The sequence below is a fragment of the Mustelus asterias genome, chromosome 6, assembly GCF_964213995.1.
Source record: "Mustelus asterias chromosome 6, sMusAst1.hap1.1, whole genome shotgun sequence".
In the NCBI taxonomy this organism is placed as follows: domain Eukaryota; kingdom Metazoa; phylum Chordata; class Chondrichthyes; order Carcharhiniformes; family Triakidae; genus Mustelus; species Mustelus asterias.
The window spans coordinates 74,577,329-74,649,417 of record NC_135806.1 but is presented as its reverse complement, the minus strand read 5'-3'; the positions used below and the strand labels follow the sequence as shown (position 1 = coordinate 74,649,417).

The window sequence follows — 72,089 nt, the reverse complement described above, 5'->3', positions numbered from 1 at the left end:
CCTTGGTACTCCACTATAGTGTCTGCCCCGATTATCTGTTCAATTCTCAGGAGTAGATCTCAAACCCAGGACCTGAGTCTACAGAAGAACAAAAGGACATGCTGAAGTCACATGAGAAAAGTAGTAACAGGGGACTTCATCTCGATTTACAGCATGCACCTAATGGAATTTGAGAATCACAGTCTGCAAATTGTGAACCAAACAAAGTTACTCAGACTGAACCAATTAAGCATGGACGCCAGAAAAATATACAAATTGTGCAAAGTGAGAGGCTGATGGAATGCTAGACACTGACATGAATGTTCATCACTGAGGGAGGTAGTATGAGTTGGGAAAATCCACAGCTCCGTCTGCCTTCATAGGGAGGAAGTGCCTGCAAAAGCAGGATCTTCTTGGGTGGGTGTGTGTTGGAGTCAGGCCAGCTGACCAGGGAAAGATGCTGCAGGTAATCAGAGGGGCCAGTGGGTGCAGAGGCAGGCTGTTTAAAAGGCTCATCTCAGTACCTTGGGACTTAAATGGTTTCAAAGGCTTGTGGTTTCTCTTTCTTTATACATTAAATGGTCCTCGTGATTGACACTGGCATAGGGGGCATGAGGAGGACTGTTTGAACTCACCTTTTAAATGGGTCCCTCATGTAGACTAAGGTCCATGACTCCTCTGCAGATCCATGAATCATGACTCTTAAAAAAACTGGCCTGATTCCTTGAAAATTGCAGAGAAGCCTACATGTGCCTATCTCTGCAATAGAGTTGGCCCGGTCAGGAGTGCTAGGTGTGAGCTTTTGATAGGAACCATACCCTTTGAAGGCAAAATCAGACAGTCTGGAAATAGGGTTAGGAATCCTGGAATTGGGACCGCCAACAATTTTTACAGAGCTCCCAAGTCAGCCCAATTTGGCAAAAATTCAACCGTGTCTGCAAGTTTGCTACTTAACTCAAGAAAGTGTACGAGGCCAGCCATCCACAACTTAAAAATGAAAGACGCCATCTATCTCCAGTTGTGCAGTGATGACTTTGGACTTCCAAACCATTTGGTTGGATAGCGCCAGTATTGCTCATGTGGTTAAAACTGGCTTGAGATAACAACCTTATCTAAAGGTCCAGAGAAAACCTAAGGAGCTTGGATGAGAACACCAAAGGCTGAAGAACAACAGCAGCAACAACGCTTTGCCGTCTTTGTCATTGAAGAACCGGGAGGCTTTAAAGCTTTGTGTCATCCTCACCTATTTTTGTGTCATTCACAAACTTGTCAATAGTACATTCTCCCCAGCATTGATCTCTATGGCAATCCACTAGCGAGAGGTTGCCATCCTGAAAATGCCCCTCTTATCCCAACTCCCTGTCTTCTATTAGTTAGCCAATCCTCTACCCATGCTGAGACATCACACAACACCTGAGCTTCGGGTTTTTGTCATTCCGCCTATATATTCTGTGCCTGCACACCTCTCCCCACTTCATCTGTCGAAGGGGGAGCACTCCAAAAGCTTGTGATTTCAAATAAACCTGTTGGACTATAACCTGGTGTCGTGTGACGTCTCATCTTGTCCACCCCGGTCCAACACCTGCATCTCCACATCTATCCATGCTAACATGCTATCCTCAACACCATGGGTTCTTATCTTATTAAGTAGCCTAGTGTACTATACCTTATCAAATGCTTTTTGGAAATCCAAGTACATTACATCTACTGGTTCCCCTTTAGTTAATCTGTTCATTAGCACCTCAAAGAATTTCAATAAATTTGTCATGCATAATTTCGCCTTCATGAAGCCATACTGACTGATTATATTATCTATTTCTAAACTTTAGATTAGATCTTGGAGAATATAGTGTCCACTTAAGGGACAAGGTATGACTGTGATGGGGTAATTTTTGGTTTTTTAAAGTTAAATGGGGGAAACATTTCTGAAGTCTGGTGCTTAAGTTGCTCATAGTAAGTATTGTTTAGTCAACAATATTTTGAGTTTCCTTGTTACAGTAAGAGTCTTAAAAATGGTAATGTCATCAGCTCCTTCCAGTCAGTTACTGAAAATCTAATTATCTTTTTAAATGTTAGCAGTCACTATGGGGTGATGTCAGTGATTGAATAGAATCATAGGATCCCTACAGTGCAGAAGGAGGCCATTCAGTCCATTAAGACTGCACCGACAAAAATCTCACCCAGGCCCTATCCCCATAATCCCATATATTGATTCTGCTAATCTCCCTGGCACAAAGGGGCAATTTATCATGGCCAATCAACCTAACCTGCATACCTTTGGACTGTGGCAGGAAACCCACACAGACACAGGGAGAACATGCAAACTCCACACAGACAGTGGCCCGAGCTGGAATTGAACCCATGTCCCTGGCGCTTTCGGACAGCAGTGTTAACCACTGTGCAACCATGCTGCCTGTGTCATCAAATTGTTCAAGTAACCAATCGCATCATAGAATTTTCACGGAATGAAAACCGGGAAATAAAATTAACTAATAATCAAATCACTTTAAAAAAAAATACAGAGCGCAAAATAAAGATCATGGAGCAGACACATGAAGTAAATTTTCCAGTCCCACCTACTGCAGGAATCATCATGGGCAGCATGAAAAATTTGATGAACCATTTAAAGGTCCATTGACCTTGGGCGGGAATTCCCAGACTTGGGGCGGGCGGGCTCGACTGGAAAATCCCACCCATGGAGTGAGGTAGTAGAAGCTGAAATTTCCTGAAACAATTTAACAATCATTTTAATTATCTGAAAAAATGTGGCAAATAATCATAATGGAGATATTTAACAACATCGCACGGTATAAAATATTTTCAGTGTCAGATTGATTATTCAGCAGCAGCTTTTACTCGTATCAACATTAAAAACCCAGTTACACGCCATCGAACAAGGTTTACAAGGACTGCAGAGGTTCAAGATGTTCACCGCCACCTTCTCAAGTGCAACTAGGGATGGACAATACATACTGGTCTAGTCTGCTGCACCCACATCCTGTAAATTAATTTTTAAAAACTTTTTACGGGGTTTCTAACAGTGATGTGAGAATGGAGAAGGCAATGTTCTCACCATTCAATTTATCTCCCTGATTACCATCTCGAGTGGTAGGGAAGGTGATCCACAGCATTGCCTGCGGTGCAGCAATGAATGACAGGCTGCAACTTCAGGATTTCTATGTTCCTCTGCATCCTAAGTTATGGTCATACTCAATGGCCACATGATGGTGCATGCTGACAGCTCACCATTGAAAACCCCATAAATTCCAAGAAATTGGTTGACTACGTTGCAGCAATTACTGCCCTTTAAAGGTACCTCCCAAGTTAGAAAGCTTTTAACATCCTGAGACCATCATGAATACCATTATATAAATGCAAGTCCTTTCTTTGTCATCTTTATTGTGTCAACAAATATGATCCCATAATAGTTTCTAACTTCCTGTTCTGTTTTTGAATATTTCCACACAGGAAAAAAAAACACTTCTCTAAGTCCCTAAAACCATCACAAAGCTTTGAGTAACATTCCTGTCTCCAGCTTCTTACAGACTAATTCTCTTTTTAGCAATTTAATCTCTTGGCTATAGGATGCTAATTATAATGTGCACAGGAAATGTCAATTTTCATTGCTCCCTTTTGTTTAATAATTAGAAATCTTGAATTATGTCCTTGGATGAAGGGATTTGTTATTAATTCATTTGTAAGTCATTCCAGTGTAATTGTTTTTAGTCTATGAATTAAGATATGCAATTATAATTTTCTATGGCCTACTTTAAATTGTTTTTTTAAAAAGTGACACAGACAAAAACATTAACATAATAAACAGTACAACATGTTTGCAATTTTAATGTTAATTAAAAAATCTGTTTTATAGTAATTGTGTAGAAAAAATTCAATCATTGGGGGTACAGTTAATTACTAAGGAATTGAGTGACTATCTCTTTTCATAAAGTTACGTAAATTACATAAAGATTATTAAACGGGGCAGTTGCAGAGATATTCCCTGTTAGGCATTAGATTCAACTTGTTAAATGACCAGAGTAGCAAAATATATCAAAGGCTGCACCGGACTTATTGACTTTTGGACCCTAAGTATAATGGAGTTCAAAACTAACTCAGGATTTCAATGTAGGTCAGCTCTGAAAGTAGGTCTGGTCCCATTCTAAGTGTATTTGGATGCCTTAGTCTAGCCAGGAATAATAAAATGAAAATCACCACTCATTGAGCCTTCTGGTGGTTGCCTGTTATTTGAGCAATGAAATAGTATACACGAGCAAGATCAGAAAACATGCACTTGGGAAGTGAATTCTTTGTTTCTGTAGTCATGACTGAAGTATCATTTTCGGCATAAAATTTGCAACGAACGGTATTACTGCTGGCTAATTTACACCTGACAAAGAACGACAAAGTACAAGTAGATCACACACTGGGCAAAGTCCTTTATTACACTAATATCAATGGGGGCACGACCTTAAAACAAGGCGGTCTACACATCACACATATCATAATTGAGCAAAACCTTATCCTGTACAATAGCTCTGTGCTTGCATTTCTCTTTAACAATGCTGTACCAGGGGAATGCATACAGTATGTAATTAATGTTCTCTTATGTTTTGCTAACACATTTTCGTTGGCAACCTATTCGTTAATTTCAAAGAAAAATAACTTAATTGTCATGGACACACATTGTTCTGTTGTAAAATTCCCTGCAAAATTTAATGGGTTAACCCTCAGAAATATGCCAAGGAAACTTGATTAAAGGATGTGTAATCTCTATAAATTGGAAATCAGGAGCACCAGGTGAAATTATTGAAAACAATTTCCCTCAGTGCTTCTCACACATTAGGGTAACCAACAGTTCAAAGATATTCAAATTATAACAGCAAGAAGGAAGATGGATGTGAATGCATTGTAACCAATTTACATATGGAAATTACCATGTATAATTGAAGTGTTACGATAGCACAGTAGTCGCATGAATATGTATTTCTGTTTGCACCACTACCTCCAAACAGCGATATGCCGGCAGTGTTAAGCATAGACTTTTTGAATTGGATACTGAGTCCACAAATGATGAAAGCTGAAAACAAGCAGTCTCTAAAAAGCCTCAATTAGTCTTCCATTTCCCAGATGGAAGCAATTTAATAATATACCCTTGCAGACAATATCAATCCAGGCATGTTTACCTCAGCTAGAGATTTGCATTCACTTTCAAAGATTTAATATTCAGCAGAGAAAGAAACAAGGCTGTTGAAGACAAATAAAATCCATCAAGAGCAGTGGTCCAATCCACCACATGAAAGCAATTCTGAACATATGTAAAGGGTTTATTTTTAGCATAGCTGAGAAGAAGAAAGAGCTCAGATTTTCCATGACAATGAGGATGCATATTTTACCCTATTTCAATTGGCCATCAATGTTATTGAATGCTATTGTTTTCAGATATTTCAGATTTCTAGCATCTGCAGTATTTTGCATTTATTATATGATGTAGTGTTTGAGCTATTTACTACTGTGCGATCAAATAGTGTGAATAGTGATGGAGAGTAAAGGCACAGAGAATAGTGATTAAGGAGCAAATTTGCAGGCAAATTACAGAAATATACATGCACTATCATAGAAACATAGAAGCATAGAAACCAGAAGCAGGAGTAGGCCATTCGGCCCTTCGAGCCTGCTCCACCACTCATCTTGATCATGGCTAATAATCAAATTCAATCTCCTGATTCCCCCTTCCTCCCATATCCCTTGATCGCTTTAGTCCCAAGAGCTACATCTAATTTCTTCTTGAAATCAGACAAAGTTTTGGCCTCAACTCCATTCTGTGGGAGTGAATTCCACACATTCACCACCCTCTGGGTGAAGACATTTCTCCTCACCTCAGTTCTAAAAGGTTTACCCCTTATCCTCAAATTATGACCCCTCATTCTGGATTCCCCCACCATCGGGAACATTCTTTCTGAATCTACCCTGTTAGAATTTTATAAGCTTCTATGAGATCCCCTCTTACTCTTCTAAACTCCAGTGAATATAATCCTAACCGACTTAGTCTCTCCTCATATGACAGACCTGCCATCCCAGGAATCAGCCTGGTAAACCTTCGCTGTACTCCCTCTATAGCAAGGACATCCTTCCCCAGATAAGAACACCAAAACTGCACACAATGCTCCAGGTGTGGCCTCATCAATGCCCTATACAATTGCAACATAACATCCCTACCCCTGTACTCAAATCCTCTCACTATGAAGGCCTACATACCATAGAAACCATAGAAACCCTACAGTGCAGAAGGAGGCCATTCGGCCCATCGAGTCTGCACCGACCACAATCCCACCCAGGCCCTACCCCCACATATTTTACCCGCTAATCCCTCTAACCTATGCATCTCAGGACTCTAAGGGGCAATTTTTAACCTGGCCAATCAACCTAACCCGCACATCTTTGGACTGTGGGAGGAAACCGGAGCACCCGGAGGAAACCCACGCAGACACGAGGAGAATGTGCAAACTCCACACAGACAGTGACCCGAGCCGGGAATCGAACCCGGGACCCTGGAACTGTGAAGCAGCAGTGCTAACCACTGTGCTACCGTGCCGCCCTTTACTATTTGCAAGTCCTTGGTCAACTCTACTATACCATTTGCCTTCTTTACTGCTTGCTATATCTGCGCACTTACTTTCAGTGACTGATGCATCAGCACTCCAAGCTCTCCTTGAGTATCCACCTTTCTCAATTTACACCTATTCAAGTAACAATGTCTTCCTATTATTGCTACAAAAGTGGATAACCTCACTTTTATTCACATTATACTGCATCTGCCATGCAGATGCTCACACACTCAGCCTGTCTAAATCACACTGAAGCATCTCTACATCCTCCTCACAGCTCACCCTCCCAACCATCTTTGTATCATTTGCAAATTTGGAGATAATACATGAAGTTCCCTCTTCCAAATCATTAATATATAATGTGAACAGTTGGTGTCCTCGCACAGATCCCTGCGGAACCCCACTAGTCACTGACTGCCAATCAGAAAAAGACCCATTTACGCCAACTCTTTGCTTCCTACCTGATAATCAACTTTCTATCCATCTCAAGACATTACCTGCAATCCCATGTGCTTTAACTTTACATAGTAGTCTGTTATGTGAGACCTTGTTGAAAGCCTAAATAAACTATATTCACTGGTCCTCCTTGGTCAACTCTACTAGTTACATCCTCAAAGAATTCCAATAGATTCGTCAAGCATGGTTTTCCTTTTGTAAATCCATGCTGACTTTGTCTGATTATACCACTGCCTTCCAAATGCCAAATTATGAAATCTTTGAAAATGGACTCTAGCAACTTCCCCAGTACCGACGTTAGGTTCACTGGTCTATAGTTCCCTATTTTCTTTCTACCTCCATTTTTGAATAGCGGGCTTATATTAGCTACCCTTCAATCTGTAGGAACTATTACAGAGTCCAAAGAATTTAGAAAAATAACCACTAGTAGAGCTACTATTTCCAGGGCCACTTCCTTCTGGGATGAAGATTATCAGGACCTGGAGATCATAGAATCATAGAAATCCTACAGTGCAGAAAGAGGCCATTTGGCCCATCGAGTCTGCACCGACCACAATCCCACCTAGACCCTACCCCCATATCCCACCCACTAATCCACGCATCTCAAGACACTGAGGGGCAATTTTAGCATGGCCAATCAGCCTAACCCGCACATCTTTGGACTGTGGGAGGAAACCGGAGCACCCGGAGAAAACCCACGCAGACACGAGGAGAATGTGCAAACTCCACACAGCCAGTGGCCCAAGCCGGGACTCGAACCCAGGTCCCTGGAGCTGTGAAGCAGCAGTGCTAACCACTGTGCTACCATGCCACCCCACATTCAATCCCATCAATTTCCCCAAAAACCATTTCTCTACTAATGCTGATTTCCTTCAGCTTCTCACTAAAACATGTTTCTCTCAGCACTTCTGGCACATTATTCATGTCTTCCTTTGTGAAAACTGAAGCAAAGTATAAATTTAATTCCTCAGCCATTTCTTTATTCCCCATTGGGAATTCTCCCGTTTCTGACTGTAAGGGGCCTACATTCATTTTTGTCAATCCTTTTCTCTACATATCTATAGAAACTTTTATAATCAGTTTTTATGTTCCCTGCTAGCTTACTTTCATACTCTATTTTTCTCTTCTTAATCAATCGCTTGGTCCTCCTTTGCTGAATTTTAAACTGCTCCCAATCCTCAGGCCTATTGCTTTTTCTTACCAATTTGTATGCTTCTTCCTTGAATCTGATACTATCTCCAATTTTCCTTGTAAGCCATGGTTTGGCCATAATTCCCTTACCACTCTTGCGCCAAACAGGAATAAACAACTTCTGGAGTTCACCTATTCGTTCTTTAAATGCTTGCCATTGCCTGTCCACTGTCTTTCCTTTCTGTAATGTTTCCCAGTCCATCACGGCCAATTCATACCTCATACCATCATAGTTACCTTTATTGAGAATCAGGACCCTGGTCTCAGAATCAACTATGTCACTATCCACCTTGACAAAGAATTCTACCATATTATGTTCACCCATCCCCAAGTGTTCTCTCACAACTAGATTGCCAACTAATCCTTTCTCATTGCACAACGCCCAGTCCAATATGGCCTGATTCCTTGTTGGTCCCTCAATGTATTGCTCCAGAAAACCATCTTGTATGCACTCCAGAAATTCCTCCTCTATTGAACTGTGACTAATTTGTCTACTGTGATATCAAGTAGTGATAGTGGGAGGCTTCACTTATCCAATACAGAATTAGATAGTAAAACAGCAATTGAAAAATTGATTTAAAAAGGCCCAAAGAACAGGTGGTGTAAGACTCAAGCCATTTACTTTAAAGCTTTTTAACACCCTGTCTTAACCCATGTTTTCTTTTAATCTAATCTCTATTAATGCTTGTAGATGAAATTGCTTTAGATACAGTACTTGTAATGGTCAATGGCACTTGGCAATCCTGTGTGCAGTGATGGACAAAGGAAGGTGAAACAGAAGGTGGTTACATGCCTGAAGAACTGGGAGAAAGAAAGAGTGTATGCGGTTGTTTAATTGAACAAAGGTTAGAAATGTGTTTTTCTGCTTTTTCCTGAACAGACAAAGTAGCTCACCTGAAAGAAATCTGGACCGGATAAAATAGGAACTGAGACAAGGTAAGTCCTGCAGAAAAGGGAATAAAAGTGTTGAAGTTGTTTTCTTTGGCTCAAGGTTGAATTTTTATGAACTTGAACAGGGATATGTGCCACTGCTATCTGATGTCCCAAAGACCATGTGAGCATTGATCTGAGCATCACATGAATGACATACTTCACACTATAAACGCCAGGAGCCTAAGTGTGCCTGGTCAATTAATGGGAAGTACTTGGCCTAGTCAGAGACTAATGATGTGAAGAGGACTCTTTCAGCGGATTGACCATATGGGGACAGACTCGTGCATGTGGGAAGGCCAATAGCCAGTTTTGTGAATATATATGTAATGATTTGTGATACTCAGTAAAGAAAAGCTTTATCAAGCCACATGTTTGTTCTGTGCTGTTGTAAACCCTGAATAAGAACAGAACCTAGGCACACTACAACCCCAGGTAAAGGAGAGACTCTATAAATCCGGCAAACCAACTGGGAGTCTGAAGGTAGAGACATGGCAATACCAGATGGGGCTGATAATGTCACAAAGTATATGGTAGGGAAGCTGCCCTTAAGGAAAGTGTGGATGAGAGCACTCTTAGAAGCCGATGATTCTCTAACAGAGGTGGTCAAGTGGATGAAGGGGCCCACTTCACTTTCTCTTGGAAAAGGTTGTGTGGTTAATGGCACATCAACACCAACAAACTACAGAAAAAGTAGACAGGCAGCAAGAGATGCAAGATCTGAAAAATAAAGCAAGTTACAGGGAGGCGGTGATTAATCTGTGAATGAAGGTTTTAGAGACAGAACAGAAGGCGTAGGGAGAGGCGAAGGACAGGCTGACTTGCTCAATGCAGGTACAAAGTAGGCATATTCCCATGAGGGGGAATTGTAGAGTATCCAAAGCTCACATTTTCTGTATGACTAAATATATAGAGATTAAAAGGAGACAGTAAAAGGCTTATGGCAATCATAAGGTTTTTAATACTGTGGGGAACCAAGCTGAATATAGAAAGTACAAGCAGATCTAAAGAAAAATGAGGGCAAAGAGAAAGTATGAGAATAGATTAGTGATTAATGTAAAAGGGAATCAAAAGGTCTTTAATAAACACAAATAATAAAATGGTATCATAGGAAGGATGGACCTGTTAGGGACTTAAAAGGAGATATTCTTATGAGGGCAGAGAGCATGGCTGAGGACTATATTAGTAGTTTGCATGTCTTCACTAGAGTATTCTACCATTTTAGCAAGACAAGTGGTGGCAGTAATGATATTGAATAGGATAAAAATAAAGAGCAAATACTTAATAGTTGGCAATTCTCAAAATAGAAAAGTCACCTGATCTGAACTGGATGCACCCAAGGTTACTGAGGGAAGTAAGGGGAGAAATTGTGAAGGCTCTGGCCACAATCTTCCAATTCCCTTGGATATTGGGATGATGTCAGAGAATTGGAGGATTGAAATTGTCACACTCCTGTTGAAAAAAGGGTAGAGGGATAAATATCTCAACTACAGGCTAATCAGCTTAACTTTGTTGGTGGGGCAAACTATTAAAGACAACAATTGGGACAAGATGGACCAATAAGTAAAAGTTAGCATGGATCTGCTAAAGGCAAATCACGACTGACTAACTTGATCGGGTTTTTTGATGAGGTAAAGGAGAAGTTTGATTAGGATTGTGCAGGAGATGTTCTTCAAAAATCAACTCCTGGGGAACACCATCCTATCAGTCTGAAAAACAACTATTCACCACTACTCTCTGCTTTTAGCCAATTTTCCATATAGTTGGTATGCCTTTAATCTCCTTGGCTTCAATTTTATTAACAATGTTTATTATGTGACACATTAACAAGTCCCTTTGGCAAGTCCCCATCCCACTGCTATTTTTTATATATTCTAACGGCCAAAACTTGGATACTCAGGGCATAACTTCAAACTCTGCAGATGATACAAAATTTGGAAATGCAGTAAACAATGAAGAGGAAAGTAACAGACTTCATAGAAACCCTACAGTGCAGAAGGAGGCCATTCGGCCCATCGAGTCTGCAACCATCGGCAACCATCCCACCCAGGCCCTATCGCCGTGACCCCATGTATTTATCCTGTTAATCCCCCTGATATGAAGGGGCAATTTATCATGGCAAAATCCACCTAACCCGCACATCTTTGGAATGTGGGAGGAAACTGGAGTACCCGGAGGAAACACACGCAGACACGGGGAGAATGTGCAAACTCCACACAATCACCCGAAGCCGGAATTGAACCCGGGTCCCTGGAGCCGTGAGGCAGCAGTGCTAACCACTGTGCCACCGTGCCGCCCCAGGAGAACATAGATCGACTGGTGAAATGGAAAAACACAAGCTGGGTGAAATTTAACACAGAGAAGTATGAAGTGATACATTTTGGTGGGAATATTGAGGAGATAAAAATAAAGAAATAATACAAGTTTAAAATGTAATGTTTTTAACTCATTGTTGGGTTGTTTCCAACACTGTCCTTGGGAGTCTATGGCAACATTTCATGGATATAACCCATTGTCAAGTTAGCAACAACTGTCAGATAAACCTTTAAGCTTGTGGAAAGATAATCAAGGCAATATGATTGTGAAACAAAGACACACTACCTTACATGGTTGGGTTGAGAATGGATCAAGAAAGATGTTCTGCTTCAAGAACTGGAGAGATTATGGGATAATCATCCTTATTCCTTCCTCAATGAGTTATGTTTCCACAAATAACAATTACTAAGCTGCAGCTCCCATAAATGACCATAAACATATGTGAGCCTTGACAAGGAATGCCAAAAGGCTATCAAACTGTGGAAGAAACCATATTTAGGATGAGCCTGACCCTGTCCTTAATCAGCTCCATATACATGCTGTTTCAATAGGTGCTTTGTGTTCTTATCAGCGTTACGACTACAGTACTGACTGACTCGTGTTTTACCAGTCCATAGATGCTGTGATGGATTATAACACCCTATCATTTGTGGATAAGGTCAAATAGCTGTACAGATTGAAAGTCAAGCCTGTTATCTTTCTGACACATAGAGCTCAGAGAGAGGAGACATCAACTCTGAATTAGTGAGTTAGGTTTTGTTTAATTTTCTTGAATCAAAATCTATGGTGGCCATTAGTAATACTAACTTTAAGATATGGGATAGACAATTTGATAATTTTGTATCTTAGGTAATCAGCATCAGAATACTCTGTCAAAAAATAGGCTCCCATCTCGAGTTAACAGGAACCATCTAAAGTTGTATCTGCAGTCCATTAAGGAGCATGAATACATACTTCAGCACAAGACTGCATTTCAGAACCTATCAGATATGTTCCCTTTCCACCCCAAAGAACGCAGCTGCAAAGTATACACACAACAAAATAATACTTCAATATCTATAAGATTTATTTTAATAAGTAATGAAATACCTTAAAATCCCCAAGTTTATTTATTTCAATGAATACAGATGAATCCATAAAGAACCAACACTTTGAGAATATTAAATAGCAAATCTTGGGGGATTTTGGGGCTGAACACACTTGGACATCATTTCTGGCTAACTTTCCCAGATTGCTTGCATCCAACCACTACAACCGAGGTAGTTACATATGAAATATGAAAAAGATGCTGGGTCCAATGTGAACATGAGGACCAAGCATCAATGAATCCTGCTGAAGGAAAAATGATCTAAGCCCCAAAATTCTAAACAGGAAGGTGGAAAATCTCCAGATTCGCATTTGGAAATGTGGTTGAACCTGGTTCGGCCACATTCTTCACCTATGGACAAACCTCCTACCTGTGCTGAATACCTCCAACTACATTTTCTATTCAAATGTATCTCAAAATTCAAAAATAAACACAGACAATAATCTATGCAGGAGAATTGCAGGAACGACTCTTAAAAATTATTAAGGTTTGGAGAAATGTTCTGAATGAAAGATTTGATTATATACATTTAGTAAGGAGTATATCTTAGCAACACAAAATCCTGTTGTAGAAATATTTGGTAAAAATGTAAATATGCAAATTAATGTGTAGGTTTAGATAGATGATAGATACCCTACAGTGCAGAAAGAGGCCCTTTGGCCCATCGAGTCTGCACCGACCACAATCCCCCCCAGGCCCTATCCCCATATCCCTACATATTTTACCCGCTAATCCCTCTAACCTACACATCTCAGGACACTAAGGGGCAATTTTAGCATGGCCAATCAACCTAACCCACACATCTTTGGACGGTTTATTGATCTTCCAGATTAAAACCTATACCACACAGATGGACATTAAAGTTGCTCTGCCTTGTTATTTTTCTAATTATGTAGGAAATATATTTAGCTACCGGCAAATAAATCATTATTTATTTTCCAGAAGAAAAAGCTAACCATGTAATAAGATAAAAATGTCCAGCAAAGAAGTGAAAATTTATTATGAAATCTCAAAGCTTGTAATGCTGAATAGTCTTATCTTATTGAGCAAAATTACACCGGAAAATAACTTTCTTTGAACTACACATAAATATCCCTTAGGAGGAGACCTTGGCATTAGGTCAGGTGAAAGGTCACTTGACGCGCACACATGCGCACACACACACACACACACACACACACACACACACACTGCTCAGATTGATTTTTCAAAATAAATTCAAAGCATACAGGAACAAAAAACACACATCAACGACTGGGTGAACAAAAGTAGCCACAAATAATTGAAACCAGAAGAAGTATTCAATTAAAAATCAAATTAAATAAAGGAAACTGATAGCTAGTCAACTGGACATCATCAGTGTAGCACCAAGCCCAACCTATGACACATAGCGCAAACAGTTTGGCTGCCAAAAAGAGTCAGAAAGAAAAAGATTAATTTAATTTGTCAAGTTTGTGGACTCTTTCTGGTTTGTAGTCGGTACATTGAAAAGAAAAAGTAACGTTTCACTGGCTAATTTTCCACTAGTTTACAGCGCTTCATTCGCGCACGTTGCTAATTTTGAGTCATTCACATTTAGAAAGGAAATAGCATATATTTCTGTAATGGGTGGGTTTTTCTGGCACTTATGGCTGGCAGGATTGTTCTGTCCTGTCGAAGTCGGCCACCTGTGGGGAGTTCCCCGACGGTGGGGCATGCAAGGCATATCAAATGTTATAGACTTTGTTGGGATCAGAAGATTCCACCAGCAGCCAATGTTGACACCGGAAAACACGCCATGGAGGGGCTCGAAAATCCCAGCCGGTGTTCTTCACCACCTCAGGATGGCTCAGAGCGCTGTACAGCCAATGAAGTATGTTTGAAGTGTAATCAAAAATTATAATCAGGATGAACACCGCAGCCAAATTGTGCACAGAAAGGTCCCACAAATAGCAATAAAAAACATATAATCAGTTTTATTTGCTATAGTTGATTGAGGACAGATATTGGCCAGAACACCAACAGTGTTCTCCTAGTGGTCTTTAAGAATTGTCAGGGAAATATTTACATCCACCTGAACGGGGCTATTGAAAGATTGCGGGAGCAATTCTCCCAAAAAAATTTGAAGTGCCAATTTCGCATGAAAACTGGAGTAACTCCCGCTTGTTTTTTTTTAGCGTGGTTTTCAGAATGAATTTCCCACACTCTAAGCTCTGCAGAGTGCCCTGGTGGGAGTCACAATAGAAATCAGTGGGCGGGGCCTATTCCCACTGGAAAGGCCAGCAGTATAGCGCTGAGCGGGTCACTGCGCATCTGCTGATCTGTCAGGGCGGAGATCGGCGCATGCGCAGTAGCCTCGCACTGCCAGCCACCCTATTGCTGGCCAGCCCTGCATTGCTACCCCATTGCTACCCCTCTCATCTCCCCATCCCAGATCGCTGGGCTCCCAGCACCCCCAACCCAATCTTGACCGACCCCCCTGCACCCCCCACCCCGCCGGCCTCGGCTCGCCCCGCCCCACCCCATCCACAGCCCTGAAGCCCTTGACCGACCCCCCTGCACCCCCCCACCTCGGCTCGCCCCGCCCCACCCCATCCACAGCCCTGAAGCCCTTGACCGACCCCCCGCCGGCCTCGGCTCGACCCGCCCCACCCCATCCACAGCCCTGAAGCCCCCTGCTCACAGCCCCGACCTCGACCAGCCCCCAACCCGGATGGCCAGCCCTGATCAGTCCCTCCCCTACCTTTCCCAGCGATCCTCTGGCAGACTGGCAGAGGGTCCCTCAACCCATCTCCCCCCATAGGCCCTGTCCCCTCTGGCCCCAACCACTTGGCACTGCCAGATGTCCAGTAAGACATGCCAAGGTGCCTTTTGGGTCGTGCGAGGGGCCGAGCTGGCACTGCCCAAGGGGCACCCAGCCCCTTAACCCCCCCCCCCAACCTCCTGGGGGAGGCCTCAATGGAGTCGGTCCACCTGTTCCCCGTTCGTGGGGAGCTATTGTAAACCCCGCTGGAGTGAACCAGGGGAGACTCTAGCGGGCCCAGAGACCTCAGTCGCGGGACTGCTAATAGGATGAAAAACAGGATTTAAATATTTAAATCAACTCCGCGCTTGAAATCAGCACGGAGCTGATTACTCTAAAAAGCTTAGTCCCAGAGATGCACACAGAGGCTGTGGCGCCCAGAGGGGAGCCCACCAAACGACCTTTGCTGATGTCGCCCGGCCCATTGTGCTGTCAGAGCAGCTCAGCAAGCTGGGAGAATCGCCCCCTGCATCTCCACAGTGTAGCCTCCCTCAGCATCATGTGCTCAAGTTACTAGAATGATACTTAAACCCAAATTCCTCTCACTCAGGTGGGATTGTTACCATTTAGTTGCAGGTATAAAATATCTAAATATAATAAAGGCATTAGGTTTAAATATTCTTTTGATATGGTAATTTAACAAATGGCAAAGGACCAAGAAATTCAACAGGATTAAACCAAGAATGATTAAAAAGATATGTTGCTGGGTAATTAATGAGCACAATATATCACATAGAGACCAATTGATCTTTGGCTCTTCATGAAAGGGCAGCTTGGGCACATGTTTACACGTTTATGAAACAAACTACATATAACCTGAAAATTTGATGTGCACCATTTTGTCTTGCTCAATACCACGTGTTTATTTTCTAAAGAGAATTGGAAAACGTAGAGTGTATTTCTAATGCCTCAACAAGGGAATAATTTTAAATAGCGTTGCTTTACCAACACCCATTGTAGATCAGTGAGCACAGCGGTAACAGACGAACAAGACCTGGTGTAAATAAGTTCACAGCTTTGGATCACCTGAAATTTCTGGAAGATAGAACGTGAGAGATCGGCCTGGAGTTTCTTGTAATGATCAAGTCTCAAAGTAACAAAGGCACGAATGAGGACTTCAGCAACATAGGAACAGAAGCAGGAGTGATTTTCCCAATGCTACGGAGGTAAAAATAGGCAGCTTAATTGATGGCACAGACTTTTAGACCAAAACTCATCTCCGGATTCAATATCACACCAAACCTGCAAACAGTCTGGTGTAGTCCCAGACAGTTGAAATCAGAGTGATGTGGTTGGTAGCCAGTGAAATGAGTTTGGAGTCAATGGCTGGTATCTTAGGACCTCACTCGGACGAGGCTTGTAAAATCCTGCCCGAGGCCAATGGAGAATTCCGTTCTGCGAGCCGTGCTCGCCCCGATTCGGAGGCGGGCGTGGTGGTAAAATTCCAGCCAATAGGTGGGATCTCCCAGCCACACTCACCCCAAAACCGGAAAATACCATCCAAGGTCTGTGGTCTGTCCCTCACCCGCTCCGATTCCCGTGGCGGGCAGGATGGTAAAATTCGCCCCAATGACTTCAGTTTTCCTCAACATCAGAGGAAGTTTCTGCTTATTGAGTACTGACTGTCAGATAAGCAGTTTGATAATTTTGCAACAATGGAGAAGTCAAGGGAGGTGGTGGCGAGCTACAGCTGTGTGTTGTCAGCGTATGTGAAAATTAATGCTGCTGTTTTTAGATGAAGCTGCAAGGGGCAAGATGTAGCTGAGAAATAGGAGGTGGACAAGGATAGATCCTTGTGGAGTACCAGAGTTTGCAGGGGAAAATAGTCTTGCATGAGTAATCATTGTTATGGAGGCAAACACAGCAGTCAAATTGCACAGCAATGGTAGATGATCAGTTAATCTATATTTATTAGTATTGGTTGAGAGGTCAATGAGCAAATTTGGCAAGACTGTGGTGTCTGATTGAACACTTATTATACAGCCTTCCTTAACTTCCAACTAACTGCAATGCCACTATTTCTAAACCCCAAAAGTTGAAAGTTCCTCCCTATATTCATCTTTAAAATGAACAAACCAAATTGGACCCATCATCCTTATGCCAAGGAATTTACTCAAGACTCCAGCGATGTAGCATTAATTTAATGTTTTGGCTGCAGTTAAGAAACAAGCAGCGAAACTGGACAAAAACAGAAAATGCTGGAAAATCTCAGCAGGTCTGACATCTGTGGGGAGAGAATAGAGCCAATGTTGAATGTAGATGACCCTTTGTCAGAGCTGAGAGCAAAGGAAAGAGGACATCTTTTTAAACTTCTGTTGCAAGGATCGAAGACTCATTCAAGAGCTTTTCCAGATTAAATGTTATTTACGCGTAAATGAAGTTGAAATGTTTTGAACCATATTGCTCTAATGAGTGCAGCAAGTATATACTTTGGATTAGATGACTCACATCTTGCAGGAAGTCAGTCTCTTCAACTTCCTGGAAAGAAAGAAAAGGTTTATATTCCAGAAGCATTGACTTGCTTCTCCTTCATCCTGGGAGATGCCACATTGAACTGTGGCAGACTCTTCTCCAATCAATTTTGACAACAGTCCATGAAGTAGTGTGTACGGAAAATAAATGTGCGTCTCCTTTCTCCCAACACAACCCCAAAAAATAGATATATATACATGGGGAAGCTGATCGAATGGCCACCTAATGCTTGTCACGTGCTATTCGACCGAGCCAATCTGATATACAAATACAATTGAGAAAATACAAATAGCACCTGAATTCATAGATTAAATTATTGATTTAAGCATAATATTTCTTTGGGAGCAGATTATAGAATGGAGCTAATTTCTCTATAAGGCTGCCACTTCATATTTCTGTAAATGAATATAATTGCTTTTACCTAGAGGGAGAACAAAAGTCTCATGAGACTACCTCATTAAGATGTTTGCTCAATGTTGGTCAGATCTGTGGCACTCCACTGCCCTATTTATCTGGTCACTTACACATAACTCTCATATTCTCATCTTAAATAAAAGTTGTAGTTGGGGAAGAGTGACTGAAATGAGATTTTCTAGAATTCCATTGAAGGTTCTGCTCTTGAAGGTATCAAATAATAGATCGGAAAGCTGTATATTTGTCTCTTGCTTGAAACTGCTGCTTCATATTAGGCTACGAACGCAAGAACATCAGAACAGGAGTAGGCCATTCAGCCCACCGAGTTTGCTCTGCTGTTCAATACAATAATAGCTGATGGCAAACATTAGGCAGACACATCAATGCCTTTTACAGCCCATAACCCATTATGTTATTGCTAATCAGAAATTTATCAATCTTCACCTTAAATATACTCAATCACTGAGCTTCCACAGCCTCCTGGGGTAGAGAATTCCAAAGATTCACCACCCTCTGTGTAAACATTTTCTCCTCATCTCAATCCTAAGTGGCTTGCCCCTCATTTTGAAATTGTACCCTCTGGTTATAGACTCCCCAACCAAGGGAAACATCTTACCTGCATCTATCCGGTCTATTCCTTTAAGTATTTTGAAGGTTTCAACGAGATCACTTCCCATTCTTCAAAACTCCAGGGAACATACACCCAGTTTACCCAATCTCTTTTAAGACAGTCCTGCCATCCCCAGAACAAGTCTGGTGAACCTTCGCTAAAGGCTACTTAGCCTTTATAATGTAAATGTAATGCTCATTTTAATTTGATTACAAGTACGTGTAAACAATTTTACGCTTTGCTCTACTTTACAAATACACTGCTCTCTTAATTCCCTTGGTCTCACAGAGAGCCACTCTGGATGAAGAGTGGTACCACTACAGGCCGCGCAAAACTTTGCCGAGTTAGGAGCCAAAAGGAAAAAAGTGGTTCTAACCCTCCTGTGCACACCAAGTGCAGATGAAACCTTGGGTACTTTTTGTCATCAACTGCAGAAGTTACTTTCGCGATTTTTGTAGTCAAGAGCTCAGGTGGGAAGGATTGTGCCTTTAAAATAAAAGACTGCCGCCAATAAATCATTTCAAAAATTTATTTCCATCTTAGGCGCTATTGTCAGGAAAGCAAGTGTAAAGCTAGAAACATGAGCTTCCACGTCAGCAAAAAAGACTCAAATATGTTTCAGAGAATTCCACACATCTGAAGGGTGAAAGAAAATACAAACGCCCAAATCTGATGAATCATACATAAAATTGTTCCATTTTGCTCACATGATCTTGTTCTTCTTCTGTAAAATAATCTACTTTTCTTTTATTGTCTGTGAAAATCTTGATAGCTGCAGGAAAGCCAGCAGTTCTGATTACTCAAACTTGATTCCTTGAGCCAGAGGAAGCTCTTTGCTGTAGTTGATGGTGCTAGGATGAAACAAACAAAGGGTTACTTCGAGTCAATGAAGCAATAATCACCTGGGGCCAGGGGTCCCTCAGAAAAATCGCAAGGATCCTCGAGGGTAAATTCAGAAAGGGGCATTGTGATTCAACCATGACCCACAAAGGATATATAGCCCACAACTGGTTATATAGTTAGAGGGGCACCGCTCTGCAAGAATAGGGCAAGGTAAGGAAGCAGGACTCCATGAACTACCATAGCCGCCATGAAGATTGAACCACGCTGCTGATGTCATTCTGCTTCACACTCCGGTCATCTAGTAAGCAGAGCTAACCAACCAACCCCCCCCCCCCGCCACATATGACGATGGACAGTAGAAATGTATTGATCAGCTTGGAATTAGTGTTCAACAGCTTATCAAAATGAAGGCATTAGATGAAGTCTTAATGTGTACAGAAACTGAAATATTCGCACTAAAGCCTTCCCAAAGTCAACACTAGAAAAAAAAATACAGCAACTGATCAAGTAGTAATTTGGAATAAATGTGTTAATTTTGGCACAAGGCTTTACAGATTAATGGCATAATTGAAATTTGTAGCATCTCCTTACAATGAGGTCCTTCTGATAATTTGATTTATTGTAACAATAAAGCTCCATTAATAGAGCTACACTAATGCATGATACTACTGCTAGAACACTTGGAGATTTGGTTCAAAAAAATGGTTCATACTTAGTCAATAAAAAGCATAAAGTGCTGGGAAAGTTGGCATATTAATGGGAACCTTAAGTGATTTTAAATGATTAAAAAATTCTTCCAGTTTAAAATTCTGCAAGCTTAAACTGAAACATGTGTAGGTTTTACAGATTATAAATAATTTTGAGATAATTCTACAAATTTCCAAAGGAAGGTTATGAGTTTTCTGTTCACTCCCATCGGGTTTTTAAAGCTGTCACTTATTAGTGCAAGTGAAACCAGTCTTTTTTAAAAAAATGTTTCTTTTGATTCAGTAACAATGACATCGTATCAAAATCCAAACCTTAAAAATGCCACTCAGTAAAGTTTCCTAATTGTTTTGCTGACACCTACAGGCCAAATGTGTATCTGCACATTCAAGGCAACAGCTTGCAGCAATGTAGTAGTGCCTTTAATATAGAAAAACACTCAAAGCATTTCACTTAGGCATGAGGCAGAAATGGACATCGAGCCAATGACAGAGTCATCAAGAGGAGACCCAAAGTTTGATCAAAACTCAAGGTCTTTAAGGAGAAGAGAGAAGTGGAAAAGTGGCGAGGTTTAAGGATGAAATTCCTGAGTGCGGAGCCTAGTTAGTTGATAGCATGGTCACCAATAAAGTCTTAAAATATAGAAAGGATATATCAGGAGATGAATGCTCGAGTCACAGACATTTGAAACAAAGAAACGCGATGAGACAAGTTGTACTCTGCAGTGATAAACTCATGTGGAGTTTAAAAATAAAGTTGTATAGAAGTCTAAGAAGTAGTGTGTCTTGGTGAAGCACTTAGTATAAGTTAGGAGGAGGTTAAGAAAGGTGCAAAAGACCATTAAGCAATTCAAACAAGAGGATGAGAATTTTAAATTGGCTTGTACTCCCCAGTGTAGTTCAGCAGGGACAGAGCAGGAGTGACTTGGTGTTCTGGATAGGATACAGGCAGTTCAGTTTTGGATGAGTTGAATGTCAGAGGATATGACAGCAGTAAGGGCAGCATTGGAAATAGTTAAGTTAGAGGTTATAAAGTTTAGAAGTGTGTGAGCAGAGATGGAAGTAGATTGTTTTTGTAACGAAAAATCTATGAGGCCAAGCAGAACAATAAGGCTGAGGTGAGTCCGGTTAAAGCTGAAACAGTGGCCAATGGGGAGAATGGTTTGGAATTGGCAGCAGGAGATATAGACAATGGTTTCAATCTCTAATAATTAACTGGACAAAATTGTGGCTCAGTTTTTTTGGGGGGGAAGCTGATGGCCTAGTGCTATTATCGCTAGACTATTAATCCAGAAACTCAGTTAATGTTCTGGGCAGCTGGTGGAATTTGAATTCAATAAAAAAGATCTGGAATTAAGTATCTACCAATGACCATGAAACCATTGTCGAGGTGGGGGTGAGGTGACCCAGTGAGTGGATCTGTAGGGAGGAATCTTAACAAAAATGGCAATGTCAGGTTATGACTGAACGCCAGTGTGTTTCTCTCCAGAGAAACAGATCGGTTTTCTCTCCAGATATTAAGGTGCTTGGTCAAAAAAACGCCAGCATTTCCACATCATGGCAACAGATCAAGACAGGGCTATGCTGAACTAAGGACTTAAGGTGGGTAGAGCAGTAGCACAACAAGTCAGACAAAGCACACTGTCATAAAGTACATAGGGGAGAAAGAAAGGAGTGTATAGAATGTAGTGTTACAGTCATAGCTAGGGTGTAGAGAAAGGTCAACTTAATGCAAGGTAAGTCCATTCAAAAGTTTGACAGCAGCAGGGGAGAAGCTGTTCTTGAGTTGGTTGGTACATGACCTCTGACTTTTGTATCTTTTTCCTGACAGAAGAAGGTGGAAGAGAGAATGTCCGGGGTGCGTGCAGTCCTTGATTATGCTGGCTACTTTTCCAAGGCTGGGGGGAATGTAGAAATCCCAATTCAAAGCAAAGTGACCACAATATTTCCTCAGGATTATGCAATTTTACAGCATGCTTTGAAAATTATTTACATTTTGACATGTTGGATATGAATTGAAATCATTGTGTGTGCAGTGAAGAAGATGAAGAAAGAAAATGGTGCCAAAATATCAATTTTGAATGATTCCATAGGTTTGCCTTGCTAAGTTAGTTTTTGGAGTGGCTGGCTGAGATCAAATGCTTTTCTATCTCCTCAGTCGTTTCAATTTTTCACTGGGAGCGTATCCAGTCTCTTTTCTCATCTTCGACTGGTATATTGCCAACCTGTTCAGAATGATTTGCTACTGCTTTACAAAATATGAAATTTGAATCAAACGCTACAAATATTTATAAAATACACTGTAGAGAAAAATATATCTCTGCCTCCATGTACTTACCGCTACACATATATGTACTTACCGCTACACATATATGTACTTACCGCTACACATATATGTACTTACCGCTACACGTATATGTTTTGAACATTTGGCATGCCAAATGCAACACATGCAAATTTAATAAAATTCTATTTTAAAACACGACTAAGAAAAGGGAGAAAGAAACATTCGCATCAAAGGAAAATGCCAAGAGCCAGCCTGGTCTATAATTGAACTGAGAATGTGCCCAAGAACTATAAACCTCACAAAGATATATCTATAATTAAAATAAAGGCAAAATACTGCAGATGGTGGAATCGGAAACAAAAATAGAAAATGCTGCAAAATCTCAGCAGGTCTGACAGCGTCGATGTATCTATATGACTTGCGCTTTACTTCAACATATAATACCACACTTTTCAGCAGCAGAATAATATGTTGGGCTTTACATGGCATAAAAGGGCCTGTTCTGATAAAAGGCTGCATTATTCAGCCTGTGGCAAGTGCCACAGGACAGCGGCTAGGTTTTTCTCAAATTCCGGAATATGGTTCAGATTTATAGTTTCAACCATGTTTACCAATTTTCAAATACGCCCAAAATCTGCGACTTAAAGCTCTTTTAAAAAAATCTATTCTATTATCAGATTAAATTTATTCCAAGTAATGCAGGCCAGCAACCCATTTACGTACCAGGTAGACCTCCTCATGTAGTGTTTCCAAGCGTCACTGCCAGATTCTCTACCTCCTCCAGTATGTTTTTCACCGCCTAGAAACATCACAGAAACATCCTTTCAAATTCCTTCACTTATTAGATGAAAATAAAATCTAACTTCAGTGGCAGCAATGTCTTGTATCAGTTTTGCTTTTGCAGGGGCCGACTTTAACATGATTGTTTCATTGCACGACATGGAATGGGAGCATAACTGGAACCCCTAAACAAATGGGAGGCAGGACGATGGGTAAGCAACCAATTTGTCCTTGGGGGTGGAGTGCAGGGGGAGCATGTGTGTGCGGAATCAGCCAGTGGAACCTTGTTAAGGAGGCTGCATGCCTTTGTAGGATTTCTATTTGCTTCTCAAGTTGGCAGGGCTTCCCAGCTCTCAGGAAACCCAACAGGTAAAAGAAGATGAGAAAGGCTGAATAGATCAGTGAAGTGCCTTCATAGCACTGCTTGTGAGCTAGGAGGAGGAGTGCTTTTCTTGGCCGAACAAGCATATCTATCCCCACAATCTGGAACTCTCCTCTCCAGCACCCACCCATTACCGAAATCAAGCTCTGGCCTCGCCCTAACCCACACAATCTTCACCCTCTCTTCGATCACACTAGACCCTTCTATTTTGAGGGCATCCCATCCCAATTCCTCACAATGCCTACCCCAACAACCAGCAACTCTATCTGCCCCTAGACCTTTCTGGAGTTTTCCCCACTCAGAGAGCCAAAACCAGCAAGAAAATCAGGCTGGTTTCCGGGCAGGGAACCTGTTCAAAAAGACAACACTGCCATGGGGTTAAAACTCCAGGGCATTAGTGAACATAACACCTCTCTACTGCTCCAAAACTCTCTGCCCAATAAACATCAGTGCTAAGGAGTCCAGAGGGTCATCCATAACAAGGTTACAGTGCTATCAAATCACCATCATTGCTGCTGCTGCCGATGCAGTAAATGAGAGATTTGCAGGCAGTACCTGTAAAAGCCAAGGTTTATGCCGAGAATAATAGACAAGAGTTTAAAAGCATTTTTGGAAGTCATTTCTCTGAAAGGTTGTAAATGTCACGGCTTTTAAAGCCGCATAATAATATTTAACACACTCTGACTCCATGCATGAAAGTTTTCCTTTTGTTTCCTTAATGTTAGGGTTTAATGGAAATCAACATGAACAAAGAATTGAGCAGGTTCAGGAAGAATTTCTTTATTCATTCAGGGAATGCCGGTGTCACTGGTTAGGCCAGCAGTTACTACCTATCCCTAGTGGCCCTTGAGAAGATGGCGGTGAGCTGCCTTCTTGAACTGCTGCAGTCCATGTGTTGTAGGCACACCCACAGTGCTGTTAGGAAGGAGTTCCAGGATTTTGACCCAGTGACAGTGAAGCAGCAGAGATATATTTCAAAGTCAGAATAGTATTTGACAATGATTCAGGAACAGTTATATTCCAACCGTGAAACAGTTTGCTGTTTAAATAATTTCTGAGTGTATTCAATGAGCAAAAAAATCAGTCCCCAGAAGTCACGTGCAGGACAAGAACTATCTCTACTCTTCAGTATTTTGCAGAGCCGATATGCATGTGTGGAGTGAAGAATAACAAACACTGGACTAATCCAAGGGAGAGAATGAGTAAAACAACAAGTGATCCTCTCAAAAGCTTTGAATTACAATTTGTAATTAAGAAAAAAACCTGTCAAAATGATAATGCTAAACACTCCCCAAAATAGTTTCCCTTTCATAAATCATAGAATCCTAGAGTGCAGAAGGGCGCCATTCGGCCCATCAAGTCTGCAACGACCACAATCCCATCCAGGTCCTATCCCCATAACGCCATGCATTTAGCTAGTCCTCTGACACTCGGGGTCAATTTAGCATGGCCAATGTACCTAACCCGCACATCTTTGGAGGGAACCCACGCAGACACAGGGAGAAATTGCAAACTCCGCAGTGACCCAAGCCAGGAATCGAACCCGGGTCCCTGCCGCTGTGAGGCAGCAGTGCTAACCACTGTGCCACCATGCCATTGTTTAATAAGAAACTGTACTGTGGGTCCCCTAAAACAAGACAACTTCAATGTATTTCCTTTGAATACAGCAGTAAAAATCTTACAGAAGTGAGGAAACAGCAATGAAGGAAGGCAAAAATAAGCGTGTAAAATGACATGATAAAGTAATGATTGGTGTGGACAGTGTACATATTGTGATTCACAAGATATCGCAACTGTGTATAATAGGCTGAATGGACCAGAGGATCTTTTCCTGACTATCACTGTTCATGTTTTCATACACTGCCTATTAATAACTCAACTGTAACACTTGTGCAGGTTCATTGTGTTTGCACCTATTCCAATGAGTTGTCATCATTCTTATGGAACTCAACTAATGTGCACTTAACCTGCAGGTTATTAATTACACATTTTGCATCATATTGCATTTAAAAATATTTGTTACATAAAGTATAGTTTCAAAATTACTATTATCTAAGGTCCCATGACATCAAGTATAATTAAAGATATAAAAATAATTAAAATATATAAAAACATTACCAAAAGCTCCTCCAATTTCAGCACCACTGGTTGGAATGTTAACATTTACAATTCCGCAATCCGAACCTTTAGGCCTGGGCAGGAATGAAAGGTTGCAATTTACTACGAAATGGCTCACAAGAAACACATGACAAACCGAAGAGTACATCGAATGTTTTTCTTTTAAATCTATTATTTTGCATACTGCATGATTTAAACCAATTCCAACTTTGTTTTCGTATATTTTGCATATCGTATCAAATATAATCTTTGAAAAGACAACGTGTCGTGAAGCTTTTTGGTTTGCACTCATCTGGACAAACATAAGAATGCCAAATTTCAAATGATCACACCAATTTATGCTCGAGGTGAAAAGAAGTGCTGACTGGTTGGCGAATCAATTCTGATCGACAAAGGCATTAGCACAGAGACACCAACATGGAACTATAGGCACCCCATTCTTCCAGGGAATTCAACAAATATGCAAGGCTTGAACATATTCCTTTTATTAGCAGAGAACAGGTCTCTGCATATTGCGTCTAGCAAGTGTAAATGAGCCATGTTACAAGCTCAACTGATTATCTTAAATTGGTTGCTAGTGTAACCAATAGCACACTCAGGATTGTTTAGAAAATGCTGCCCAACTGTGGAATCACATCAAACAGTAGATGTCCTGGGTTTTGCAAGCATGGGCTGGCTAAGTACAGTCAGTACTCCGCCTTTTAAGGAACAGCCAGAAGACCAGGTTTGATTTGATCAGCCAATTGCTGGGACGAATGGCCTACATGCCTGGCTCAAACTGGCACTGAAACTCATACATAACCTTTCTCAACTGTGTGGTAGGCAAAATGTCTTTTTGAACTGACGGCAGCATCCTACTGGTGGAAAATATCACTTGTCACCGCTGCATTGTAGCAGTGTGAAAGCCATGCTTAACCCATTTGTTGAAATTGAGATATTTTGCCTTTCCAGTGTAACTCGAGGCAGGCCAGGCACTTTACAGGTTCAAAAGTGGCAGCCTTTGGCCTGTTGGCACGATACACAATGAGCAATGATCTGATCAAGTTGGCCATTGCCCTGCAGTGCTGATGTGTGATGTCAGGTATGTAGGCCATAGACCCTGGCTGGCTGACTGAATAAAACATGTAGCTGTTTGTTATAGGCGGAGTGTAGACTGTACTCAACAAACCCACACTTGCAAAGCCCAAAACTTCTACTGTTAGAAGTGATTCTCTTAGTTACAAGGGAACTTGCTGAACAATCCTGAGTTTGCTGATAGCTACACTAGCAGCCAATTGAAAACAATCAGTCAGCGTTTGCTCATTTATATTTGCTAGAAGCAAAATATGTTCATAAAAGGGGACCTGTTCTGTGCAAACAAAAGGAATATGTTCAATCCTTGCATATTGTTTAAGTACCTGGAAGCATACGAAGCCTATAGTTCCCATTGCTTTCTCCCTGGCAATGCCTCGGCCAGAGTCCATTTGCCAACCAATCAGCAACCCTTTTCCTCTGGTATAAATTGTTGTGATCGTTTGAAATTTGGCATTCTTGCATTTGTCCTGATGAGTACAAGATGAAAAGCTTCAGCAACTTGTCTCTCTTTTTGGCACTACTCATGTTCTGTACCACCCAATGACTGTAAAAATAATTTCAGACTAAATACAATAATAAACAATTTGAAATCTTAAAAAATTGCAAATTTTTAGCTGGTCATTCAGCATCTGTTAAGAGAAGTTAACAATTGAAAGGGCAACTTCAAAACAATTTCAGATGCTAACCAGCCTGTTGCGTAGTTCTGTCTTTTTATGTTTCCGTTTCACAATTTAGTAGTTACCATTCCAGAATAAAAAAAGATCTATTGTGTTGAAAACCAAATTCCCCAGTCAAAACTATTTTCATGGAATCCCTACAGTGCAGGAGGAGGCCATTCAGCCCATCAAGCCTGCACCGACAACAATCTCACCCAGGCCCTTTCCCCATAACTCCACACATTTACCCTGCTAGTCTCCTGACACAAAGAGGCAATTTAGCATGGCCAATCCGCCTAACCTGCACATCTTTGGACTGTGGGAGGAAACCAGAGAAAGCCCACGCAGACACGGGGGAGAATGTGCAAACTCCACACAGACAGTCAACCGAGGTCGGAATTGAACCAGGGTCCCTGGCACTGTGAGACAGCAGTGCTAACCACTGTGCTGCCGTGCATTTTGATTTTGTTTTTGGGGGGGGGGGTGAAAAAGAGAGAGAAAACAAATGAAAGCATTACTATTGGCTGGAGGTGAGAGAGCCTATGCTTCTTATTCTATGCATACAAACAGCTGTATCAGTACAGTAGTTAATCACAAGTTATTTCAAATGCCTTTCTCAGCAAATGAATAAAAAGAGGTTACCCCATCCAACGGAACATTCTGCCTACATCCTTGGTGAAGATGCTACTCGAGAGACCCTGTTTGACCTCGTTGTTCCACGCAAATGCATCTTCTTCAGACTGTAAATATAATTCAGCGTTAAGATATAAAGCTGTAGAGAGGAGCTAATAATCAGAGAAATAGAACATCCATGCCGAACAGTTACGCACTCCACTTTAACACTGCATGGGGTACAAGACTTTTGAACCACTGCACCGTACCACACGCTCCTGCACAACTATATAAACACTTAACAAAACTGATTGCAAACAGTCAGCATTTTACTTCAATACAGCGCCATTCATGATTAAATATAGTGCAAAAGGTTCATGCTGCACTTTCAACTGCATGACTGTTTTAATTATAAACTTGCTTTACCTTAAATTTAAGCACATACAGAATGGGAGCAAATGTCTCAGTGTGAACAATGGCTGCATTGTGAGGAAGTCCGGTTACAATAGTTGGTTCCACATAGTTTCCTGGACGATTAATCACCTGTCACAAGACAACAGCAGTCAATGTTAATAAATCTGTCAGTTTCCTTTCCCCCAATAACTATGCTTACACAAAGAAAACAAGAAAATACCAATTTAAATTCAAGCTTAGATATTCTTGCAGGAGTTTGTCAGTTCAGGCAGAGTCCAGCAGTGATCTAGTGTACCGCCTTAGTGGAACAGTACTTAGAAAATCTGCAAATCCTCTCATGCTGGACTGGACTGGGCTGCTCCAGCCTTGTAACTAAGAGATGGCCATTAACTGAGTGATCAGTGTGCTATCAAACCAAAAGTGATTGGAAAGTCCCTCTGACACCTCAATGTTGTCAGCCTTCATATTTGACATCAGTTAGTCCTTCCTCAGCAGAACATCAGCAAGTCCTGAAGACATTGTTCTCCCCGTCCACTACAAGTTCCTCGTCCAATACAAGACTGCTTATTCCCACTTCTGTAATAGTCAGTTGTCACCCTTGCCTTAGTTCCTTGGCTGCTGAAATGTTACTGTCACATCCCAACTCATTATCCAATAACTTTTTTCCTCAGTACACAGTCCGTAATCACAGCTGTCACATTCGGTCACACACTAAGCTCCACTTGTAAATTAACTCCATTCCCAACACAGTTAATCTTAAAACCCTCATCTCTAAAGTCCTTCATTCGCCGAAAATCTCTGACCTTGTTCGCAACTGGGATTCTCCGGTGCCGTTGCAGTGAATGGGGTTTTGGCTGAGCAGCAGGACGGGAAGATTAGAGAACCCCACTCATTGGGTGGGATTTTTTTGCCCGTGCTCTCCCCGAAACCGGAGAATCCCACCCAAGGTCAACGGATCTTTCCATGGTCCACTCCTCGCCCGCTCCAATTCCCGTGGCAGGTGGGACAGTAACATTTGCCCTATTGTCTCACACCGCTCTACCTCGGCAACATCCTACAGAGCTAAATCCTTCAGACTCTCAGTTCCCTTATCCCTCGTTGCATCCTGTTGTTTGTAGCAGAGCTCTTACCTTTCCCCCACAAGCCACAGTGCCGCCTTGCTGTTTGGCCTGTTCCACAGCATTCTTGTACATATCCACTGCCTGCTTAGTATGGAGAGGGCCATATAAAGTATTGGCTGAAATAAAAACAATAATATTTACTGTACTAGCACAGAACAGTCTAAGATCTGCAATATGGTGTTTGAACAATTGTGTTTCAACCATCAAGAGTTGACTCATTAAATCAGCAGCAATCTACAATTCTGCTGCAGACGAAAAGTCAGGGGGAATTCTCCTGTTCCCCCCATCAGGGGGGGGATTGACCTCGGGTGGGATTCTCCAGTTTTGGGGCGAGCACAGCCGGAGAATCCCACCCCCGATCTTTGTAGTTGGATTCAAAATCATCATTATCAGTGGGAATAATTAAGTGGGAATAAAGGCGGCATGGACAAGTTGGGCCGAAGGGCCTGTTTCCATCCTGTAAACCTCTATGACTCCAATCAGAAATAGGCATGACGAAAGAAAACTGAAGAATTCCAAATATTAATCATGAATTGTGGCTTTGATCACTGACAGGTAAAGGATATGACATGCCTTCTAACTGCTTAATTGTGAAAAGTGGACAAGCTAATCCCTTCTTCCAGTCTCATTTGCGCTTTGTGTTAAATATTTTAATGGTGACAGTAGTGACACCCCTGTTTGCTTCAGCACCTGGTTTGAGGTTTCTTGGCTCACTAGGCCCGATCCCACCCCTCACTTCAAGTTTTAAATTGGGCTGCTATTGGTCTTGCCTACTTCAACTACATTCCAGTTCGGAATTCCTTGATGGCCCCAATCGCACTGAACCTTTAATCAAACTACCTCAAATCTCCCTGCTCAATGACCTTTCTGAACAGCTTAAAACAGAGGCAGTCCGCAGTGATAAATGAAATAAGTCACGTAATTCATTGACATTTTTCAATCTAAAATAAAAAACGATCCAAAACTTACAGTCCAATGGATCTCCAACGCGAACTTGTTTGTAAGCTTTCACGAGTTTTTCCACCACAGCATCATGAATACTTTCATGCAAAAACTGGAAAAAAAGACAAAAAAAAAGAGAGAAGTTATTGCTTCAAGTTTTGGTAACTATTTGATTTTTTAAAACTGCATGCTGTAGGGTATTTTTGTTTAAATGAGTAAGCCTGCTTTAAAAATTGTTGGTGGTTTAGTCTACCGAATATTTATTTGGAAAGGGATTGTACAGACCAGGGTACTAACTCACCAGACGTCGAGTTGTGGTGCACCTCTGCCCCGCAGTCCCCACAGCAGCAAACAGAACTGCTGGAACCACCATGTTTAAATCAGCATCATCGAACACTGCCAGGAATAAGACAGCACCAGTCAAATTCCACAACGAGGTTCAGTCAGAGAACAAACTCATTTCAAGATCTGCTCACAACCCACAGATTATTGATATACATCAGCAAAGGTTTTCCACCTGATGTTTCCAGCTAACACTACAGAAGACGATCAGCCTTTCCAGACCTTTACAGAAACCTAATTAAATTTTTTAAATTGCATCTTCAGCCGTAATCTGGTTCTGTTCTTAGAGGAAATGACAATTTGAGGACATGGCAATTTAATAACTACACAATGCCATTTTCATTTCAGCACTTCCAAGGAGTTACACAGAGGTTATATGGTAATTTTTAATTTAATTTATTTTTCATGTACTTATTTATGTTTCAAAAATTGACATCATATTTGATTTCCTACAGATACATCGAGTGACCATTTCACAATCATTGGTCAATTACATAAAAATTAAAGTCGTCATAGTCCTGATGACCATAGGCTGCTCTCTCCTTTGAGAGGGAGAGCTGACTGGTGGTGATTTAACCCGAGGAACCCCACACCCCAGGCGAGGGATAAGGTTGAGAAGACCTTCATGGATAACCTCAGCCAGTACGGGAATTTCATTCACATTCCTGGATTATCGGTGCTCCTCAAATAGTCAATACCACGGTTGGTCTTCAGTTTTTCGTCTGGGGATGAAGCAAGATGCTTTCCAAAAAAAAACCTGGTGTACTTAATTTAACAATACAGGGTATTAAAAAAATTATACAAGAAGATGGGAAAGTTAGACATCACCGATTCCACAACTGAGAAAGACCCTACAACCTTTTAAGTGATACTTTAGCATAGAATCCCTTCAGCGCAGGAGGCCATTTGGCCCACCGAGTCTGCACCGACCACAATGCCACCCAGACTCTATCCCCATAACCCCATGTATTTACCCTAGCCAGTCCCCCAACACTAAAGGGCAATTTATCATGGCCAATCCACCTAACCTGCACATCTTTGGGACTGTGGGAGGAAACCGAAGAACCCAGAGGAAACCCACGCAGACACGGGGAGAATGTGCAAACTCCACACAGACAGTGACCCAAGCCGGGAATCCGAACCTGGGTCCCTGGCGCTGTGAGGCAGCAGTGCTAACCACTGTGCTACCATACTGCGTCCAACAGCTCTGCATTGAACAGTCCATTCATATTGTGGGAAAAATGAAAATATGAAAGCAGTATTATGGACATTATGGCAACAAATGCTGGCTTTGCTTGCAATGTCCACATCCAATGAAAGAATAAAAAACAGAATAAATTTCATGCATTACGTTTCAACACATAGTGGGAAGCCAACAATATTTTTAAAACAAGAAATACCCGATTGGTCTTGCGACTGAGTTGGGAATTCAACTTTAGCTACCACAAAATAAACAAGACCATAAGATTCAAGCCCAGTAATATCAGGTCTGCAGTCTTGCAATACTTGATGATCACCAGAAGATGGCACCTGTACTCTTTTGAAATTTCATTTAAATATGGAAGTTATGAATCCATCAGTCAAAGCAGCAACAATTGTCCTGAAATTCTACACAAGATTCCTTCTGCTAGTCTCCCACCATAACTTCAGCAGGAACTGCTGGATCCCTCAAGGAACTGATGGATTCTCACGATCTCAGGTCTCTGAGTTATCCACAGAGTTAGATGTGGCACCGTGGTTAACACTGCTGCCTCACGGCTCTACAGACCTCAGTTCGATTCCTGGCTTGGGTCACTGTCTGCGCAGAGTTTGCACATTCTCCCTGTGTGGGTTTCCTCCGGGTGCTCCGGTTTCCTCCCACACTCCAAAGATGTGCGGATTAGGTTGACTGACCATGCTAAATTGCCCATAGGGTCCCGAGATGTGTAGATTAGGGGGATTCGCGGGGTAAATGTGTGGGGTTGTGGGGAAAGGGCCTGGGGTGGGATTCTTGTCGTGCAGACTTGATGGGCCAAATGGCCTCCTTCTGCACTGAAGGATTTCGATGATTCTATGGTTTCCATGACAAGTTTCCACGTTGCTTTGCAAGGGGGAACCGACAGTCATGGCTGAAGTCAAGTGTGTCCCAGGGAGCACAGGAGGGAAAATAGGTTTCCGAGATCAAGAAAATGCAATAAGGTCTAAATTAGGTTTACAATGCATGTATGCGAACAGACAAAGCACCGTGAATAAGGTTGGTGAGTTGCAGTCCCAAATAAATACACATGAATGTGATTTTGCAGCAATAATGGAGACCTGGCTTAGAAAGGAGACAGAATAAATACTAAATATTCCCTGGGCACAAGGTGTTCAGGAAAGATAGGGAAGAAAAGAAAGGAGGAGAAGATTACTCAGTTGGAGAGAGGAGATACCCTAGAGATGTCATGGACAGAATCTATTTTTTAGAGTTAAGAAACAATAAACCTGAGACAAATGTTATGCTACTTGGTGAATCCTAAAGGCCATTAACTAATGGGACAGACGTAGAGAAAATTTGCAGGGAAATTGTAGAAAGATGCAAAAACTATAGGATAGAGTGAGTGGGGGAATCATCTCCGTTAACACATATCTCAGTGTAAAGGGCAGAGAGGGGAAAGGCTCCTTAGATAACGTTCCGGAGAATTTTCTTGACCAATATGCTCACATACCAATGAGGAAGAAGGCATTGCTGGATATGGTGCTGGGAAATGAGGTGGATCAAGTGGATTCAGTCGGGAAACATTTGGTGAACAGCAATCACAGTATCAGAAGGTTTAGATAGACAAGAAACAATCTAGAGTAAAAATTAATTCGCTTGAGGGGGCCCAATTCCAGTGGGCTGAGAACAAAACTGTTTCGGGAAATGTGGAATCAAAAATTGGCAAGCAAAACTGCAATGGGAGAATGGGCTAACTTTAACAGGAGATGGTTCAGGTACTGTTGAGATACACTGGGGGGAAAAGATCAAGCAATCAAAGCCAGAGCTCCCTGGATGACAAAAAAAAATGAAACAAGAAAGGAGAGCATTTGACAGATGTGATGTTGATAAATGTAAGTGAAAACCAGGCTGGCTGTAAAAAGCTCAGAGGGATAGTGAAAAAGGAAATAAGAGAAGAAAGAAGAGAATGAGAAGAGACTGACAACTAACGTAAGAGGGAACTCAAAAGTCTTCCAGAGGCAGAAAAATCGTAAAAGAGCAGTAAATGGAGGGTGGGGGCAATTAGCAATCAAAAAAGGGTATATATGAAAGGAGGCAGACAACATGGTGAGGTATTAAATGACTATTGTGCATTAGTCTTGACCAAAGAAGATGATGATGCCAAAATCACAGTGAAAGAGGTGTTGAGAAACTGGAATAGCTACCAACTGATAAAGGAGAAAGGCTAAAATGTTGAGAATTCACTAGAACCAGATGGGATGCATCCAAGGATACTGAGGGAAGTAAAAGAGGAAATTGTGGAGACACTGGCTATATTTTTCCAATCCTCCTTTGATACTGGGGAGATGCCAGGGGGATGGTAAATTGTACCCTTGTTCAAAAATGGTGTAAAGATAATTCCAATTAATACGGGCTAGTTTAAAATTAACAGTCACTTAAGCAAGTGAAGACTAAGGAAGGAAAAATATCACAAATTTCTTAAACGCATAGAGCTGGCATAGAGACAATGGGCTGAATAGCCTCCTCCTCTGCTGTAACTATTATATGATTTTACCAGGCCTCATGCAAATGAAGTGTACTTGCACTGAACCTTGAAACACTGGAAAGAGTGGTACTGGCAGGCCCATAGAATCTCATACTCAGTGTTTACATAACCAGAAGCACTTGAAACAGTAGTACATCAGTCCATGTCCAAATGCAGCAAGACCTGGACAATATCCAGGCTTGAGGAGACAAGTGACAAGCGTGAATAATTTTGACCGGGTAAAGAAGGATATTCTATTTTCACTAGGTGGTATGCCAGTAGCAATTTCAAGATGGTCAGCAAGAGAGCTAGAAGTGAGTTGAGGAGAAACTTCTTTACTCAGAGAATTGTTGGGATTTGGAATGTGTTGCCTGGGAGAGTGGTGGAGGCAGAGTCCAGAGGAGGTTCAAAAGAGAGCTGGATACATATTTGAATATGATGAATGCAGAGGGTTCAGGAGATAGGGCTAGAAACTAGCTGGTAGCTCTTTAGGGAACCGGAGCAGACACAATGGGCTGAATGGCCTCCTTCTGCACTATAAAATTCTATGATTCTAAATAACATTTGTAACACTTGGGCTACACAAGTGCCAGGCAATGACCATCTCTAACAAGAGAGAATCTAACCATAGCCCCTTGACATTCACTGGCATTACCATTGCTCAATCTCCCAATACCAACATCCTGGGTTAACCACTGACCAGAAACTCAATTGGACTAGTCATATAAATACCGCGGCTGTAAGAGCAGGTCAGAGACTAGGAATCCTGCAGTGTGTAACTCACCTCCTGACTCCTTAAAGCCTGTCCACAATCTATAAGGCAAGAGTGTGATGGCATGAGGTGATTCATTTTGGGAAGACTAACAAGGCAAGGGAATACAGTGAAGGGAAGGGCAATAGAAAATATAGAGGATGAGAGGGACTTTGGGGCGCATGTCCATCGTTTCCTGAGGGGAGCAGGACAAGTAGATAAGATGGTTATGAAGGCATATTGGATACTTGCCTTTTTCAGCTAAAGGCATAGAATATAAGAGCAGGGAGATTCTGATGGAACTGTATGAAACACTGGTTAGGCACAGTTAGAGTACTGTGTGCTGTTTTGGTCGCTACACTATAGGAAAGATGTGATTGCACTAAAGCGGATGCAGAGGAGATTCACCAGGATGTTGCCTGGGCTGGAGAATTCCAGCTATGAAGAGAGGCTGGTTAGGCTGGGGTTGTTCTCCATATAAAAGCGAAGGCTGGGGTAGGACATCATCAAGGTGTACAAAATTATGAAGGACATAGATAGAGTAGGGTGGATGAGAAGGAAGTTTTCTCCTTAGTAAAAGGGTCAATAGCTATGGGGCACAGATTTAAGGGACAAGAGATTTAGAGAGATTTGAGGAAAAACCTTTTCACCCAGAGGATGGTGGGAATATGGAACTCACTGCCTGAAAGGGTGGAAGAGGTGGGGACCCTCACAACATTTAATAAGCATTTAGATGAGTACTTGAAACACCATAGCATACAGACTACGGACGAAGTGCTGGAAAATGGAATTAGAATAGATAGTTATTTGATGGCTGGTGCACACACAATGGGCCAAAATGTCTCTTTCTGTGCTGTAGAACTCTACTCCCCACTTGCCTGGATAAGTGCAGCTCCAACAATACTTAAGAAGCTTGACACCATCCAAGACAAAGCAGCCCGCTTGATTGGCACCCTTTTCACAAACATTCAATTCCTCCACCACTGAAAATAACGGCAGCAGTGTGTACCACCTGCAGGAACTCACCATGGCTTCTTAGACAGCACCTTCCAAACCCATGGCCGCTACCATTTAGAAGATCAGGAGCAGCAGAATGATGGGAACACCACCTCCTGCAAGTTCCCCTCCAAGTCACTCACATTCCGGACTTGAAAACATGTCACTGTTGCTTCACTGTCGCTGAAGCAAAATCCTGGAACTCCCTCCCTAACAGCACATGGACTACAGCGATTCAAGACGGCTCACCATCACCTTCTCAAGGGCAATTTGGGATGGGAAATAAATGCTGACCTAGCCAACAAAGCCCACAACCTTTGAATATATAAATGTCAGTAAATTATTCTTCACCAGTGATTCAGACATGTCAGCTCTACAATGAATGCAACCACTAACCTTTCTGTGCTGGTTAATATGTTATGTATTTTTTAAAAGTTTATGCTGAACATTAAGCCAAGTCCAGGTTTATATTTGGAGATTGATTCATGCCATTTTACAAAAAAAGTTAAATTAATTCTCCACTCACGGCAACATCAAGAGTGAGAGACAAGTTAAACTGTGAAACGCGCAACTCCCGTGTAGGTTAACCCACTTCACCCACTAACCCCCGTGTAGGTTAACCCACTTCACCCACTAACTCCCGTGTAGGTTAACCCACTTCACCCACTAACCCCCGTGTAGGTTAACCCACTTCACCCACTAACTCCCGTGTAGGTTAACCCACTTCACCCACTAACTCCCGTGTAGGTTAACCCACTTCACCCGCTAACTCCCGTGTAGGTTAACCCACTTCACCCACTAACCCCCGTGTTGGTTAACCCACTTCACCCACTAACTCCCGTGTAGGTTAACCCACTTCACCCACTAACCCCCGTGTTGGTTAACTCACTTCACCCACTAACTCCCGTGTAGGTTAACCCACTTCACCCGCTAACTCCCGTGTAGGTTAACCCACTTCACCCACTAACCCCCGTGTTGGTTAACTCACTTCACCCACGAATAGGTATCACAATTAACTTCCACATAATTTGTTGACACACCGACACTGATATCTCTAGATTTATTTTAAAGAGAACAATGTCTAGCAGAAGAAAGTCCGTTCTACTTTTTGATGGATTGGTTCATCCTCAATTCCATCCCTTTCAATGAAAGTCATGAGGAATCACATTTAATTCTCAAGTTATTTGTTGGCCCAGTGTCTGTCAGCCAAATATTGAAGGGCGTAGCTGAAATGTTTGTGATTGCTTTGTCATAGCTTACTACAGCACATATTACTGGGAATATTCGACAAAATAATTTATTGCTGTTAATCCTCAACAATGAGCCCAAAATGGAATTAGATCTGTATTGGGGAACATCTCGAGCAAAATGTAATGTCCCTCTGGGCAACAAGTTTCGAGATCATAGAATCCCTACAGTGCAGAAGGAGGCCATTCAGCCCATCAAACCTGCACTGACAACAATCCCACCCAGGTCCTAACCCCACATATTTACCTTGCTAATCTCCCTGGCACTAAGAGCAAATTCAGCATGGCCAATCAACCTAACCCTATCTTTGGACTGGGAGGAGACTGGAGCACCCGAAGGAAACACACACAGACACAGGGAAAATGTGCAAACTCCACACAGACAATCACCCGAGGCCGGGAATTGAACCCGGTTCCCTGGAGCTGTGAGGCAGCAGCGCTAACCACTGTGCTGCCCAATACACAGACAGTCACCCAAGACCGCAATCGAACCCAGGTCCCTGGCACTGAGACGGCAGTGCTAACCACTGTACACCGTGCTGCCTGTTGGATCGGAGGGTATTTAATCAGGTTGGAGGGAGCCAGGTTTCCCTCTTCAGCCCATTTAACTCTGGGATGGCAAAGCCCATGGGCGACCTGCCTAGATGCTAACAAGCAGGCAATTAATGCCCACTTAAGTGTCTCACCCTGCTGCAGCTGGTATTCAACCATCAGCGGGTGGGGGAGTCGTTATGCAGGAAGCCAGGGGTGGGGGTTCGGAGTTTCCCATTCAAAGACACTCTGAGCCCAGTCAAGGGAGCTGGCATCAGGAAGGGGAGTTCCCCAAAAGCCAACTAATAGCCCAAGCTTCAACGCCCTCCCCCCCCCCCCCCCCCACCCCACATCTTCTGCAGCCTCCACCCAATCCTCGCTCATCTTCAGCCTCAGGTCCCTCATGGGGCATTGCTGGCAGCTGCTATCACTCCAAGTCGTGTCGGGAAATTTCCATCGCCAGGATCCCTAACACCAGGAAAGGCACAACGGTGTCCGCATAACTGCCTGAAGGGCACTTATTACAGCAGGCCTTACCCATACAGCACACCGTACCCATACAGCACGCCTCATCCAAACGTAGCAATGCGAGGCTCCTGCCAGTAACTTTGGCCAACAGCCAATACCGCTGCCTCAAACACTGAATTTCACCCTGCACAAACATATGTTCAAGTATCTACTAATTAGGAGGATGCCATTCGTCCCCTCGAGCTGCTCTGTCATTCAGTAAGATCACGGCTGATTGGATTGTGGTCTCAATAACACTATTCTGCCCACCCTTTGACTCTCTTGTTCTTCCAAGTTGCAGGCTTGCAGTGAGACCCTGTTTATGGATCATAACGCTGAAACATCAATAAAGGAAGATGACCTTTCAGGATTGCATCCAATACATTTTTGATTTAGAAACAGTGCCTTTTTAGCAATGTTTCACTCTGGACTGTCACAAGACTAGTTGGTGTGTTCAAGATTTGACTATGCTATTATTCATAACTGTTCAGGGTTAAAATAATACGCCAAGGGTTTTGCACAAACTTATATTTCATTAACTGTCATTATTGTGTCTCAAACTCCAGTCCACAGCCTGTGTGTTTGTTGGTGTATTTTTGTTTGAATTCCTAATTTTACTTCAAGCGAGGGAGAACATGCTACTGAATGACTTTCCTCGACCTGTGTGTGTGTGTTTGTCTCTTTGCTTTGGGTACAAAGATTACACTTGATTAAAGGTGGCATAGTGGTATTGTCACTGGACTCATAACCCAGAGACTCAGTGTAATGTTCCGACGACCTGGTTCAATTTCCACTGTGGCAGATGGTTACATTTGAATTCAATTTTTAAAAAATCTGGAATGAAAAAGTCTAATGATGACAATGAAACCATCATTGATGGCCATAAGAGTCCACCTGGTTCACTAATGTCCTTTAGAAGAGTCCTTGTGACTTCTAATCCGCAACAATGTGGTTGACTCTTAAATTCCCTCTGAATCAGGGACCTGGGTTCGATTGCGTGGGTTTCCTCCGGGTGCTCCGGTTTCCTCCCACAGTCTAAAGATGTGTGGGTTAGGTTGATTGGCCAAGCTAAAATCGTCCCTTAGTGTCCTGAGATACGTAGGTTAGAGGGACTAGCGGGTAAATATGTAGGGATATGGGGGTAGGGCCTGGGTGGGATTGTGGGTCGGTGCAGACTCGATGGGCCCAATGGCCTCTTTCTGCACTGTAGGGTTTCTATGATTCTATGAATTCACGGACATTTAGGAATGGAAATTAAAAACTGGCCCAGCCAGCAACACTCACATCCCATGAATGAATAAAGGAAATTTAAACATTACCAATGATAGCATTGTTGCCGCCAAGCTCCAGAAGCATTCGCCCTAGAGGAGGAGAGAGAACAAAAGACTAATTCATTTTCACAACGCTGTTAGTCATGTACTTAGAGCTAAACAATTTCTTTTTAACATTGCTACCTTCGTTCAGAAAACATACAAGTTTCACTGCTTCGTCTCCCACAGCCACTTACCAAATCGCTCTTGAACCACTAACGATACTTGTTTTCCTACATTTGTGCTCCCAGTAAAAGACAAGAGGTTTATTCGTTCATCTTTGCTCATTGCAGCACTGAAAACAATTCAAAAACAGCTTTAGAATGTTAATTATCTTCTAGAGCATTCAAGTATATTCAGAGAAGTTTGTCCAGCTGGCGCCAGGCAACTTCAATCAATTATTGAAGAAAACTCACTTTTCTTCAAAGTCACAGTAACTGAAATACCAACAGCTTGAGAACTGGCAGGGTCCCTGTGTTGCCCTGTATGGGGGCGGGGGAGGGGGTGGGGTGTGAAAGAGGAGACCACCTGCTAGAATTAAGTATTCATTCGGGAACTTGACTGGTTGGCATCAGTCCTTCCTGGGATTTAGAATCCTGGGGGTTAGAAATCGTGGCGAAGAGCTGCTGGTCAGAAACTGACAGCTTTCCGTTGCCTGTCAGCGTCATTGGAAGCAACTGTTGCCAGTAACGCACTCACTAGAGGCCTACATTCAATGAACAACCGAGAACAGAGGTCAGTGAGAGTGCGATGGGGTCATTTGTAACAAACCAGTACAAAAACAAAACCAAGCCACCCTGGCATTGAGCTAGGTGCCAGAAACACTGATGGTACTCCCAGCCCCGTCCAACACCACTCAAAATCCACCTTATGCCAAAACTGGGACAGCAATCTCAAAGATCAAGCAACAGCCTAACACAATCATACTCACAGAATCATAACTTCCAGCCAATATCCCAGACTCGTTCATCACTATCCCCACCCCATTAGCAGGTCAGAACCACTAGCAGTGGCAGTAGAGTGCTATATAGCTGGAGGCGGTGACCCCGGGAGTCTTCAACACTGACTCTGGACCCTATGAAGTCTCAGAGCACCATATCAAAAATGGGCAAAGAAATCTGCTGACCAGCACTTAACACCCTTCTTTAGCTGATAAGAACATGGGCCACTGACAACATGGATACAGAGTTGGCTGAATGACATGAAATAGAATTGTTGTGGATTGTGGCACAGTGGTTAGCACTGCTGTCTCACAGCTCCAGGGATTTGGGTTCAATTCTCGGCTTGGGTCACTGTCCGTGTGGAGTTTGCACGGGTTTCCTTCGGGTGCTCCGGTTTCCTCCCACAGTCCAAAGATGTGCCGGTTAGGTGCATTGGCCATGGTAAATTGTGCCTTCGTGTCCCGGGATGCGTAGGCTAGAGGGATTAGTTGGGTAAATATGTGGGATTACAGGGATAGGGCCTGGGTGGGATTGTTGTCGGACTTGATGGGCCGAATGGCCTCCTTCTGCTCTGTAAGATTTCTATGATTCTATGATTAGGAGAAAATAAGGTTGAGAGATTTGAGAAGGTGTTCAAAATCATGCGAACTCTAGACAAGGTAAACAGGTAGAAGCTGTTCCCACTGGCAAAACTCAAAAGCAAATACTGATTTAAGGTGAATAGCAAAAAAAACCAAAGGCAATGTGAGGATTAAAAAATATATATACACACACACATGCGGCATTGATACACAGGTGGGATCCCGATTGGTGGGTGGCGAGTTTCAAATCTTCAATATGCTAATTACATTATTCTGCTTGCGAGCTCAACAGAGAAGATACCGGATTGGTGGATTGTCTTGATCAGCTAAACTGGAAATACAGCCTCCTTATCAATGTTGACAAGATAAAGGTGATGGGGAAAGGTGGAAAGACCTACAAGATTCTGATTAATAGAGTTCAGTTTGAACAGGTTGATAACTTCTCACGGTTTTAAGTCATTTATCACGAAGGATGCAGAGTCTACCAACGAAATTCAGGCTAGACTTAACAAGGGTCGGAGCATTGTGAGCTCACCTAAAAGAGCATGCACTACACAGCATCTTGATTACAATGTATCATTTACGACCCCTGAGATACTGAAGCAGTCCATGTCCAAATGCAGCAAGACCTGGACAATATCCAGGCTCGGGTTGACAAGTAGCGTTCATGCCACAGAAGTGCCAGGCAACGACCATCTCCGACAAGCGACAATCTAACCATAACTCCTTGTCTTTCAATGACATTACCATCACTGAATACCCCATTATTAACATCCTGGGAGTTACCATTGACCAGAAAATGAACTGGACTGTTCATATAAATACTGTGGCTAAGAGAAGCTTGGAATCCTGTGATGAGTAACTCACCTCCTCACTCCCCAAAGCCTATCCACCATCTACAAGGCATAAATCAGGAGTGTGATGACATACTCTTCCCTTGCCTGGATGAGTGCAGCTCCAACAACACTAAGCGTAATACCATCCTGGACAAAGCAGCCCTCATGATTGGCACCTCATCTACAAACGTTCCTTCTTTCCACCACCAACCCAACATTGGCATTAGTGTGTACCACCTACAAGATGCAGTGCAGGAACTCATCAAGGCTCCTTAGGCAGCACCTTCCAAACCTCTACCACCTAGAAGGACAAGGGCAAGAGATGCATGCTAGCACCACCACTGCACACTCCCCTCCAAGCCACACAGCATCTTGACTTGATATTATACGGCCATTCCTCTACTGTCACTGGGTCAATATCCTGGAACTCCCTTCCTAACAGCAGTGTGGGTGTATCGACATGACATGAACTGCAACAGCTCAAAAAGACAACTAACCACAACCTTCTCAAGGGTAATTAAGGATGGGCAATAAACACTGGCTTAGCCAGCAATGCCCATCTCCTGAGAAATAATTTTCTAAAGCTCCCCAAATTTAATTGTTGCACCTTTAGGAATGCCTAGGCCCTAAGCTCTGGAATTCCAGCGCTATACCTCTCCACCTCGCTTTCCTCCTTTAAGGTGCTCCCTAAAATCTACTTTTTAATCAAGCTTGCAGTCTATCAGCCTTAATATTTTCTTAGCAGCTTGCTGTTATACTTTGCTTCATACAGCTCCTGTCAAGCACATTGGAACACTTTATGTTACTTTTTCATTGCTGATATTAATAACTTTAATCCCCTTTATACCACTATTTCTGGCTTGTAATTTGTATCATCTTCTGTGAAGACCGGCACAAAATATATATGTTCAATGTCTATTTCATTTCTTGATATTTTCTCCGGTCTCTGACTCTGAAGGCAGGATTTTACCGTCGTTTTAAACCCGTTTTGCGGTGGGAAAATGCTGTAAAATTGGGCGTAAAGCAGGGTAATGGGAATGGCCCATCAGGCACCTGGGCGAGTGGACAAGGCCCACTGCCACTCTACATGCAATCGATTGATCTGGGCAGTGGCGGGGGGGGGGGGGTAGTAACGATCGGTCTGGATGGCAGTGGGTGTTGGCAGAGGCTGCATCTCAGGCTGCGGGCCCTCTTGATTGCAGTGAGAGGGAAGGGAGCTGCTTGAGGCTGCCTGCAGTAGCAGGAGCCTGACAGCACTCTGTCTGTCAGACCCCTGCTGCTGCTAATGTGCAGTGCAGCATCAGAGGCCCCGCACAGCCGCACTACCTCCCTCTACAAGCTGCTGGGCCCGTTAAGCCCCACCCGCAGCTTCTCTGGCCAGAAACAGGATAGTCCAAAACTTTGCAGAAGATTGGGCCCGAAAAACGTGCCCAAAAAACGGACCTGGAACTCTCCTAGTTTCATGCCCCACCCGCCACTTAGAAAAAAATCCCATAAAATTCCACCCTGAGACACCAAAGTTAACTGTGCCCACTTTCCAACTTTTTATCTACTTGTAAAAGCTCTTACTATTGATTTTTATATTGTTGGCTAGTTAACTCTCAGTCTCTCTTTTCCTGGATCATCAACCTTTTAGTCATCTTAGTCATAGGTTCAAGGTGAAGGGGGGGAGGTTTAACACAGATATCAGAAGGACATATTTTACACAGAGGGTGGTGGGGGCCTGGAATGCGCTGCCAGGCAAGGTGGTGGAGGCGGACACACTGGGAACGTTTAAGACCTATCTAGATAGCCATATGAATGGAGTGGGAATGGAGGGATACAAAAGAATGGTCTAGTTTGGACCAGGGAGCGGCACGGGCTTGGAGGGCCGAAGGGCCTGTTCCTGTGCTGTATTGTTCTTTTGTTGGTTTTTCCAAACTCTCTCAATCCTCAAGCTTACTACTGTTCTTCATAACATTAGAAACCTCTTCTTTTAATCTCATGGTATCCTTAACTTCCCTACTAAGCTACCGATGGATCTTTTCTGCTGAGACTTTGTTTCTTTGATGAAATGGATATTTGCTAAAAATTGTGAATTATTTCTTTAAATATTTCCCACTGTTTATTTATCACCATACCTTTCGACCTTAGTTAGGTCTCCCCTCATACCTCTGTAATTAGTTTTGAAGTTTAAGATTCTTGTTTGGGACTTGAAGATGTTGCTCTCTGAATTAATATGCAATTCAATTGTATTATATTCACTTTCTCCCCCAGATCATCTTTAACAGTGAAATTAATAATGGACCCTGCCTTATTACACAATATTCGATCTAAAATAGCTCTGTGCCTATTTGATTACCTTTCTTTGAGAGCATTAGAACATAATTAATAGGAGCAGGAGTAAGCCATAAGGTCCTTCAAATTTACACCACCCTTCAGTAGTATGATCATGTCTGATCTTCTGCTTCAACCCCAGTTTCCCACCTGCTCCCCTTATCCATTGATTCCCAGAGATCAAAAATCTAACAATCTCAGCCTTAAATAAAATCACTGAACAGGCAGATGTTTACTAATGATTGCACCGTGTTCACTTCTACTTGCAACCTCCCATCTGCAGCAATACTGGATAACATTCAGCATTGGGCCGATAATTGGTGAGAAACACTGTGTGCCACAGAAATGATGTGGAGATGCTGTGAACACGAGTCCTCACTCACCTGAAGAAGGGACTTGGGGCTCCGAAAGCTCGTGCTGCCAAATAAACCTGTTGGACTTTAACCTGGTGTTGTGAGACTTCTTACTGTGTCACACAAATGCCAGCCATTGACGTTGCTAGTACAAAAGAGTCTCACCACCACCTTACAAGTCATGTAGCATTCAGACTAGGATATATCTCACCATTCATTCACTGTCATTGGATCAAAATCCTGGAACTGCCAACCTAACTGCACTGTGGGTGCACCCAAACCAGCTAGACTACAGCAGTTTAAAGGTTGTGTCTCGTCACCAGCTTGTCAAGGTAAGTTAGGAATTATATCGCCATTCCTTCACTGTCACTGGGTCAAATACCTAGAACTTGCTTCCTAATAGCACGGTGGATGTTACACTACATTTTTTAAAAAATCATTTACAGGATATGGACATGGCCAGCTAGACCAGCATTTATTGGCCATCCCTCGTTGCCCTTCAAAAGGTGGTGGTGAGCTGCCTTCTTGAACTGTTGCAGTCCATGTCATGTAGCTCATGCACAGTGGTCTTAGGGAAGAAGTTCCAGGATTCTGACCCAGCGTCAGTGAAAGAACAGCAATTTATTTTCAGGTCAGGATAGTGAATGACTTGGAGGGGAACTTCCAGGTGTTTCCAGGTATTGGCTGCCCTTGTCCTTCTAATTGGTAGCAGTCCTGGGTGGGTTGCCGCAGTGTATCCCTGCTGACACTGTTCATTAGTGGTGAAGGGAGTGAACATTTGTGCAAGGGGTACCAATTATGCAGGCTGCTTTGTCCTAGATGGTTTTGAACTTTGAATGCTGTTGGAGCTACATTCATCGAAGCAAATGGAGAGTATTCCATCACACTCCTGACTTGTGCCCAGGTGGACAGGCTTTGGAGAATCAGGAGGCAAGTTACTTGCCGCAGGATTCCAAACATCTGACCTGCTCTTGTAGCCACAGTATTTATACGGCTAATCTAGTTCAGTTTCTGGTCAATGGTAACCCCCAGGATGTTTGCATGCACTAAAGCAGTTCAAGGTGGCTCCCCTTCTCAAGGTCAATAAGAGATGGCGAACAAAGGCTGGCTTAGCCAGCCATGCCCACATCCCATGAAAAAATAAATTAACATTTTTAATAGTATTCACAGTATTCCGAGGGGGTTCAGGATCATGCTCTTCCATCACGTACTGGAATTTTACGATCAGTAGGATAACTTCCAGTAAATTTTACATTTTATTTTACATCACAGATGAGATTTTTCTTGAAATTCAAGCATTCATGTCAGTCCATGTGATTTATTTACAATGCATGTTCAGTCAGACACTCGAGATCAAAAAAAGACAGAAGACATTTTACTGCAAAAGTTCAATCACTCTTCCATTATTTCACTAAACTTACACATGACCAATTGCAGCAAACGTATTTAAAAGTATTACTGCATTGGTGAATAGAACAATGATTAATTATTTATGAGTGTCACAAGTAGGCTTACATTCACACTGCAATGAAGTTATTGGGAAAATTCCCCAGTCGCCACACTTCAGCGTCTGTTCGGGTACACGGAGGGAGAATTTAGCATGGCCAATTCACCTAACCAGCACATCTTTCAGAGTGTGGGAGAAACTGGAGTACTCGGAGGGAACCCACGCAGACACAGGGAGAACGTGCAAACTCCGCACAGACAGTGACCCAGGATGGGAATTGAACCCGGGTCCCTGGCGCGGTGAGGCAGCAGTGCTAACCACTGTGTAACCGTTCCGCCCTAGGCAGAATAAACACACCCCAGGCATTTCAAGAGTTTGTACATTAACAGGCTTGAATTAGCCCATTGCAGTTATTCCTCATTCACTTACCCAACATCAGCACCACCACATGCAAGGGAACAAATGGCTCCAGGTAATTTGTTATCTTCTAAAACCTGGGCAACAATTCTGCAGAGAGAGATAATAAATTATGAGTTGTAAAGTTGGCAAATACTTTACCTACTTTGAAGGATTATTCAAAAATAATTTGAAAATTATACAAGGCTAAAAAAGAGTCATAATTTCAGGATTAAAAACACCAATAAAAATTAAATTTACTTCATGCACTTTAGAGATATTTTAAAAATTAGGAATATTCTTTTAGAAACCAAACACCCCGCAGTGTTGCACTTGACCACCAAGTATTTAAATATACTTTTGGTAATTGGGTCAAAATAGGAATTCAGTGATGAGCAGAAATGGCGCATTTTTTTCCAACTTAAACTAAAACTGAAATTTAAGCTGAAGCTTTAACCTTGAATTATTGGTATGTCAATTAGCTATTAAATGTCAGTCCATGGCCACCAGATTGGTGGACAAGTGTCAGACGTTATAGGGCTGGAGCTAACTGGCCAGTTGAAACAAACATCTGGAAGCTGAATCTCATCGGAATACAGCCAGAGCTCTGATGAAGAGTCATCCAGACTTGAAATGTTAGTTCTGTTCTTGCTCCACAGATGCTGTCAAGACTTGTTTGAGATTTTACAGCATTTTCTCTAATTGAAGGTGGGTTGCTTTTACTCCCAATTCTCCTAAAGCTTTTTAAAAAACTATTCGAAGAAACTTAAAACTAATTTAGAATTGCACAAAGATGAAAGAATCCGTACAATGTAGAAGTTGTGAGTAATTGACATTCGAGGCCCGGATTCTAACTACAACAACTCTGAAGTGGTCAGCCTTAACGAGCAACAGGCAATGCTTCAAAATATAAGAGAAAGATTAGTTTAATGGATGAGGCATTACAGAAGACCAGACTGCCAATCAGAATAGGACAAGAGACCAAGTACTTGGGAGGAGGGTGGATCTGTTAGAAACAGGGTCAGAAACCATGATCTGATAGTGGGACAGGAGCCATCACACACAATCCAGTACCAGTTAAGGAAGGAGAGAAGGAAGAGAAAGTAGTAAACAATTTGTGGCATTAGCTGATTTGATTATTTTGGTTCACAGATGGAATTCCCTGCAAACTCGACTAAACTGAATCATGATGTTGCTTCCTGGCTGCATGGAGCCCACATCAGTTTGACACAATGCTAGAGGGAACAATTGCTGTTACCCACAGGGTAATGAATAACATATCCAGAAGAAAACCAGCATCTTTGTGCTGATTATTGGAAAGGAAGCTGAAGGGAAGGACCTAAAGTGTAGTATTTTCTGAAATACTATCTGTACCACATGCTAATGAAGAGAGATGGTAATTAAGCAGAACAATATATGATTTATGGTTTTAGTGCAAGATATCAGACTTTCAGTACCTCAACCAGCAGGATGAGTTTTGATGTAGAAGGAGCTTATACAGGCCAGATGGTTTCCACACAAACCAAATGCATGCAGGTTAGGTAGATTGGCCAGGTTAAATTTCCCCTTAGTGTCTAAAAATGCTTAGGTTAGGTGGATTAGCCATGGTAATTGCATGGGGTTACAGGGATAGGGGGGAGGGGAGGGCCTGGATGGGTGGAATGATCTTTTGAAGAATTAGTACAGACTTGATGGGCCAAATGGCCTCTTTCTGCATTGTAGGGATTCTATGGTTCTATGTTTGCAGGCAGAATTCCTTCCGAACTATTTCTCTGTTTCTGTCAACAGCTTACCTCCAATTCTGTGCACACTCATTTTTGTTAACAGTGTCTTACATAGAACATATTGGGCAGAATTCTCCAGCCGCGCTGGTCTAAAAACTAGAAATTCCTGCCTGACCGTCAATGGTGTTTCACATTCTCCGCAACCCGCCCGCTAAAATTCCAGTGGCAGGTAGGATGGAAGAAAGGGCCACGTCATATTACATATTAAATTAATCTTGCTGGAAAACAATAAAACATTAATTGGCAGTAGAGAAAAGTACTTACTGTGTAACTGCTACACTAGTCAGAGGAGTCGTTGGAGCTCCTTTCCTGTGAGCATAAAATACATAGAATCATATAAATTTATGGCACACAAGAAGGCCACTCAGGCCATCACATCCATGACTAATTCCACTTTCCAGATCTTGATCTGTAGACCTGCAGGTTATGGCATTTCAAGTGAATATGTAAGTACTTAAGTGGCATGAGGGTTCTACTGCATTCAACAGCAAGTTGCAGATTACGACTACCCTTTGTGCGAAGAAATTTCTCCCCAATTTCCCTCAACACCTTCTACAAATTACTTGAAACCTGTGCCCCCGATATAGATTGCTAAGGTTCCCTCTGCTAAGGGAAATACGTTCTTCCTATCTACTTTATCTGGGCCCCCTCATCATTTTACACACGTTAATTAAATCTCCTCTCAGTCTCTCTGCTTCAAAGAAAACAATCACAGCTTATCAGGTTTAAAGATGGTGCCGGACGAAGGGAACTTCTTGCAAGCTGTGCCCAGCATACCTTCTAATTCTTTTACTCTCATGCTATGCTTCTAAAACTTCATTCTAACTCTTTTAAACTCTCAAACAATGCTCTAATTCAATCTCTTATAGATTTGGTGCTTTCTCTAAACCCTAGCGATGACTGTAACACTACATTCTGCACTCTTTCATTTCCTTCTCTATGAATGGTATGCTTGCGTGCAAGAAACAAGACTTTTTACTGTATGCTAATACATGTGACAATAATAAATCAAATTAAAAAATCCTGATAGCTAAATTCTCTATACCTGGCAACTACCTCATAAATCTCCTCTGAATCTACTCTCGTGCTATCACATCTTTCCTATCACGCAGTGATCAGAACTGTAAATAGTATTGCAGCCGTGAACTAACTAGCTTTTTGAACAGTTTTAGCTCAACTTCTCTCTTCTTACATTCTATGCCTTTGCCTGACCTGTCCATTTTATAGCATCCTGCAGTCTTCAGTCTTCTTCCTTACTATCAACAACACAGTCATCTTTATTTCATTTGCATTCAAGTCTGAGTCTTTGATAAATAGCACAAAAAGCAAGGGTCCTAGAACTGAGGCAGTGGAAGTGTGGTAATTTCACTGGACAGTTAGCACATTTGGTGTAGTCAACACAGATTTTAGCAAAGCTTTTGACAAATGCCCCATATGGCAAAGTGGTCAGAAAAGCAAGCAGCATTCAGGGTAGGATAAGGCAAACTTCAGTTGCCAAAAGAAAATTTAAATACTAATTCTGCCTGTAAAATTATTTTTTCTCATTTATGGATTATACACTTGTAATGACTTTAATCAGACCATTTGGGTTGGCCTATTGGAGTATGAACTCCCTGCTTAAGGATTCAATTGATGGGCCAATCAGGGAGTCTTTGCCTTGCACTTAACTGGGAGTGTCAGTTCCTCTGACACCCCCGGAGATAGACTGCTAACTACCAGCACTCTGGGATATAAAGGGATTTTGGTGAAGGGACTTCTACCTCCGAAGACATATTACAACACAGAGGTGGTTATTGCAAATATCCAATTAGATTCATTGAACTTTAACTCACAGGAGAGAGCTATGCAGCTCATTATGTCTGTGCTGACTCCTTTGCTGTCCAAATTACTTAATACCATCACCCAATTTTATCCGCATAACTCTTTAAATTAATTCTCATAAAATCATTCTATTCTGTCACTACTTTGCGTCAGTTTTGAAATTTGAGATAGTTGTGTTCATTACAGTTTTGGAACCAAAGGTATATGACAGATTCATGTCTAGGAAACACCAATCAAGAATCTTTTTAATATTTGCAAGCAATATTCTTTGCTTTCTTATTTTCTTATGAACGTTGTGTCAGCAATAGTAGAAATGAAGTAAAAAAACTGGAACTGAGGTGAGAAGAGTAATATTTTTATAGCTGTAACAAGAGATCACACAATGTCAAGTGTCCAAATTGAAGCTGAAAGCTAATGCTGGAACTAAAATATAGGTTCTTAGAGATCAACATCTAGATCTCGTAAGGGACCTTATAATCTTGTAGACTATGAGTCAGGAATAAAGCACAGCGGAGCAATTGGGTTGCTAAGGAGCTGGTGGAAAACAATAGCTGGTCCATAGATTGGAAATAAAATTTGAAAGAGTGCAATGTAACAGAAGTAACAATGTAATAAAGAAGATAAATTATACTAAGAGTATCTCTGCAATGTGCCTTGCTAGAATGACAGTAGGGATATTACAACTCATTATCTCAATATGCAGGGCAAACCAAACAACATCCTTCTTCATATCATAAACTACATGGAATGAACTGACTGAAAATTCTCTTCTCTGATATGGCAACACTGACAAGTGTGCATTTATCACTCAACTCTAATCAGCAAAGTGACTGTTTTTGCATTGGTCAATTTTCTAATGTTAGCTCAGTGTTAGTTTTAAAATTGAATTCATCCAATCTGATCATTTGGAGACTGATACCAGAAAGCTGGCATTAAGGACACGGAATTGTTGTCCTTTAGGAAAGGGAGTCTCATATCCCTACCTAATCCTAACTACATATGACTCGAGTCATGTATGGCAGGGCTGAATTTAAATGCCCCGTGAAGTGGCCTCGCGAGCTACTTGATTATAAAAGCAAATACGACAATAAAAAAAGATGAGCTTTGCCAGCAGCATGAATAACCCAAGAATAAAAGCTTTGAAGGGCATGTCAGAATTAGCAAATGTATTATATTTCAACTACCTAGCTCCCAACAACCTCTCTTCCCCCACCCCCCACTCTAACCCCTCATTACATGTATGGATGTGTTGGACTCTGGCAGCGTCAAACATTTCCAACTCAGCTGCAAGGTTTATCTTCCGGTACTCCATCCAGTCTCCTCCTGACCTATATAAATTATCTCACAGAATAAGTTTTACTGTGGACTTCAAGTTTATTCCACCATCTAGTGAACAGTGCAGAGCCCTTGCACTCAGCAAAAAGGAGGCAGAAAGGGGGCAAACCTTTGGATAATAAGCCCATCACTCTTGGCTGCATTGAAAAAGTCAAGAATCTGATCCACAGATCTATCTTCTCCCCAAACTTCCATAAACCAAGCGATGCAACCAAACATACATTTCCGTAATTAGAACAAATGCATTAGTGCACAGAGCTGAATTAATAAGCTCGGATCATCCATCTTCAGAAATAACTCACCAAAGGCAACAGTTTCCACAGACAAGCGCAAGGGCATTATTCCACCCATAAACAGCAACTGGAAAGTTAAAGGCAGTGATGATTCCTACTAGACCAAGAGGATTCCATTGTTCAATTAGAGCATGTCCGGGACCTTGGAAAGATTTTATGGAAGTCAAATGTCAATTGAATACATCCTTGATTTTTCTTTCATAATCTGCAAGTTGTAAAAGCATAGGGATAGCATTTCAGACAGATTTTCCCAATTCCTATTGTTTGCATCATTGTTTGCATGAGGGATTCCACTCATCTCCTACTGAGGTTACGGTGGGAGATTAGGAGAAACTGCATGAAAATCCTACCCCATGGTTCTTATCCACCAAGAGTTAAACAGAATCCACTCAGAGTTAAACAGAAGGCGATGTACACAACAAGATGAGGTATGTCAGTGTGCCTGATACTTTCTTATACCGAATGTGAGAGTAGTTGTTGCCTATTCAAAGCCACTGCACCATGAATTTCACGTCCTCTGACATGACCAACTCCAGACTAGTTATTTTCTGTTAATATAGTGCTGGATTAAACTAGGATTTTGAGACTTGTTTTAAAAACAATTATGTGTTTCTGCATAGTGATTGGATTCGGGGATTGTAGATGAAAGCACAGAGCTCTAAAAAAGGAAAGGCTTTGAGTATATTATTTTCCATATTCTAAAGTAAAGACAACCAGAAGCATCTTCAGAGTAGCTAATTTTAGCTGCTCCAAAGAAAGGTAATTGACCTGAAATCTTAACTGTTTCTCTCCACAGATGTCGCTGACCTGCTGAGTATTTCCATCATTCCCCGGGTTTGATAAAGTTACTACCTGGTATAAGTTTGAGGGTGGACATATTCACATTTGTTTGAAGGAATTACTGACAACAGCAACAGCGGGGAATTTTTAAGTCACATTTACAATACTGAGAGTGGTTGCAAAAGTTACAATATATTATGATATATCAATCAATTCAGTCTTAATTAATCCAGTGTTAACAATTTTGCATGTTGTCTCAATTAGTGTAGATACTACTACTTTTGAGGCATTGACAACATTCGCAATTTCTCCCCCAATCAGAATCCACTTGCCAATCAATTTTGCAATTGTTACTTGAAAATTATTCTGGACACTCATGTTCAAACATTTAGTGCCCTTGGATAGCTAATCAGAGGGAGGAATGGCTGTAGAATTGGGCTTTCACAATAACCCAGTAGTCACAATCATTAGGATGTGCGGACATCAAACACACAGAATATCTGGCTACCACGAAACAAAAACTGCAGTGAAGCAGATATTACTCGAGTCTTCACTGTTTGCCTGTGATTATTTCTATTTCCCTTGGGTAGATAGCTTCCTTTGTAATCTCAACTGCAGCTTTCATACTATAGTATTTAGCACATTTTTAAAAAGCAAGAAAATAATACAGAATGTACTAATAGCAGTGACAGAAGTCAGAATATATTGCTTCACTTACGCTCAGATGGTAGCACGGGCCCTCCAAGCATTCGAGACAGTCCAACTGCATAGTCACAGATGTCAATATACTCCTGAACCTCCCCTACACCTTCAACAGAAATTTTCCCCATCTCCAAAGAAACCTTAAAAGTAAACACAAAAAAAACAATTACAAACTTGAATGCATTCCAACTGCACTATTTGCAAACAAAATCAAAAATGCCTCAACATCAGTGTTCTGTAATAAGCCTGCATGTTCGGCTAATTGAAGTTCCATCTGGAAAATCTGCATAAAGGCTCTTCACAATCAGGCCTCTCACAGATATCATTCTCCCACATCCAAAACTGGCTGCAAGTAAAATCAGATTTGAAAAATGGAAAATATGTACTAACAAATAAAACCAATTACAATTTCTGTACTTTTTATTTTTTTGTATTCACGGGATGTGGGCAAGGCTGGCACGGCCAACATTTGTTGCCCATCCCTAATTACTCTCGGGAATCCTTCTTGAACTGCTACAGGTCATTTGGTGTCAATGCCATTAAAATGGAAGTTCCAGGATTCTGACCCAGTGACAGTGAAGCAATAGCACTACAGTTCCAAGTCAGGATGATGTGCGACATACAGTAGGCTAGCCAATGCTATAATTTCAACTTGATTAAAGTAGTAATCAAAGGCACAACCGTGAGTTGATTTTATATGGCTGTAATGTGAATACTATTTCTACATTACAAATCAGTCCCCACTGGTTCAATTAATGCCATGAAATACGTTTTGGAAACTTCTCATGAGTTCTGGCCATGCTAAATTGCCCTTTAGCGTCTCAAAATGTGTAGGTTAGATGGATTAGCCATGGTAAGTGTGTGAGGTTACAGGGATAGGGTGGGGGACAGGGCCTGGGTAAGATGCTCTGTCAGAGAGAATTAGTGCAGACTCGATGGGCCAAATGGCCTCCTTATGCATTGTAGGGATTCTATGATTCTAGAATGGGAATGAGTCCTTATTGGAAGCAAGATGTCAGGTGCTGTAGTCAAGGTAGCTGTGGGAGTCGGTGGATTTGTAATGAATCTTGGGAGACAGTCTATCACTGAAAAAGGAGACAGAGGTGTCAAGGGAGGTGTCGGAGATGGACCATGTGAAGATGAGAGAGGGTTGAAAATTGGAAGCAAAATTGATCAATTCTTCCAACTCCAGGTTAGAGCATGAAGCGGCATGAATACAGTCATAGACTTAATGGAAAAAGAGTTGTGGGAGCGGGTCCGAATGGAACTAGAACAAGGAATGTTCCCAGAAATGCACAAAAAGATGGGGCTATGTGGGTAGAAAAGTTCAGCCAGGCAAAGGAGAGTGGCGGCAGATGGGGATTGTTCAGGCCTCTACTCAAGGGAAAAGTGGAAAGCCCTCAGACCATCCTGATGGGGGATGGAGGTGTAGATGGATTGTACATTCATAGTGAAGAGGGGGCAGTTAGGACCTCTGACTTCCTGTGAACAGTGTAGTGAGAGGCCTCTAAATAAATGTTTTCCATCGATTGTATATCTGACAGTCTATCACATTCCATCACAGGTCCAATCTCAAAAATAAACAAAGAACCCAGGCATATATGAGCAATAAAGCTATCAAAAATAAATTTTCAATTTTTTGACCAGAGAATCCAACTGGCTTATCAGCTTTTAATTACTTTGCCCTTTCCCTATTAAAACAGGGCATCACCTGACTTACTGTGAGAAGCACCAAGGAATAACTATGGCTGTGGGGTTAAGCTGTATTTTCCCAAAATGTTGTCTTGCCACTGGAGCTCTTTCTAAAAAGTATGTCTCCAATGCTTACAAGAAGCCAAACAAAACCACAACTGTAACAGCGGCTTAGCAAGTTGATTTCCTGGAAAGTTTAGCAATAGGCAGGTTGGAGTCCATTTTCAATAATCATCTACTACTCTTTCAAGGTTCACTTATAATGGTCATGTGGGACAAAGTATCTGTACAATCAAACCTCAGCTCAACATTCTGAACAGACCCAAGCTGGGAATCGAACCCAAATGATTATTTGGTAATGTGCCTCATCGTAGTAATTGTCCCTACTATAAGCCCCACAATCAGAGGGTACTTACACATTTCAAACTCCATGCCAATGATTGATTTTCTTCTAAAAAAGATTGGTTTGCATCTACAATTCAGCAGTGTGATTTATGGAATAGACTGGGAAGACATTCATCTACAATCTAGGGCACAGTTCATGGGGAAACAGAAGTTATGCTGTTACTATGTAACAGAAGAAAGTTGGGCACAGTAAGAAGTCTCACAACACGAGGTGAAAGTCCAACAGGTTTACTTGGTTGCTGATTTATGAATTCAGAATTTCAGGCAAGATGCAGAAATTAAGTTAGATGGTGCGATGCCAAGAGCAACATCAAACTGGCAGCAAAGCATTTGCTAAATGCGAGGCTTTTGCACAAAATGGCAAATCCAATTTGTATTATCAAATTTAATACTAAGGAAAACGACATACACAACCTACGGTTTTCTCTAAACACCAAACATGAAAATCTTTACCTACCAGGTTGCCCAGCACTTTAAGTTTCTTTCTCAAAGCATCTCCAATTTGCCTCACTATTTCTCCTCGCTTTGGCGCAGGAATCTGGACAAGACAAAAAAAGAAAGTTTTTTTCATCCTCTATCCATTGGGCTCAAATTTCAAATATTAAAGAGAGATTGGTTCACAGAATAACATAAAAGATTTAAAGAGGTCCAAAAGAGAGAGGTCATGTCCTCTTTTCTTCTTTCTCTGCCACTTTCTTTTGGCTCACGTTCAGTCCTTGTTGCCCCTTGCGATGCCTTGCCCTTATATTGTGGCTTGTTGTCTTCTTGACCCCTGGAAAGTTAAAGACTGTAGCAAAAGTAGTAAAAACAAATATTCACTCTCTGCAATGGAGTGGATGGAATTAGAAGGACAGATTTTGTAGTCAGAGTTACTTGAAATATCAGCTTGGTTTCTGGTCATCTTTTCAATGACCTTCAAGCTGCTATTCCAAAATATATTTAAAGAAAACATTTAAATATGGTTGTAAAATCCCTGCTTGGACAAGCCTAATCAGATAAAGCACCCTGCAACTTTATATTGGAGTTTCCACATCAAACAATGCTGCCCTAATGAAATTAAATTTCTATTTGGAAAAAATAGAGTTGGTTAAATCAGGAACTACAACTATTGAAAACAATAATGAGGCTGCTAGGCAGTTTCAGTTTAGAACACTAGAGCCTTGTACCCAGATGAGCTACCTTTAGAAAACAACTTAAATATACTAGATCAGTTATTCTAGAACCTATGTCTAAATCTCAGCCCGAGGAGAATTGACACCTCCCCTGCAATTACCTAGATAAAATCTTGGTCATCATAATCTAGTTCATTATTAGTATTAAATCGTCATTAAATTGGCAAAATCACTTAAAAGTTGGGTGGGTGATAGGATAGAATATTTTAAATTGACACAATACGCATACTTCATGGTTAAAGGTTAAAAGAGTAACCATGGCCCATATTTTTGTCATGACAGTGAAGCTTTCTATCATGCTGAAAACCTCCTAAGAACATAGCTAATAATATCCTTTAGGCACTCACAATTGGAGGTAGAGTGAAATTACAAAGCAGCCATGTCGTCACCAACAGCACCTTTGAGCAGGCCATTGGCATTTTAAAATGAGATTCTGATCCCTCAATCACTGAGGTGGAGCTCACCAATGTGCCCCAGCAAAGGTTTCAATAATAGCTGTTGTTTGCTGCATGCTGCACAACATTGCGTGGCAGAAGGGCCTTCAACTAGATGGTGATGGGATCATGGGAAGAACTCAAACCACTCACTCATGATAAACTTTTATAATTAGAGATAAGCAGTTCTCAGTTAAAGAATTTGAACTCCAGCTCCAATTTGAAGTGCACCATAGATTGCGGAGTACAAGTCAATCTTTGAAATCTCCAAAACACCTTCCAAAAACGGGGATCAACTTGTATGCCAAATATAAAATCAAACACCTGGTGTGGGAGTAGGTCACCATATTGAAATGTGATAAAACCACCACTGGTAATTGATATGAAATTAACGTGGCATGGTTTATTGAATTAATCCTGCAAAGGTACCTTTAACCACAATCAATTTTAAAACCTGTCAAAGTCATTGTCTTCACATCCAACGCATAGTTATTCTTTGGCTATGGCATCATGCCAAGGTTCCCACTCAGGGCAGATGTGGCACTTTCACCTTCAGAATCATCCCCCCCTCAAACAAATCATCTTCCTCTCCATCAACTTGAATTGGTTACTCCACATTTTTTATGATTTGATGACACTTGGTGCACTCATAGCATACTACAATTTAATAAAGAAGTCACACAAGACATCAACTAGAGAAGCACTCATATTTCTACTCTTTGTCCCACACTAAGAAGCTGCATTTTAGTAAGAAGTTTAACAACACCAGGTTTAACAACAACTTCTTATTGTGTTTACCCCAGTCCAACGCCGGCATCTCCACATCATTTTTTATGTAGGCCATTGGGACCACCTATTCCACACATTATTGATTCTTTAACTTTGCTCTATCCACATCCATCCAATTGTTGCCACGGACATGCACAAAAACTCTGGCAGTGAGCTTGACATTGGTTTGAAAATTACCACAGGCTTTAATTTTGTTTGTCAGTCATGCAGGCTAGTAACACCATGCATCTTGTCTTCTCTGTCATCTCCACTCCATACTTTGGCTGTTGGACATATCAAAATTCACCATGTTGCTGATATGACTTAATTGGAATTCATGCTTTTGCCACAGTCTGATGGTGAATTGCTGGAAACTAGTAATTTGGGTGTTGAGAACTTTTGATAGACCGAGTGATCTTGGTCTTCTGCTACATCACTAGAATGTTCTGATCCATAACTAGCTATTGGTCTGAAAGCCTTAGGGGTTGATTCGGACCACTTAAGTGCATATATACGCATTGCTTTTCTGGTGACGATGTAACCATTCTGACGATTATCGAGGAGCCGTTCTGATACACAATTCTCAAAATCAGGCCAGTGGCTGATGGCCCATTTGGTCTTCAACACCCTCTTCAAGACAGCTTCCTTCTTCTTTCTTTCTCACTAACACCAACTTCCCCTGCTGCAGCACATTTATTTAATGAGCTAGCAAACATTATAATTTTTAAAAGCAGCTTTGCACTTCATTCTTATTTTCTAAAAAACTCATTTCTGTTCATCATTAGCCATGCCATGCACAGTCTGCAGTGTGTGGGCATTTCTTAAACTCCCACTCATCTTCTTTATCCTGCTTTATCCCATGTGCCAACTTCCAGTTTAAGGCAAGTAATCTTGCTTTTCTTGCTTTTCTGCAGTGAAATATTGAGGCCGATTACTAACAAGAGCACAGCATTTTGTGGCTGAACAGAGGAAGCACCAAATATATGCAAAAGCATGATTTCTGACACCAAAAGATATGGGGTCCTCTTACACACCATGATCTATGGTATTTGGGTTCTTTAAATAGGTTTGGCTCTTTAGTGCTGTCTAGAATTAGCTACTGAATCCTAAATACTTTAAGTGATTCATTTAAGAAAAACGATTGAACAATTTCTGCGATCCTGTGTTCTTCATTTCTGTGATTCTGTGTTCTTTATTCTTTATTTCTGTGATTCTGTGTTCTTTATAACATTCAAGGCTACGGGCCAAGTGCTGGCAAGTAGGATTAGGTGGGCAGGTCAGGGTCTTTCATGCGTCGGTGCGGACTTGATGGGTCGAAGGACCTTTTCTGCACTGTGGTATTCTGTAATTGTATGAATTCATTGAAATGTAAAAAGGAATCATAGAATCCCTACAGTGCAGAAGGCGGCCATTCGGCCCATTGAGCTGAGAAATGATAGACTAGCAATTGAATCATAATTGACTAATTTCCTCCTGAGAGTATTACTCATCTATATGGATTCTTCCATGATTAAAACAAATGACCATTCTTGTGCTTTCAGTGAGTGTTTTACAAACTGTTCAGTCGTAGAGTCCAAGATTAATTTTGTCCTCATTTGACTCACATGGCCCTGGGGTCTGTCGTAGAGTTGTTAATTGCTAGCTAGTCAGACTAACCTGCCAACATTGTTAATTTAACATATTAAAAAAAACTGCAGAAATCAAACACAAGTCAGCTTCCCCAAAAGTTTTAACTACTAAAACTGACCAAAAGGTCCAAAGTTCATTCTGCAACTTGTGTTAGCTGATCTTATCCAGAGGTATCAGTGGAAATGCTACAATTGTACACAGTAAATCCTGTGTCAAGATGGGGAAATAAATATGCCAATCAAACCTTAATGAAAGTGGAAAAGATTACCCACTATTGGCAGAGTCTGGAAACAGGCTAGATTAGCATATGGGCAGCTCAGTCTCTGAAACATCTCAGGAAGGAAGCTCAAAAATCAGCTGGCAACCTACAACAAAATTGCCTTTTAAAAGTAACTAGCACTCAACAAGAAGTAGTATTATGCAATCAGATATTGACTGTGTCCAGCTCGCTTTATAAACTAACAAACTTTATATATTTAGAGGAACTTTTACAACAGAAGAGAAAATGGGGTACGTTATTTAAATAAATAATTATATCATTATACCATTATTTTTGGGTAGTTAACAAATGAGAATGATACAAAAACAAATTGAATTTGTAGTGAGCCATTCAAGTAAAGAAAATCCCAATGTGCTTTCGGAGAAAAATATAAATAACTGGTCATGAAATTAACATCACGAGAGATATCTGATAAACTTACCTAAAATATAAATTGGAATAAGATAAGGAGCCAAAAGAAGTGGCAGAGAGGTTTAAGCCAAGTATTCTAGAATGTAGGCTGAGGTGACTAAAGGCCCTGCTGGTATATGGTGGAGCAAAGTGTGGGATTGGAAAGGAAGCCACAAATGTTAACTGAGAAAGGAGCAGGAGATTACAAAGAAAGGATGAGGTGAGACCACAAAGGGACTTGTAAAGAAAATATCAGATTGCACATTTATTAATTAGGAACAAGGTGATATTCCAGTTGGGTCTAATTCTCAAGAGAGTGGAAGCAGGAAAGTTTTGGAAAATTGGATTAGGGCTTGAGATTCCATTGAGGAAGATATTGCAGAAATCAAAGCCAGCTAAATTATAGGTTAATAATGATTCCCAGGATGTTGACAAGTGAGTGCTGTCGAAGATCAGCAGAAAGAAGTCACAGGCATTATTTTCTACTCTAACTTAGTAAATACCTTTTGGAAATAAAAGTTGAACACTTACATCAGCCCAAATTTTCCAAGCTTCATTTGCCTTTCGTACCGTCTCTTCATAGTCTTCCAAAGTGGCCTGCAAAACAACAAAGCTAAAAAGTCAGAAACAAGTAAATTTATTAGTCACAAGTAGGCTTACATTAACACTGCAATGAAGTTACTGTGAAAACAAATTTGCATCACCAAGTCTGATAATGCCTCTGAACACTATGTTAATAATTTAGTAGCAGCATCAAATTTTCAGTCTGAATACATAAAAAAAGATTACCTGTCTTACTCTGGCTATCGGTTCATTGTTGGCAGGGCAATAGGAGGTGACAACCTACAGATAAAGCAGAATGGCATCATTTGATCAATACAGTCTTTGAAAATCAAAAGCTAATTAGAGACCACCTCTGACGTCATACGTAATCACTCCTAGAAAATTCAGAGAGAAAGAGATGCTAAGATATGAAAGGAGTTCGGAGAATGATTTTGAAGAGGCTTTCAAGAGATAGAAATGCAATAAGACTTGGGGAGAATTTCAGACCAGATGATGGAAGAATAAATAGCGAATGTAGAAGAATTGTTAGAAAATACACTTGCAGCTTTGAATTCTGCAATATTTTCCTCAACAAAATCTCAAAGTCCATCCTCCAATTCATCCAAAACTGTGATTCCTGTATTCTGAACTGGGCCCTAATTAATGAATTTGAAATCCCTATTTTATTTCAAACAAATTATTTTGTGGTCCCATCTCATACCATCTGTGGGGGTGGGGGGGAGGGGGTTGTGGTGGTGGTGGTATTATATTTAAGTTTGCAGGTGACAAGAAGATTGGTAGGGTGGTTAATAGTGAGGAAGAAGGTCTTAGGTGGCAAGAAGATATAGACGGGTTGGTCTGTTTTTATTTAAGATTTTCAGCACTCTTGATATTTTACTTTTATACTGTGTTGCAGTTTGGTGAAAAGCAAGGCATTTTTTCCAAGGCCAGCATTCCTCCTTTAAATAGCATCCAAAATCAGTGGCAAATGGATCAGTGCCTTGAAAAGTGCGAGATGATGCACTTTGGAAGGAGTAAACAGACCAGGGAGTACTCAATGAATGGCAGGAAGCTCAGATGAACAGAAAGGTCTAGGGGTACCTGTCCACAGATTCCTGAAGGCAGCAGGACAGATTAATAGGGTAGTTAAGAAGGCATACGGGACACTTGCCTTTATTCGTCATAGTACAGGTTATGTTGGAGCTGTACAAAACTTTATTTAGGCCACAGCTGGAATACTGTGTGCAGTTCTAGTCACCTAGAATGTGATTGCACTAGAGAAGGTGCAGAAGAGATTCACTAGGATCTTGACTAGGATAGAGCATTTGAGCTATGAAGAGAGGCTGGATAGGCTCAGGTTGTTTTCTTTAGAGCAGACAAGGTTGAAGGGGGACCTGATTGAGATGTTTAAGATTATGAGGGGTATGGACAGGGTGGATAGGAAGTAGCTGTAGGATTAGTGCAGATTTAGTGTAGTTTTGTCAGTGCAGACTCAATGGACTTCTTCTGTGCTGTATGATTCTATCTCTGTAGCCTCCTCTTCCTTGGACATCTCACTCTTCACTTGATCATATACATGGGCAGAGGGGGAGTCTGAATATCAGCAGGCTTGCTGTATTTTTTTTATTCTTTCATGCAGGATCACTGGCAAGGTCAGCATTAATTGCCCTTGAACTAAGTGGTCATTTCAGAGAGCAGTTAAGAGTCAACCACATGGCTGTGGGTCTGGAGTAGGCCAGGTAAGGACAGCAGATTTTCTTCCCTAAAGGACATTAGTGATCCTGATGGGTTTTTATGACAATCGACAATGGTTTCATGGTCATTAGACTTTTAATTCCAGATTTTTATTGAATTCAAATTCCACCACCTATTATGGTGGGATTCAAAGCCAAGTCCCCTAGATCTCTGGATCACTAGTCCAGTAACAATATCACTTTAGCTAAACCTACAACAAATATTAAGGGATGTGGTGCCAAGGGGAACATATGGATCAACAACAGAAAACAAAGAATAGAAATAAACTTATGTTTATCAGGATGGAGGTGTCAGAATAATAGCACGTCACAGGCAACACTGACTAAAATTCACCATGTTCTTCATTTACATACATAATCAATATGGACATATTTACAATAAGAATTATATATAAATCCATGGAAGCAGAGTTAGGAGGCACAGTTGTAGACTACAAGAGACTGAACAAAGCCACAGATTAACTGACTTTGCAGAGCAGTGGAGGTTACTAAGAAATACATAGTGACCAGTTTTGGAACTCACCAGGCTTTTCCATTTATCTTACATTTAAAAGTTCAGTTCCAAAAATGAGAAGTTATATGCTTAAAACATATAATCATAAAATTAGATATTCAGAATATTTGCAGAAAGCAACTATTCATATCATAACTGCACTAGCCGTTTGCTAGAGAAATCCAATGATAATCTCACTGGCCTGCTCACACTCTCTATATAGCACTGTATCTTGTAATTCAAATATTTATCCATATGTTCCCTTAAAAGATGCAATGGTCTTACAGTCATAGAGGCATAGAGGTTTACAGCATGGAAACTGGCCCTTCGGCCCAACTTGTGCATGCCACCTTCACTCTCTGTGGCACAATGTGGTAAGTGCCAAAAACACTGCCTAAATATTTTTTTCCTCATCTCTCTCCTCACTCTGTAATAATTTTAAATCAATCACATACCAAGACAATGACTTCCCAACCAGAGCAATCTCTTTTCCTATTAACACTATCAAAGCCCATTATAATTTTAAAAACATCAATTTAAAATAAATCTTGGCCTTTCAGAGAAATGATCCCACTCTCGAGTCTCTGCTATAGCTCCCAACCCTAACAATATCCTGGTGAAGCTATCTGGTGAACAGAAACTGAACTGAACTAGCCACCAAGGCTCCTTCAACAGCAATTTCCAAACCTACGACTTCTACCACCTAGGACAAGAGCAGCAGTTGCATGACAACACCATCACCAGCTCTTTCAAATCATTCACCACCCTGATCTAGAAATATATTACCATTCCTTCACGGTCGCTGGGTCAAAATCCTGGAACGCCCTTCCTAACAGCACTGTGAGTGTACCTACACCACAAGGTAGCAGCTCACCACCACTTTCTCAAGGACAACTAAGAATGGACAATAAATCCTGGCCTAGCCGTGAATCCCACATTTCATAAAAGTTTTTAAAATGTGCACTTAAATGTGCTTTCTAAAAATGCTACATCAAAACAGCAGATCATACTTCTGTGGCCTAGAGTTCAGTATAAATGTATTACTGATCTGCTGTGATATTCTCTTAATAAACCTAAAAGGTTGACTTTTCTTTAATTGGCTTTATTAAATGGCACTCATTTTTAGAGAATGTAAATCCATTCCCTTCAGTATCTTTCCACTGAAAGTTTAATCTTTGTTTTTCCTCCAATCTTTACATTTATCCACGTTAAATTGCTTCATAAAGCTATCTACCTAAACTACTATCCTGTCCTCAGCTTCTGAATTGTAATAACAGAATTGTTTAGCTCTTTAACCTTGAAGTAAATACAGATCAACATGAACACAGAAGATGGACATGTGACAGTTGACATGGGACAGCTGACTAGCAACAACTGATATCAATCCAGAACCAGTTCATACAACTACAAAGGGTCGTGAATGTAGCCCAATCCATCACGCAAACCAGCCTCCCATCCATTGACTCTGTCTACACTTCCTGCTGCCTCGGCAAAGCCGCCAGCATAATTAAGGATGCCACGCACCCCGGTCATACTCCCTTCCACCTTCTTCCATCGGGAAAAAGATACAAAAGTCTAAGGTCACGTATCAATCGACTCAAGAACAGCTTCTTCCCTGCTGCTATCAGACTTTTGAATGGACCTACCTTGCATTAAGCTGATCTTTCTCTACACCGTGGCTAGGACTGTAACACTACATTCTGCACTCTCTCGTTTCCTTCTCTATGAACAGTATGCTTTATCTGTATAGCGCGCAAGAAACAATACTTTTCACTGTATGCTAATACATGTGACAATAATAAATCAATTCAATTCAAAACTTCCAGAGGATCAGCCTAAAACCTTAACTTGGTTGTTGTGTCTGGATTAATCTGCTGTGTATTTCCAGCATTTTTGGTCTGAGACTCAGATTTTGGATGCTATTTAAAAGGAGGAATGCTGGCCTTGGAAAAAATGCCTTGCTTTTCACCAAACTGCAACACAGTATAAAAGTAAAATATCAAGAGTGCTGAAAATCTTAAATAAAAACAGAAAATGCTGGAATGGTGAAGCATCCTCTATGGAGAGAGAAACAGTGTTAACATTTCAGGTCAATTATCTTCTTCATAATTAGAAAGATTGTCAACCTGGAAAGTCAACTCTGTTTTTCTTTTTCCACAGATGCTACCCAACCAGAGTACTGCCAACATTTAATGTTGTTTTTATTTCAGGTTAGCACAGAATATGCTAAACAGCAGTCCTAACAGGTACCTGATCTCAAAGATACTTTTGCAACTCACAGATTTGAGCATGACCAATTCCTATTGTGGAACATGAAATAACAACTGACTCTGATGTCAGAGAGTGCTACCAACTGAGCCAAAGTGACACAAGCTGTTACTGGAATTGGATCAAATATTTGAAAACGCTAGATTAGGCAACTCTGATGCACACCTTAGGGTTGGCTAATCTCCAGAGCTGTTTTGCAATCTTGAAGACTTAAAAGTTTAATTTCCTAGGCATTTCTGAAAGCAATTCAGAAGACAAATTAAAAGGAGTGCTTAAAACAACTTTCTCAGCTTCTATGAAGCTTTTTATTGTGAAAGTATTGGAGAGGAGATCTCGACAAATACATTCAAGAGTTGGCACCTGACCAGGCATGACAGACCAAATAACGCCCTTAACTGCTAGAATTTCTATAGCCTCATGCCTTAAACTCCACACCATCGGCTACATTGGCACAAACCGATACTCCAATCCAAAGCCGTGCAGGTTAGGGAATTGCCCCTGTTAAATTGCCCCTTACTATCAGGGGGATTAATGGGGTTACTGGGTGGGATTGTTGTCGGTGCAGGTTCAATGGGCCAAATGGCCTCCTTCTGCACTGTAGGGATTCTATGATTCTTACCTCACAACCCTCAAATTTAACAACAGTACCAATACTATCCACACCATTAATCTGCTCCAATGTGTCAGCCTTTTGGCTATGGTAAAGTTACATCAAAAGCAGAGTTAAACTGAAATGCTGGACTTGCTGCCAGTGGGAGGAAACTAAAAGAATAATCATAGCTTTAAAATATCCAAAAAGGTTGTTACCAAAATCTACTTTGTAACAAAGATTGTGTGCAAAGGGACGATTTCTTTTTAAAGCCTGCTTGCACTAATCAGTCACTGGCTTGCACAGGATGATTCAGTGGCAGCAGTTCCCAGCTTCTTACTAAGAATAGCCAGAGCTGGCTGCCTGTGTGGGGTGTCTCTTTCCTCTCCTCACCTCTCCTTGCCCACCCCAGCTCCCGTTGTAAACGCCCTGGTTGTCCTCCTTCAGCCCCAGCTCTTTAAGCCAGGCGTAGCCAGGCTGCTGAATGAGAAGCGTGGACATGGCCGCAGACGATCTCCAGCTGCAAAAAATCGTCCGTCTCAGCAAAGGCCTCGCGAGGTAAAGCGTTACTCGCTGCATCCTATCGCAGAGAAAGGCGAGTCACCAAAAGAAGTCCCAGAGCAATCCGTACTGCAGCAGCGAGCCCGAGCCTGAGCCGCTTGCTCTGATTGGCAGCAGCGGGTGCAGCCCCTGTACTGGCAATGGGCAGGAAGCACTGCAGCACAAGCGCACAACTTACATGACAAAACTTGCACAGGGACAGCCCTCTCCCCTGAAAATATTACATCAACCCGCGGCAAAACATTGGCCAAACCGGTTATATCTCCAAATGTTGCCGTCGGCAATGATATAGCTATCTTAATGTTGCAAATTATCAGACAAAAGTTGTCACTAAGCTGCATATGTAAGATTATTAGGAGAGGAGACCCTTGGTTAAAAAGGAAATTCTTGAGGAGTGTTATTAAAGGAAGAGTGAGAAAGATGGATAAGTCGATGGAAGGAATTCCTGAGTTTAAGACAGTTGCCAATCACAGGGTGAAGGAAATCAGGGATGTGCAGAAGACCAGAATAGAAAGAATTTGGTTGTTGTTACTCTTCATTGTGTGCAGTCTGTACCATGTACTAATTGGTCCCTTTTAGATTGTTGCATAACATTTGCACAAATGCTAAAAGTAACATTGGTTGTGTGCAGCCTTTCTTTTACTGCACAGTACGTTGCAGGTTGCTGCTCCACTGCGAGTGTGCAGTTTAGGCTGAGTATTGATCATCACCAAATCACAGAATTGTTATTGCACAGAAGGAAGGCATTTGACCCATCATGTCTGCATTGGCTCTCCAAGTATCATTCTATCCTTTTTCCCAAAACCTTGCTTCTATTCAAATAATCATCTAATGTCCTCTTAAATGCCTCACTTGAACCTGCCTCTACCACACTTCCAGTCAGTCACAAAATCCAAGATGGCGCCAGAGCGTGACGACTTCTTGCAAGCTGTGCCCAGCATACCTTTTAATTCTATCTTTTACTCTCGTTCTCTGCACTCTCTTGTTTCCTTCTCTATGAACGGTATGTTTTGTCTGTATAGCACGCAAGAAACAATACTTTTCACTGTATGTTAATACATGTGACAATAATAAATCAAATCAAATCAAAATCAGTGCATTCCAGATCGGACCCAATTACCAAAAACATCACATTTGCTTCTTTTTTAAAGTCACTTTAAATCTGTGCCCTCTTGTGCCCAATCCTATTACAAGCAGGATCAGTTTCTCCCTATCTCCTCTGTCCAGCCCACCCCCACAATTTTGAACATCTCTATCAAATCTCCTCTTAGCCTTCTTAGGGGGCATGGCTTTAAATAGGGGGCATGGCTTTAAATAGGGGGCATGGCTTTAAATTGAGGGGGGGAAGTTATAGAACCGATGTCAGGGGTAGGTTCTTTACCCAGAGGGTGGTGAGGGATTGGAATGCCCTGCCAGCATCAGTAGTAAATGCGCCTAGTTTGGGGGCGTTTAAGAGATCCGTAGATAGGTTCATGGACGAAAAGAAATTGGTTTAGGTTGGAGGGTCACAGTTTTTTTTTTAACTGGTCGGTGCAACATCGTGGGCCGAAGGGCCTGTTCTGCGCTGTAATGTTCTATGTTCTATGTTCTATGTTCTTCTCTCCCAGGAGAACAGTCCCAACCTCTCCATTCTATCCTCATAACTTAAGATTCTCATCCCTGGAACTATTCTTGTAAACCTCTTCTGCACTCTCTCCAATGTGTTTATAGCCTTCCTATGGTAGAATCATAGAATCCCTGCAGTACAAAAGGAAGCCATTCGGTCCATCAAGCCTACACTGACAACATTTCCACCCAGGCCCTATCCCCGTAACCCCACATATTTACCCTGCTAGTCCACCTGACACTAAGGGGCAATTTAGTATGGCCAATCAATCTAACATCTTTGGCCTGTGGGAGGAAACCAGAGCACCCGGAGGAAACTCACACATACATGAGGAGAATGTGCAAACTCTACACATACAGTGACCCAAGGCCAGAATTGAACCTGGTCCCTGGTGCTGTGAGGCAGCAGTGCTAACCACTGTGCCGCCCTAAAGTGTGGCACCCAGAATTGTACACAATACTCCAGCTGAGATCTAACTAGTGTCTCGTATAAGTTCAGCATAACCTCCTGGCTCTTGTTCCCTTTGCCCCTATTAATAAAGCCAGGATACAGCAAGCTTTATTAACTACTCTGTCCACCTTCAACGATCTATGCGCATGTACACCCAGGTCTCTCTGCTCCTGCACCCACTTAAGAATTGGCTGAGGGAAGTTACAGATAAGGGATGAGAAGACCATGGAGGGATTTGAACACAAGGATAATAATTTTAAATTTGAGGAATCAGCGGACTGCTAGCCAATGTGGGCCAATTAACTCATGGGTGATAGGTGAACAGGACTTGGTATAAGTTAGGAAATTAACAAAGTTTGATGAAGTGAGGTTTACAAAGGGTGGAAGATGGAAGAACACCAGGAAAGTATTGAAACAGTTGACTATGGAGGTAAGAAAATAGCTTTTTAACCCTGAACAAAATCTATGACCAAAGAAAGAAAAAATATAAAAGCGTGGATGAAAATTTCAGCAGCAGACATTCAATGGCGCTACCATTTCTGAATTCCCCCGTTATCAACATCTTGGGAGTTACCATTCACCAGAAACTGAACTGGACTAGCCATACAAATACTATGTCTAAAGACCAGGTCAAAGGCTGGGTATCCTGCAGTGAGTAATTCATCTCCTGACTCCCCAAAGCCTGTCCATCATCTCCAAGGAACCTGATAGACTCAGTGTTGAAATTTGTGCATGGGTGTGAAGTAAAGGTATTTACCCACCAGTTACTCAGTCAACGGGGCAGAAAAAGGTACAGCCAGTACGTGAAAGTGATTTTAAAGACATGAGACATAATAATATCTGCCGAACAACATCTCACACACTGAAAAGTAATTTTATGATTGTGGAATTTCATTCCTTCAGTATTAAAATATTGTTGATTTTTAAAAAAATAACTTGTTTGACTTTCTTTTTTCTTTTTTAGCCCTTTTCACCTCCCATCTGTTTTTCATTTCACTCTTCGTGCATGGTTTCAAATTTAATTAAATCTGATTTCCAATTCCTGATTTAGAGTCTGCTTGTATCAATGAGGATTCTTCAATCTGATTAGCCATTCCTTTTGCTCTTCATACATGCTACAGGCATGTTTGTAGAGCACGTGCTGGGTAAGGTATCCAATGACAGCAAATCTCCATGCAAAAACACGTGAAAAGTCAGTGGACATTTGTATGTGAGATGAACACCAAACACTGGTCTATGTCACTGATTGCAAAATCTAAGCCATTAAATTTTACGTGCCACTGATTGTCTTGGCATTTTTAAATCCTTGACTACTCTTCCCAATTTCCAGTTTGATATTATCAGTGATTTGACTACTTTGCATCAAATGTTTCAATAGGAATCCCCTCATCTTTCTGAGGGACATAATTCAGTGCAAAATTCAATGTGTTTACAATTTCATAACATCCATTAGAAAGTTTTCATTGTTGATTTTTCCTTTCATATATTTTTGAGCATTTAGTAGCAGAATTCATTCTACATAAAAGTAATGTAATAATTATTGAATTTAACATAAATTATATTTGTGACGTTGTAAACTGTGGAATTTGAAGTTGTTCAAACAACAAATAACACATCTGAAGTACTGTAACAATTGCCACAGTATTTTTTGATAGTTATCATAAGAACATAAGAAATAGGAGCAGGAGTAGGCCATCTAGCCCCTCGAGCCTGCCCCGCCATTCAATAAGATCATGGCTGATCTGAAGTGGATCAGTTCCACTTACCCGCCTGATCCCTATAACCCCTAATTCCCTTACCGATCAGGAATCCATCTATCCGTGATTTAAACATATTCAACGAGGTAGCCTCCACCACTTCAGTGGGCAGAGAATTCCAGAGATTCACCACCCTCTGAGAGAAGAAGTTCCTCCATGTTTACCCACACTGCCTTGTTTGTTTACTTCCCTTTTTGCAACAAGGTTGAGTTTCACAAGGAGATAGTGGCCCAATCAATTTTGCAAAACATACTTTGTTTGAAACTAAGTTTCTAAGATCTGTTAAAACATTGAGCACTACATTAATGGGAGGTGTGGATAGTGTGGGAAATGGTATTGAGATAGATGATAAGCCATAATATAATTGAATGCAGAACAGGTTTGATGGGCCAAATGGCCTACTTTTTTTCTGTCCTTTGTCGCTCATTAAGCTGATGGCTCTTTCATAGCTCACTGTGATCATGCTAATAATTAGAATGATTTACTTGCACCTGCACTTCTGAATCTGACTGCTAGTTTGATGTTCGGAATGAGAAACAATTTCAAGGAGTAATCTCCCTGATATAACTGGGAGGACAGAAAACTGCAGATCAGATTAAATTTCATTTTGCCAACAAATACATAATTGTTTTGTTGAAATGCTTTTAATAGAAAGCAAAGAACAAAGAACAAAAGAACAAAGAACAGTACAGCGCAGGAAACAGGCCCTTCGGCCCTCCAAGCCTGTGCCGCTCATTGGTCCAACTAGACCATTCGTTTGTATCCCTCCATTCCCAGACTGTTCATGTGACTATCCAGGTAAGTCTTAAACGATGCCAGTGTGTCTGCCTCCACCACCCTACTTGGCAGCGCATTCCAGGCCCCCACCACTCTCTGTGTAAAAATCGTCCCTCTATCTATCTATCTGAGTTATACTTCGCCCCTCTCACCTTGAGCCCGTGACCCCTCGTGATCGTCACCTCCGACCTGAGAAAAAGCTTCCCATTGTTCATCCTATCTATACCCTTCATAATTTTGTATACCTCTATTAGGTCTCCCCTCATTCTCCATCTTTCCAGGGAGAACAAGCCCAGTTTACCCAATCTCTCCTCATAGCTAAGACCCTCCATACCAGGCAACATCCTGGTAAACCTTCTCTGCACTCTCTCTAAAGCCTCCACGTCCTTCTGGTAGTGCGGCGACCAGAACTGGACGCAGTACTCCAAATGTGGCCTAGCCAGCGTTCTATACAGCTGCATCATCAGACTCCAGCTTTTATACTCTATACCCCATCCTATAAAGGCAAGCATACCATATGCCTTCTTCACCACCTTCTCCACCTGTGCTGCCACCTTCAAGGATTTGTGGACTTGCACACCTAGGTCCCTCTGTGTTTCTATACTCTTGATGGCTCTGCCGTTTATTGTATAACTCCCTCCTACATTAGTTCTTCCAAAATGCATCACTTCGCATTTATCTGGATTAAATTCCATCTGCCATTTCTCTGCCCAATTTTCCAGCCTATCTATATCCTGCTGTATTGTCCGACAATGTTCATCGCTCTCCGCAAGTCC

At 41.6% G+C, this 72,089-nt stretch overlaps 1 protein-coding gene across 1 annotated transcript; it reads right to left on the bottom strand.

Moving 5' to 3' along the window:
• Positions 1-19,357: 19,357 nt before the first annotated feature.
• Positions 19,358-66,823, bottom strand: aldh7a1 (aldehyde dehydrogenase 7 family, member A1). Its single transcript, XM_078214571.1, has 18 exons — positions 66,556-66,823; positions 61,305-61,358; positions 61,047-61,112; positions 56,300-56,380; positions 53,762-53,885; positions 52,273-52,405; positions 49,079-49,123; positions 47,064-47,141; positions 40,358-40,455; positions 40,170-40,211; positions 31,077-31,171; positions 30,803-30,887; positions 29,843-29,949; positions 28,725-28,841; positions 28,329-28,426; positions 25,957-26,030; positions 23,400-23,475; positions 19,358-19,693 (listed from the first exon to the last, which is right to left on the bottom strand). The coding sequence occupies exons 1-18, from the start codon at positions 66,739-66,741 to the stop codon at positions 19,639-19,641; spliced, it is 1,614 nt and encodes a 537-aa protein (XP_078070697.1). The 5' UTR covers positions 66,742-66,823; the 3' UTR covers positions 19,358-19,638.
• Between the last annotated feature and the right edge of the window lie 5,266 nt (positions 66,824-72,089).

What these genes read in the sequence shown, in the direction of transcription:
- aldh7a1 (XM_078214571.1), bottom strand. Translation starts at nt 66,741, where the DNA reads ATGCAGCGAGTAACGCTTTACCTCGCGAGGCCTTTGCTGAGACGGACG. An exon ending in GCTGGGGTGGGCAAGGAGAG is followed by an intron (nt 61,359 to 66,555) that starts GTGAGGAGAGGA and finishes CTTTATCTGTAG; the next exon opens with GTTGTCACCTCCTATTGCCC. An exon ending in AGTGGTTCAAGAGCGATTTG is followed by an intron (nt 40,212 to 40,357) that starts GTAAGTGGCTGT and finishes CTCCTCCTCTAG; the next exon opens with GGCGAATGCTTCTGGAGCTT.